We start from the raw sequence: 72,089 nt of genomic DNA, 5'->3' as shown, positions 1-72,089 counted from the left end.
TAAATGGAAAGACTATTGTCCGGTAGTGTTTAGGTGAGATTTTCAAGGATACCATAAATCTGTATTTGACTGTCCTTACGTTTTTCTTAAAAAAAAAATATTATGTTAGTTATGTGAACCATGATCACATCAGATTGTAACACCTTGTTAAGTGTGTTCTTGCAAATTATATCCTTCCAACAATTAATTATTATAACAATTAATTAATACTAAATAACGTAAGTTTTGACGATTTTTGGCTAATTTATTTTAATTATTAAACATTTTCGAAATTTTTTTCATTGTGTTAAATAAATATATTTGTTTGTTCAGATTTATCGATCATGATAACTCATAGTTTATTGAATATTTAAAATTTTCAGGGCTCTAAGAAAATTGTTCAAAGTTGATCCAGCTGATTATATGTTATCGTTATGTGGGAATGATGCCCTTCGGGAACTCTCATCGCCAGGAAAAAGTGGTAGCTTTTTTTATTTAACCCATGATGACCGATACATGATCAAGACCATGAAGAAAGCAGAATGTAAAGTGAGTTCCCTTTTAGTTAAGCTAGAATGAGCAAATTATCTTGGATTGACAATGAGTAATTAAATATCCACTAATTATCACTATCAAATAAATATACAAGTAATTACTATTTCTATAAGTATCAATTAAATGTCCAATTTTAAATTGGATTTGACTAACATGTATTTAAGAATACATTTAGAATAATAAATATATTAAAAATTTAAAATTTTATGTTTTATATAAAAAAAAATTAACTAATAACCTTAAAATCACATGTCTACTTAACCCCTTGTAAATATAAAAAAATATTTGAGAAACAATAAAAATCAATTTAAATCAGTCTAAAATTATTTTATTTTTTATTCATTAATTAACTCTAAAATAATAATATGTAATTTTAGATATTATTATATAGATAAAATTAAAAATATTAAATTAAATAAGATAATTTTAAATTATTATCTCTCTAACATTACTTTTAAATATTTACTTTTCCACTAATAATGGTCTATTTAGGAACTTTAGGTAACATTATTTGTCATTTTACCACTTATACTCTTATTCGATATAACTCATTTTGCAGTACATTTTCTCAATCCTATTAAATGATCTTCTAATGCTACTACTATTTATGCTAAGGACAACTTATTCAATTACATCATCGTTTTGTATAACTTTAATATTTTTTTTATTATTGTTTAAAATTAAACAACTAAAATGATACGGTAGAAAATAGACACTATGAATTAATTTGGATTGACTTTTGAGAAGAGTATTTATTTTTTTATTTTTTTAAAAAAAATTTCAACCGACAAAAATTATTTCACATTTGAATAGGCTTTTTAAAAAAAATTTTAAGTATTAAAAATATTTTTTTGTTTTTGCTTTTTTTAAATAAAAGTACTTTTTTTAAAAGACATATCCAAATAAGTTTTAAATTAAATAAAAGTATTTTATTTAAAAAAAACTTTTTTCATTAAAAAAGTCAATATAAACTAGACTTCAAATATTGCCTTTGATGCAATAGTCTTTTGCTTTGTTATTGATGTTATTTTTCTAGTGAATGATGAATTCATAACATGAATGTAGGTTTTTCTTAGAATGTTGCCTGGTTACTACAAACATGTTAGGGCTTTTGAGAACACTTTAGTCACCAAGTTTTTCGGCCTCCATTGTGTTAGATTAACGGGAACAGCTCAAAAAAAGGTAATGCCAAGGTGTGTAAAATCTTTTTACATTAGAATAAGAGTTTAATTTTACACAAATAATATAAAATATTTTACATGTATTTATCAAATTACATTATTTTTTAGATAATTATTCATACGATCAATATAAAAAATTATTATTTTATAAAACTGTTTTATACTAATAACACGTTAAATTAAATTCTTGGAATAATCACTAGAGAGAAAAGTATATTGATTATGTAGTATAAATTTCAGGTTCGATTTGTCATCATGGGAAATCTATTCTGTTCACAGTACCCCATCCATAGGCGCTTTGACTTAAAAGGTTCAACCTTTGGTCGAACAACTGATAAGCCTGAATCTGAAGTAGATCCTACCGTAACACTCAAGGACCTTGATCTAAATTATATATTTCGATTGCGGAAGGCTTGGTTTCAAGAATTTTGCAGGTATTTCTCACTCTGCGTTGCGTGGGCAACACGTATAATTATGTTATGTATATACTAAATAATAATTATAAAATTAATTATTCATATAAAATATATATTAAAATATAAAATATAGATGTATGACATATATGTATTTATATACATTATAACTTAGGATAGTGCATTTGTTTCTTATGATCAAACAATGATTTTACAATTTAATTTATTTGGATAATTAAAATTAATTATCTTAGGCATATATTAAAATAAGTCACTAATATAAAATATATATTAAAATATAAAATATATTAAAAATAAATTAAATTATATATTTATATACAAATATATAATAACTGATTTTGGAGTGCAAATAATATTTTTAAATTGAAATATTTATTTTAAATAGACGATACTCAATTATGTCTTAGAAAAAGGTGAAAATTATTTTATTTAATTTATATAAGTATGTCAAAACTGATTTTTATTTGAAAAAGCTAAAACAAACCCATCCTAATTTATGTGAAAAGTTTAAGAACCAACGATTTTAATTTATATTAGTCAACACTTTTATATATTTTTAATTAATACTTTTAAAAATATTCCTAGTCAAAAACAATAAATTGTATCGGTTTTGTAACATTATCAGTAATTTATATACACAGTCAATGTAAATAGATTTAATATAGATTTTCAATTGTGCATTTTTACGGCCCATAACTAGAATAGTTTGATGCTATGAGAGTAAAGTTATAGATTTAATAGAACCTTTTGAACGCAGGCAAGTGGATAGGGACTGTGACTTTCTTGAGCAGGAGAGGATTATGGATTATAGCTTGTTGGTTGGTCTTCACTTTCGGGGAATATCGTGTGGTGAAAATGTTACGCCTTCTTCTGGTCGCAGTTCAGGAACTCGAACCCCAACTGGTTATGCCTTGTCTTGCATGGATTTTCTTAAGTTATTTTGAACTTGAATGATTCCTAAATACATCAAGCTGTGTTGTAGGGAGTGGTAATAATTTCGATGATGGAGCCCTTCGCCTTTTTGGAGTCGACGTCGATCCCCTTGCAACAGATCCTAACCGGTAACTACAATATTGGTTTGCATTTACTGTTTTACTCATTCAATATAAATATTATAATTCAATCTAGAGAAAATGACAAATTAATCCCTGATGTTTTAAATTTTTGAGAATTTAAAAATATATTTAAATTTAAAATCTCTCCCATGTACGTATCTATATCGACCAGGTCAATACAATGGGAGTCACGTTTGATTTTTTTCATTGAACCTGATAGACCCAGGTGAACATGAAAGATCGATATGTCTATATTTTGAAAATGTCAGAATTTTAAATGTATTTTCAAATCTTGAAGGACTTAAATGTCCACGGATCAAAAAGTTAAGGATCTATTTAACTTTTTCTTAATTTTAACTTGAACAAGAGTTTAATTTCTGCATTTTTGCGCATTGAGTAAATGTCCTTTTCGATTCTTGATCATTTATTTAAAGGACAAATTGCTCTCTTACGATTCAAAAATTTTTAATTAGTCTTTAACAATTTAAGTAACTGGTGAACTGCAGATATATCAGAAACTGCTTAGTCTAATAATAAGAACTACTTAGACTAATTATTGGAATGGTTGAAGATTGGTTAGAAAATTTCAAATTGTGAAAATGCGAGTAAATAATCAGAGGCGGGAAAGGATATTTGCTCTTAATTTTTTATACTTAAAATTTTGTTCACCCTTGTTATTGATACTAAAGCCATAGGCAAGATTTTGCTATCAAAATTGTTACCTTGTCTGAAAATATTTGCATTACTTGTGTTGTATTAGGTGGATTCACTTAGGAATAAGCATGCCAGCACGAGCTGAATCTACAATGCGAAGAAGTAGCGTTAGTGAAACTCCTCAGCTGGTTGGAGAACCAACAGGGGAGTTATATGACATCATCATTTTCTTTGGTATTATAGACATATTACAAGACTATGACATAAGTAAAAAGATCGAGCACGCTTACAAATCCTTCCAGTACGATCCCACCTCCATCTCCGCCGTCGATCCAAGGCTATACTCTAGACGGTTTCGTGATTTCCTCTTCAGAGTTTTTGTAGAGGACAAGGTTTAGATTTCAAAATATGATCAGCACTAACCGGCAACACTGATTTCTACACACTAGTTGGAGGGTGTTTTGTTAAATACAGAATATAACACATTTCTCAACTTTAATTTCTTGATTTTTCCCTTTCCATCTTCAATACACCCCCCATTCCTCTTACACTTTGTGATTTCATTTTGATCATAGCATGTATGTTTTAGATTAGATCAATGTTGTTCAGAGTTAATTTTGCCTTATCTCCAATTGTAAATGAATCAACAAAAAGGGGGTCAGTAAACAACATTCGAAATTATTCTTTTTTGTTAACCTTTTTTCCCATCTTAACCTTATGTCTAAGGCTGAATAAAAATATAAAAAAGATGAGGTTGTGGTGGAATTATGTTTTTCTGTTACAGTCTCCGACGACCTCTTAGATGAGTATGAGAAGACTATGACATTTGAGCTATAACTCATTGACAATATTTACATGCATATGAAGTATATTCAAGAGAAGTGTTGTATGAGTTAGCCTTACTCATTTATTAATATTTACTATACTGCTGTTGAATTTGACCCACAAAAATTTTGTTAAAAGAAAATTATAACGTACTTTTAAAAAGAAATTATAAAATTTACAACAACTTTTTCCAAAAAAATTGTATCACATACCTATTTTCATATGGATCAAGTTATAGTACCCGTGTATCTATGCAACATAGATAAAATAAAAATACTGAATGTAAACTTAAGCAGCATCAATAATAATGTCTCTATTCTGATGCAATAGAATGGAACTAGCTAGGTCCATGTAACCAAAAACGATGAAACTAGGTCCCTGTGATTTTTATATGCAAAATATAAACATGCTACATATATAAGAGAAATTTTACAAAATAACAAAAGTAAAAGGCAACTTAGCAGTTAGCACATTTTTATGCCGTCCGTTTTCCCCTGCAAAACTGTAGAATGAACTGTCTTCAGAAGCTCATCATCGTCATCATGAGATTGATCCATCCCCTGTCATCCACAATTATTAGAATGTTTACCTGTTGCTGCTCCTCAACAAACAAAATCTTTTAAGTTTTACGTTTACTTTCAATTTTATTCTTAATTTCAAATATATTTCTATTATATTCTTGTAGTAACATTAATCAATGTCACTGATAATATAGGAAGTGATATTACTAAGTAGATAATAAGCACAACTTGAAATGAATGAGGTGAGCCTAATACACAACATCCCACCAAACCAACCATAGTATAAAAAGAGGAATGTTAGGGGTCCAGCAATTTTGGTGTTTTGTAACCATTAATTGGCCATCAATAGTGTTTTTAATGGTGTGAGATTACATCTAATGGTAGGAGATCACTCACTTTTGTTTTGATGGTTAAGTATTGGCAAAAAAACACAAAAATTGCTGGCCCCCTAAACTTTTCCGTATAAAAATTGTGTATAATGTTTTTTTTTATCACTGCTTATCAGAACAGGGTAAGATGTTTAAGAAAGAAAAGGAAAGAATTTCAGTAATTCACGTAATGGAAATAAAGTTGGAGGAAAAGAACCTTCCCAGTTCCCATGTCCTTAAGAAAAGCACTACTGTAATGAGTGAGGTGGATAGAAAAGAAGGTTTAGGTGATAAAGGAATGCCAAACAAAGTAGGAGGAAAATTGAATAAAAATAATAATAAGACAAATTCTTTGGTATATAGCTATAAGTTTGGTATCGAAATTGTCGAACTTGTCTTTTACAATAAATTTTAAATATTTAAAAATGATTTATTTTTTATATTTTTTAAATTAAATATTAACTTTTATTTTTTTTAATAAATTAAATAAATATATATAAACATCATAACATGTACATAATAATAATAATAATAGCAATGAAAATGGCAAAAGTGTAAAAAGGTAAAAGTATACTAAGATGGGGGGTGCTAGATCTGACATATGTAAACAAAGCTAGTTATGTCCCAAAATACTATATAAGTAAGGCACGGAATTTCCTCATCAATTGAATCATGAATCATGAATATAACTCAAACCTATAATAAATTAATAAAATGAATGTGGTAGTGGAAATGTAACAAACACTCTTGTTAATGGACAATCAAAGTGGGAGCAATCTTTCCTAGTTGTCCCTCCTCCTTTGATTGAAAATGACATTTCTTTTTATTATTATTATTATATATGAAGTGCCCATTATTTACTCGAGTCCCTCGCCCATGTTAAATCTTCAATATGAAATAAAGAAATGGCAAAAGAGAATGAAGGCTATGATGTTTTTATTTGGAAAGTGGACTACTACTCTTTTTGTTTTCCACCCTTAATTTATATATGCTATATCATTAGGGGTGACCACATAGATCCTTTTATTATGTTTCATTTTAAATTGATTTCCTAGCTAGTTCTTTTTCAATAGCTAAATTATAATTGGCGGAAATGCTACTACACATAGTGAAATGATCAAATGATGATGTACTAGAATTTTCTATGCTTTTGTAGTTTTGTTCATGAGTTTATGAAATCCCATGTGAATAGGTCATAGTTTTTTTTTTTTTTTTTGGTAATAGGTCTTAGTTATTAGCGTAGTTTATGTATAATATTTAATATTCTTGGTCCAATACCAAAAGAGTATTGTAGTATTTATCTAGCTAGGAAATTTTGTGTGTTTGTTTGTGGTGATGCTATGAACATTTTTTTTGTCTTCTTTCTTTAGATAGATTATCAATAAAATTACCAAAAACTAATAGTATAATAATATGTTAAAACAATTAATCAATGGAAAAGTTAAAAGCTAAAAGCAATTAAGAATTTTTATTTGCTTATTACTAGTAAAAAAAATTTGTGTATTATTAAATGCATTTAGCATGAACTTTATAAAAAATCAAAAGTTCAAAATTATTCAGTTTTAGTTTTCTTTTCTGATGAAAATTAATTTTAAAAATATTAATTTAATCTTCATATAAAATTAATAATTAAAAATTATTTGATAATAATCTAATCAACTTCTTATAAAGACTGAATAGGAATCTATACTTTTTTTTATGTATAATCTTTAATTATTACCATTATTATTGTTATATATAAAAAAAAGAATAATTATGATTACTTAGCAGTCTAGCACTCAATAAAAAATTTTCCACTATTAAATAATTTGGTGAATATAGAAATGACAAAATTTTTTGAAACGTGGAGATATTCGTGGGAACAGTCCCAAATAAGAACCTAAAGATGGAAATTTTTTTTTGCAAAAATAAAGATGGGTCAAAATTTTTTCGAGGCAAATATGAGAATCCAAGCAGAAATCTTTTTTCCGTCCTTACTAATTCCCTGAATTAATACATTTACTTAAATATTCTTAATAATTTATTTTTCATATTTATTTTTTAGTAATTTCACATACTATACATATATATTGAAAAATCTAACTCTAATTTTAAAAGTATCTTTCTTTTTCTCTATAACACTAACACTACGTTATTTCACTCTCCATTTATCCCAGAAGACCATAACTCACAAATCCCAATCTCCCATAGCGTCACAACCAAACCCCTAACCACTCCTACTCAATACTCATCGTGTCGTCACCTCTCGCCACTTTATTATCTCTGATCGCGGCATTCTTTCTCCTTTTTACTAATGCGCGACTGTGTCCTTGTATGTTGTTATAATGTTGTTTGATTTTATTTTTTAATTTTTCATTAAAACTTTCATATAAATAATCAATATAGAAAGATGGAAAATGGAGACCCACAAAAAATGGGAATCCACAAAGAATGAGGATTGGAGGTAATATTCTCCTATAGCGGAAATTGAGACGGAGATGGGGATCGAATCTGGGACAGAGACGAGGAGCGAGAAGGTATCCCGCCCCCGCCTTCCCGGTTGCCATCCCTAGGTGAATATCCAGATTCACTATTTCCAAGTGGCAACCTCCCCATAGTGAAAATATAAAAATCTTACTTAGCAACCAAGAACCAACAACATAACTACATAAGAATATGTAAAATCTTGGTGATGTTCATCAAATAATTGGCTATAATGTTTTTAGCAGTGTAGCAATAAATGGAGAATAATATATAAATCTTAATTTTGAGTAAACCTTGATGAATTCTGGTACCTTTTATTTGAAGAAGATTATATCAGCAAGCAGAAGCAGGGTAGGCACTGATTGGAACCCCAATTGGAGTTGGAGAGGAACATTCCCCATTGTTGTTGTTCTTCCCACTGTTTCCAAGTTGCAACACTGAAACACAAGGAACTTCATCATTCTTGCCATCAGCACCTTGATCATAAAGAAACCCTTTGAACACATGGCCACAAATGTGGACAGTGGCCAAGTATGTAATTTCATCTTCCCCATTGCCAATAGCAGACACTCTGTGGCACCTAAACGCCGCCGGGGCTCGAACGTGGCTCGGTAAAGATTGTTTGAATTCAGCATCTGCAATCCAAGAGAAATAACCATTTCTTAATTTGTGAGTTCAACCTCCAAATTTTGTGTAATGAAATTGTTATGGACTGTATTCTAGTATAGACAACTTGTAGAATAATTTACTAGTCACATTTTCATTCTTTTTTTCTTTCTCTTACAGAACCTAAATTCAATTTGTCAACACCAATTTTTTCTGTAAAGAAGAAAAAGTATATACTACTCAATTTCAAAATTGTTTCGGTTTGAAAGTTCTTAATCGATTTCCCATCGTCCAAATAATTGGTTTAAGCGGTTCTGCTAACAAAAGCCGTTTAGACTAATTACTTGAATGGAATCAGAAATCGAAAAAGAACATTGACTGAAATGAAAATCATGATCACCCTGGTGACAAGAGGTAGAATCCAAACTCTTAGTTGTGGTAGCATTAGAAGTTGAACTATGAGAGGTATTAGTAGTTGTAGTTGTTTGTGATGACCCAAAAGCTCTAAGCCTCTTATTAGCCCCAAGAGCAGCAGCAGCAACAACGGTGATATCACGTGCCCGGCGATGCGACACGGGGACCCACGTGCTCTTCACGTGAGTGCTGCAATCGTATCCACGCCCCTTGCAACAAGTCCTGCACCTCTTGTAACTGCAATCTTTCTTTGCCCTGTTGCCACAATCCTGGCACACCCTGAATTCAGGGCCGTAGATACTACTACCACCACCATCTCCGTTGTTGTTTCCCTCACCACCGCCGCCGTCGTGTTCTGAAACTTCAGGACACATCTTGAGGTTCCAGTAACTGTTATTGGTGGTGGTGGTGGCGGTGGTGGTGTTGGTCCCAACAAGAAGGTGTTGTTGGTCATGGTGAACGTTGTTATTGTTATCTTGTGGCATGCAGGGTGTGGCGGTTATGAGGGGGAAGATTCCAAGGCCAACGCTGAGTGATGATGGAGGAAAAGGAAGGTTATTGTTATTGTTATTGTTATTGTTATTGTCGTTGTTGTTGTTGGTATGGCCATGGCTATGGTGGTGGTCTTGTGAGATTATGGTTTGGCCTTGTTGGTGATGATGGTGAAGGGAATGGGTTGGTGCTATGAAAACTAGGTCTCTGAGGCCTAACATGTTCATTGAAAAAACAAAGAAAAAAGAAAGATCTTTTAGGCACTGATGAGTGGTGTTGTTTATAGAGAGAGAAAGAGATTGAGATTCTCTATATATGATTCTTCTTTTGCCTCTTTTTCTGTGATTTGAGTGGAAAAGATTTTGGATGATATGTTACTGCAGGTTTTCTTGTTTTCTGACACTGAAACTCTCACTTGTTTGGATGGGGAATTTAATGAGGGAAGAGTTCACTTTTGTTGCCTTGTTGGTGTTATTATTGTTATCATGTGTTGGCAACACTGCAAAGGAATTTGGGCCCTTTTGGATCTCTCACCAATCACTCACTACTGCAACTCACTGCAGTTTCAGATTCTTCGCTAGATAGCGCTTCTGCTTCCTTCCACCTTTTTTAAAGGAGTCATTATCATCCCCAAATTATTAGTTTTACCGGAAAGCTTGAGTTGCATACTCTCAATTTATTATTTTTCTTCTAAATATTTGAGATAAATATTAATATGTCAAAAGTAATTGGATAGGCTCATTAGTTAAAATATGGGAAATATTTTGGTGTATTGGGAGAAAATGGACTTATAGTGTGTATTACAAATAGATGGACGTGTCAGATGAAGGGGTAACACGCAGGGGGCGTGGTGCCTTCAACACGCAGGGGGCGTGGAGGCTACGTGGCACGCGCTGGTTGAGCCACTTAAGCAGCACGCAGGGGGCGTGCTGACGTGGCTGAATGTAGTTGCAGCACGTGGCAGCACGCAAGGGGCGTGGTGAATCAGCACGTGGGGGGCGTGATGACGTGTCAAAGCGTGATTGGCCAGGAAGTGCAGCATGTGGGGGGCGTGATGAGTCAGTACGCAGGGGCGTTCTGACACGTGTCAAAGCGTGATTGGTTGAGACAGGCAGCACTGCTCTATATAAAGAAGAGCTCGAGAGTGTTTTCCATAGTGAGTGAGATTTGAGTGTGTTGTGAGGATTCTTTGAGGTGGTGTAATGGAGGGAACTGCAAATTTGGTGGTGTATTGCAACGGGGAGATAATACGTAATACTCATGAGGGAGTGAGGTTTGTGTGCCAAAATCCGTTTTTGTTTGTGGTTCCCTGCACGATGACATTAATGGAGCTGCAGAACGGCCTCTGTCAAAGCATGGAGAATGGTACGTTAATGAGAGTGAGCAGAATTCTGTACCGAAATCCGGTTGTGGTTTTTGGTGGTCTAATACAGTTTGATGCCATGCCGATCACTGATGAAGCGAGTATGCAGAAGATGTTTCAAATTCACCAGCAGACTCAGATGCGACACCCACAGATTGAGGTGTACGTTGATTTTGAAACTGTAGAGGCAGTGGCGGTTTAGAATGATGTAGATATACATGATGATAGAGATGCAGTGTACCAAGGAATGAATAGGGACAGCGAAGATGATTTCGAAGCCACTTATGAGGCCGGCGACGAAGATGAGGATGGTAATGTGGGAGTTGAGGCAGCAGCAGAGAATGTAGTGGTGGGTCCGTCGAGCAGTCAACCGATGGACGTTCCACCTTTTATGCGTGAGTTGGATCTCGAGGCCATGCATGCACACGAGTTTCCAGAATATACAAACATAGGTACGTGGTCACTAAATAATAATTTTTTGTTAGTTTATACGTTCGAATGAGTAAAAAACAATGTTGTCTGAACCGGACCGGACTGAACCGGCCGGTTCGACCGGAAAATTGGTGAAGCAAATATTAAACCGGTCCGGTCCGTTAATTAAACCGAATAAGAAAACGAACCAGTAAAGATATGTAATTTATATTTTAACTTGAATATTCTTAAAATGTTAGTAAAGATATGTAATTTATAATTTAACTTGAATTTTTTTTACTATTTTTTAATTTTGTTGACATAGGCGTTGCCGATGGTAAGGACGGGGAGTTCCGGATTGGAATGGAATACAGTTCTAGAAAGTCGGTCGTCGCAGCAATTGGAAGTTTCACTATTGGTAAAGGAGTTGACTATGAGGTGTATGAGTCTGAGCCACAGACGTTCTATGCAAAATGCAAGATGTACGGGCGCAGATGTGACTGGCTTATCCGAGCTAGCTTGATACGGAAAAAAGGTTGTTGGGAGATACGAAGATACAACGGTAGCCACACGTGCATGATCGGAACAATTTCACAAGATCATTCGAAGTTGGACTCAGATACAGTTGCTGATGCTATAAGGCCATTGGTCGAGACGGACCCGTCCATCAAGGTGAAATCTATAATTGCGGAAGTCCAGTCAAGGTTCAACTATACCATTAGTTACCGAAAGGCTTGGTTGGCAAAGCAGAAGTCCATAGCCAACGTTTTCGGTAGTTGGGAGGATTCTTACCAAGCCTTGCCATGGTGGCTATCGGTCATGGTGCAGAAGATGCCTGGTTCAGTTGTCCAAATAGAAACACGACCACTATACAACGGGAATGAGGAGGCGCAAGGTGTAAAAATACTTCATCGTGTATTTTGGAGTTTCAATCCATGCATTAGGGCATTCAGACATTGCAAGCCGCTGGTTCAGGTTGACGGCACACACCTATACGGAAAATACAAAGGTACACTTCTAGTAGCTGTTGCACAAGATGGGAACCATAATATTGTGCCTATTGCCTTTGTCTTGGTGGAAGGGGAGACAGCTGATGCGTGGCACTTCTTTCTAAGGAATCTGCGAATGTATGTTGTTAGAAAAGATGGCGTGGGTATGATCTCAGACCGACATGAGTCAATACGGGCAGCAGTAAATCGTTCCGGTGGCGACTGGCAACCTCCAAGAGCATGGTGGATGTTTTGTATAAGACACATCGGCAGTAACTTCTTAAGGGCATTCAAAGTCCCTCACTTGCAAAAGCTTGTTGTCAACATAGGTTATTCAAGAACGGTGGAGGAGTACAATATCAACTATAAGAGGTTGGAAGAGCGAGGCGAGGCATATGCCAGGTGGTGCGATGCCATTGGACTCAGACATTGGGTATTGGCATTCGACGAAGGACATCGATGGGGCCATATGACAACGAACCTTGTCGAGTGCATTAACTCAGTCTTGAAGGGTGCATTAACTCTTGTCGCATGGGCATATGCAGTCGACTTGTCTGTGAATAAGGTCGACCCTAACAAACAGAAGATATGACATCTGACGTATCTCCTGATAGACTCGTCAGTGTCCAACTGCTCTGCGTCTCTAATACGTCGAACCCATCCAAGCTTTATATAAGACTTCGCATTACCACTGACTGATGGCTCACGACCGAATATCTCTATGCCCTGACTTTGAACGAACTCGCCACTACTATCTGTCCATCCACTGACAGCCGCTCCATCAATGGGTAGTCCGAATATATGAGCCACATCCTCTAATGTCACTGTAACCTCACCGATCGACAATACAAAGGTGTGAGTTTCAGGCCTCCACCTTTCAACCAGAGCCGCTAACATGGGGTGAAATCCTCTTATGACTCCAATTCTAGACACATGGTAGAATCCCGTGGCGCGTAAGTAGTTCTCCACTATCGGATTCCACGTCTGTGGCGGATCCAGTTTACGCACCAACAAATTCCGATTAGGCTGCATCAACAAAGATATCTGTTACATTATTTAAATAATAATCATTATAAATATATTAATAAACATTGACATATTTATTTTAATATCTTATTTATTAAAATATTTAACATAGCTTATCTATTTATTTATTTATTTTTTAAAAATTTTAATTCCTTATTTATTATAATATTTATGTTTTAATTTTTCATAATATTATTTATTAATTAACATACACATATTTATGTTAAAAAATTCAAATTTTTTACTACTTAAAAAATTTATACATACATTTATTAGTATGCAAACCGTAAATATATATATATATATTATATTATATTATATTATATTGTTACTATTTGTATATTATTATTATTATTATTATTATTATTATTATTATTATTATTATTATTATTATTATTATTATATTTTTAAATTGATATAAATGAGCGATTTTTTTTTTACTCATGCATGAAAATTTTTCTACTTTTTTTGCAACATAGATTTCTTTGTTTATTAACAGACCATGTACTTATTTTACTATAGCATTTTAATATTTTATTGTAAAAAATATATATTTTATTATAAAATTTTTATTACATTACATAATATACAGTTTATTATATTATAGTTTTTTTATATCATATAATTAATCTCAAAATAAAAAAAAATATATATATACGTTACTATATTAAATAAAAAAAATAGAAAATTAAAATACAATAAAGATATAATGTACCAACTTACATAAATTAGATGATCCAAATAATTTATAATATGTTCTTCCGGAGCACAGTAATTACGAACCATCTTTTAAAATAAAGACAAAAAAATTTTTCCTCCTATTTTCCAATGTTCCTATTTTTTCCGCTGCAACCTTCTTTGTCCTCTTTCTTGATCTCTAATCTCTCTTGTATTCTTCCACACACTCTCTCTTCAGCAACCTTCTCCTACTCTCAAGCAATATACAATGATCCCAACATGGAATATAGAGTGATCAAGAGTGATCAAGAGGCTCCTTATATATAGAGCCCCGTTTCTGCTTGTTGCTTCCCGAGTAGACATTGTCTCCTGCATGGAAGACCGCTTTGGAAATCTGCGCTGCCACCTCCACCACGTCCCCCCGTGGTGTCAGCCTTCTGCATGGCTGCCAAGTCACCACGCCCCCTGCGTGGTGCTTGGGCGATGACACGCGGCCTCACCACACCCCTTGCGTGGTGCTTGGGCGATGACACGCGGCCTCAGCACGCCCCCTGCGTGGTGCTCCGGTGATGACACGCGGCTTGGCTGCTTGGACAGCACGCCCCCTGCGTGGTGGCTGCTACCCCCACCCGACGGTAAATCACCCCACTTCCCAATAATCTCCCAAAACACCAACCACTTCTCCATATGAAAAATAATTTCCGTAATTGGATATTGTTTTTATTTTTAATTTCATAAAAAATACTATGAGATGACAGAAATTATTTTTAATATAAAAAGAGAATTGGTGTTTTGGTTGAATATTGACATTTGAAGTATATTACAGTATTGTGAAAATTATTCAACACATCCCCACGTGTTGGCCAACACGCTCCTATGTGTTGGCCAGAATGTTGCCATGTGTTGCACCACGCCCCCAGGTGTTGACTTCCCACAAAAAAAATCCACCCATTAGAAATTACACTAAATACTCTCATTTTCAACAAAAACACCAATATTTTTTTCATACAAAAAAAAATTAGCCATCAGATGATGATGTATATATTCTCATATTTTTTTTAAGGAGAATACTAAATAAACAATGACTATTTTGAACAATATGAACAACCACCAATCAAATAAAAATACATTACATTCTAATTTAATGCTACTAATTTAAATTTACTCTTTTAACCTTATTAATCCACATTATTCACACATTGTTCAATAATGTTATTGGTTACCTATACTTTTCCTTTTTTTAATTTAGTAACGAAGAACATAGTCTTCCATAGGTAAATGAATATAATAGCCATAAAAGTGTAAAAGAATATTATAATATTTTCAATCTTTTATATTTTAATTTCTAACTATACTACATATATATTAAAATCAATCACTAAAATTAACCATTATATAAAATATATATTAAAATACAAATAGATATTAAAAATAAATTAAATCATGCATGTATTTATACACAAATATATTAATAGTTTTTGTTTCATTTCTGTTATTTTTCTTGTTGTACAGTTTATGTAATCACCTTTGTTAATATTTTTTTAAGAGTTAATAATGATTGTGATAATACTGAATCAATTTTAAAATATTTTGACAAAAAAAAATAATAAAATGACATTTATTCTAGCTTGATTTTATGGGCATAAGAAAGTCATGGTTGCAATAGACTTGCTACTTACCCCAAAAGTATGTAGCTTGGAGTTTGAATCATGAACATTGACTCCAAAGTCTTAGCTCCACCGTAATTACCACTACGCATTTTTATGATTCTTACTCTATGCATTGCGAAAATTTTATATAGTGACAAATTTTGTGAATGAGTCTAATCCTTTCGGAACAGCATGCTCTAAGCATGTACTATTGTTTTTGGTACACTATGTGACAGAAACCGTTTTAAACATGTACTTGGACATAAAATGTGTCTAGATATTATTTTGATTTTCCAATGTACCAAAAGAAGAAAGAGTGATAATTTGTAGTTTATATATTATTTAATTAATTAGATTTGATGGTATGAAATACTTTTATTATTCCAAAATTTATCATTTCAAAAGTTTACACATGGGCCTTTTGTTAGTGATAGTTTTGGGCAACTGATCCAGAAGTTCTTTAAACTAAGGCCTCTGTTTTTATGAGAATCTTTTTGGCTCTACTAAAGAGGTTGTTGTCAATTGCTTGAGACTTTCTTGTTTTTCCTTTGAGCACTTTGGCTTGTACTAGGCTTACTACATTAGTTACCTTTGCAAAAGTGAAGTCAGTAATTTTTAGTATAAATTCTTTCAAGGCGTCAGGATCAGAAGATTTTCAAGATTTCTTTTTAAAATTGGGATATAGTAAGTGCTGAGATCTAGAGGATTATTATGACTTCTTTTTAAGGTGAATTGCTAAATTTTAAAATTATGAAAACTCTCATTATTCTTATTCATAAAGTGGATAATCTTATCATCACGAAAGATTTTAGACCTATCAGCTTGTGTAATGTGATTTACAAGATTATCATAGAGATTGTTAGTCCAATTTAGGGTAATTTTTTTCCGAATTAGGGCATTCCTAAAAATATTCTAGCTTCGTTCTGGGTCAGACGTTTTTGTCCACTTTATGAAGCATACTAAATCTACTAAAGCTAATTTTGCTTTTAAAATTGATCTTAAAAAAGTTTATAATAGAGTAGATTGGAAGTTTCTTAAATATACTCTCAATAATTTTTTGCTTTCCTAGTATAGTTACGAGGCTTATTATGTCTTGTGTTAGAGCATTTTTGCTTTCTATCCTTTGGAATGGCAATGACAGTTTTACTTCTAAAAAATGTTTGAGACAGGATGATCTAATATCGCGTTATTTGTTTGTCATTTGTATGGAGAGCCTTTCTTGTTATATATCTCAAAATGTGGATGAGGGTGTTTGGAAGCTGTTTTCTGTTTTTAGGAGTGGCCTAAAATTTTTTCGTTTGATGTATTTGCAGATGATTTACTGTTGTTCTATAAAGCTATTAAGTCTCAAGTTCAAACCATGATTCACTCTTTGAGTGTTTTTTGTGAGGCTTTAGGGATAAAATTTAATCTTGATAAGTCTAAAGTCCTTTGTTCTAAAAATATTTCAACTCACATGAGGAATGTTTTTAAAGTTGTTTCTTCTATTAGATTTGTTTTGAACTTAGAAAAATATCTTACTGTGACTCTTAATCATTCTCGGACTTCCAAGACATCCTTTTATAGGGTGATTGAGATGGTTAGAGAAAGACTAACAAGTTAGAAGGGCAAGCTTCTTAATAGAACAAGAAGATTGTGCTTAATTAACTCTGTAACTACTTCTCTTTCTATCTATCACATGCATGTTCTCTCCTTTTTAATCTTGGTTTGTGATAAATTATCTTCCATGATGTGTCAGTTTTTTTAGAAGGGACATTCTAATGGTAAGGGCCTCAGCTTGGTTAACTGACAAAAAGTGATTAGTCCTAAGAAGTTTAGCGGATTAGGTTTCGGAATCTATCTTGTGCTAACTTATTTTTACTTGAAAAACTTATATAGCCAGCTATTTCTTTATCTGAATAAGCCTTGGGTGGCTCTTATGAGGTCGAAGCATCTACAGAAGAAGGGTAATTTTGACAGTTCTCCTCCCAGAAATGCTTCTCGTATTTGAAAGAGCATATGTAAAGCTTTTGCAACTCTCAAAGAAGACTTTTTCTAGTGTAATAGTTCATCTAATCAATCTTTTGGTTTGATAAGTGAAGACTTGTGGATCCAATTGTAAAAGAACTCTCCTATGTTCACATTTCAAATTCTCTTTTAACTAGTTAGGATGTTTTGCATGATGGGAGGCGAGCCCTTAATAGGATTTATGCCCTTATTCCTGAGGAGGTTAAACAATGCTTGGAATATTACACTCTAGACCTACAAGTTGGGGAACATCGTGGTTGGATTTGGCGTGCCTCGGCCTTAAAATCTTATTCTGGAAATAGTGGGTACAGTTGATTGTTAAAAAGAAAGATCAGCCGGGTAGAAGGAGAGAATTGTCTGTGGATTTGGAAGCATCATATCCCGAAAAAATACAAACTCTTGATATGGCTCTATCTTCACAACGTTATTCCTATGGTGGATTTCAGTTATAAGTGTGGTTTAGCTACTTCTAATATACGTCACAGATGTAACATTGCTCCTGAAACTATTTTGCACTGTCTTAGAGATTATCCCAAGGCTAATATGATTTGGAATGGTCTAGGCCTCACTACAACAAAACTTAGACTATCTTTTTGGTTAAAAGATAGCCGCAAGGATGATAATTTCGCTCTTTTCTTCTCGGCTATTTTGGTGGATTTGGCATGATAGGAATAATGAGCATTTTAACTCTGATGAGCTTTGGAATATTGGTAGTGTGATTAGTTTGATTAGAGGGTCAGCTAGGGAGTTGCACACTATTTTTACCGTGCATCAATCCTTAAGTCATCCCCCTATTTGTCCTCCCTCTGTTGATGCTGTTAAAATTAATTGTGATGTTAGTCTTTGTAGTTGAAATGGTACTGTTGATTTTGGTTGTATTCTTCATAATTATGATAGGTGTTGGTTGAAGAATTATAGTGGTTTCATTGAAACTGGTAGTGTTCTTCGAATAGAACTTTATACTATTTGGAAGGATCTTTTCTTGCTTGAGATTGTGATTATCAGGAAGTGTTGTGTGCAATAGATTGCTTAGAAGCTTTCTCTTTGCTGTAAAAAAAGGAGGCTTCGTGATATTATGCAAGAGCATAATTTGGTGAGCAAAGTCCAAGATATCTTGACATAGGACTGAAGAGCTAGTATTTCTAATATTCTGAAAACTGGACCAGACTGGCCAGTTCAACCGGGTTAACCGAAAATCAGTCACCTAGTCGATCCGATACACCTGTAAAACCACCCTGCAAAAAATTAGCAAAAAAACCAGCCGAACCGGTGCTTAACCGGTGAACTGGACAAACCGGCCAGGTTTCAGTAGGCACCAGTTCTCCCCCTAGGTCACTAAACGACGTTGTTTGGCGCTGAAAAAAAGAAGGCTGAAATGAAGTCTGAATGCATTACAGCCACTTTCCAACCCGAATCTCTTCGAAAAAGACTCATGGTCACCTCCCACTCTCAACCCTAATCTCTTCGACCTTCTGCCTACGAAGGACAACCGCCACTGTCAAATGATACAGGCGCCGAAGCCAAAGCGCCACTGTCGCGGGTCGAAGCCTCACCGTCGCGGGTCGTCGCCTCACCGTCGCGGGTCGAAGCCTCACTATCGAGGGTCGTCGGCTCGTTGTCGTCACCGTCACTGAAGCGTCGTTGTCTGGCTTTGGCCTTCTGTGCTCTTCTGCTGTTAGTTCTGGCTCTTCTTATGTTCTTCTATTTTTCATTTTTTCAATCTTTTTGAATTTTTGTTTTGAGTACTGTGGTTTTTTCAATTAAATTTTTATGCAGAGAAGAATTTAGGGCAGATTTAAAGTAGGTTCATGTTCTTCATATGCAGAGTTCTTCTGCTCCCTTATTCTGTTTTTTATTTTTTTATTTTGTTTATTATATGATCAATCATTCTGTAATGTTAAATAAATTTGATGTATGTTCAATTTTAGAATTCTGCTCTGTTGATGTAGGTTCAATTTTTTCAATTCTACTCTGTTGAATTAACTAGATGAATTGCTGAATTTAATTATGTTGAATTCCATATGAAGTGTATGAATTATGAATTGATATATTGGTCTAGATTCTGGATTGCTGTCATTTTGAATTTAGATGGAACAGTCGCAAAATGATCAGCAACAACAACATAATGCTGTACAAGAATCTCAGACAGGTTCCTCTCGAGGAAAATCTGACCTGACTTGAAAATATTTCACTTTGAAGTATGATAAAAATCATAAGGCACAATGTACATGTATCTTTTATTTGAATACTTATAATGGAGGGGGAATATATAGGATGAAATATCATCTTGTGAAAATTTCTAGACAAATTAAAGTATGTAACAAAGTCACTGAAGAAGTTGAACTTCAATTCAAAAGGATTATGATGGAAAAAAAAGATGAAAAAAGGAAAATTTAAGGAGGAGTCTTATGGTGGGGAAACACATGCACTCAAAATGGTGAGTGACATAGCAAACTTTGTTTCTTTCCGTAAAAATACATGTCATTAATATTGATTTTTTACTGAGTTTTTTTTTCTATTTTATTAGATGGAGGAGACATAGAAGTTGAAGTGGAGATGCATGATGTTGTAATTGAATTCTCAAATACTTATTTTAGTGGTATTTCTGAAGATGCTGGCTTTGAATTACCTGTTTATGATGGAGACATCGGAACACTTAATGATGATTATGACTTCTGATGAGTAGTGTCTTTGTTTAGTTGAAGTATTGTTTGTTGAATATTGTTTCTTTTGCTTGCAAAAATTGCGTTTATTATTTATGTAAGTTTTTATTTCTTTAGTTATAAATTTTGATATTTGAAATTGTTTATGACCTTTTAATGATAAATTATATATTGTTCATTTTGTGAAATTGTTAATTTTTTAATTTTATTAGTTTAAAAATTATAGAATTTAACTTTTTAAAATTATGCATTAAATTTTTTATAATTTTATTCTATATTTAATTAAATTGATTCAATCACGATTCAATCCCAGTTGAATCATTGAACCATTAAACCAATTACTTGACCGATTCAATGACCAATCTGATTCTCGCAACATTGAGTATTTCTTTGATCCAGAAATTAGTCAATGGTGCGGCTGACTTCATTGCTAAGAAAGCTTTGTTGAATGCGGACCATCATGTGAAATACCTGCAACTTTGGGGTGAATTTTTTCATCTAATTTCTTTTGATTGAAACTTTGTCATGTGATTTGTTTTTTTTTTTAATCTTTGTTGTTAGTTTTCTTTTATCTTTAATCAACCAAAAGAAAAAAAACATAAACTGAAAAGAAAACAAAAAGAAGAAAAAAAAAAATCACTCCTTCTTTTTTTGTGGTGGATGAGGATAAAGACTAGCAACGAGCAATGTTGCTAAGTTGGGTGACATGTTAACTGTTAAGGTAAGCATCACTAAATCATTCAAATGCTATTGATGTATGGTTTGAGATCTTTAAAAAAGGGTTGGCAACAAGGTGGGGGACCAACCTATGAAGTTGAGTATGGAATCATATAAATGGTGGATCAGAAAATTTTACCACCTCAAATAAACAACACGGAACCACAAACTTTATATGAGTCTATATAGGTCATGATCACAGCCCTAACCCTAACTCTACCTCTAGCAAGTTGCCAATAAATAGATTTGCCTTATTGGAAACAATTAGCCCGGATCCCCTGTGGCTATGGCCTATACTCTAATATAGGCACCTAAGTCTCACTACATAAACAAAGTTGGCCCATTTCTTTAAATTTGGCCAACTGGATTGATAGTGACGTGGCATAATGACATACAATTGTTTCCAATATAATATACTCATACTAATTACTTTGGTTTTTAAATTTCAGTGAATTAATTAAATTTGTAAGTTGGTCTTTTAATGGCTCAAGTTAGTCTCTCATAAAATTTGCAAGTTAGTCTTTATAAAGTTTTAATAATTAAAACAAAATTGTTTCTCATAAAAAAAATATTTTTGGTTCAAAAAAAGAAAAAATATACAATTTATTTAGTGTTTTTATTCTCTGAATTTTGTTAGTGATTTTAAGAATAATAAATATAAAAAATATTTAAAATCTTTTCCTCATTCGTAACTGGAGACGTATTTCGAGTTTGTCATTGAATGTTGGTATATATGTTCTTTTGCAAAATTAATTTTTATTAAAATTTGATTGATATTAATATAATTTGTGGCTGGATATTTTTCTATAAACATATTATAGAATGAATGTTATTTGAATGACAATTATCAAAATTACTTTTGAGCATAAAATTACTATAAAGGACACGATTTTTTACATTTTTATTTGATTTATATATTTTAATTTAACTTTCAACATTTCAAGACATACGGTTAATTTATATGAATATTATAATTCACAAGTTTAAATTTTAAAATACTTGAATAATTTTATTTTTACTATTAAAATATAAATACTTCTAATATTTACAACAAAATTTGGATGTATGTACATCCTTATGCATATCTTCTTAGTTCTTACCTTTGTTTTTTTTTTATATAAAAAAAAATCGTTTTGAAATGGCTTTAATGCAAATATAATGATCAATATTTTTTTCCCCCCAAAAAAAGACAAGTTCTTCATGATTTCTATTTGTTGCAAGTTGAGTAATATAAGTTACAAATTTACAATAGGTGAAGGTCAGATTCGGAAAGTTAAAATCCACATCTTACTTTAGAGTATAGGCAACGGAAAAATTATAATGTCAAGGCAAGCTTTTTTTAGTTTTTTAAAGAAAAGGAATATTTAATTAAAATCTGAATTCACGTTGATGGATATTGATGAAAAATATCCAAACATAAAGAATTAAAGATACATCATTTCTAAAACTATAAAAATAGGTTTAGATGACTCGATCGAACATGACACATTATATAACTATTTATTAACATCACACTCAATATCTCCAGTTTTGTCTTTTCTGAGAATTCAGATCTTCAACATTTGAATTCAGAGTTTGAGAGTTTTAAGAGTAAGCAAGCTACGAGGCCATGCCTATTATAGTCACTTAGTCAATCCAAGCATGTTAATTTTATAGAATTCAATTGCGGGCTATATATCAAATCTTTTCTATACAATTGAATGACTTAGTTTTATTATTATTAGAGTTTAAACATTCTAGAAACTGTATTCTTAATCATTTCTAAAATGTACTCTCTAATATTATGTTACCATAAATTAATTTCATATTAAATTTTGTATTTTTAAGTTATTAAACAGTAAAATGAAAAATCTGCTACTAGTGTAATCCAAATTAGCTCATGATTATTAGAAGAATGCATGATATATTATTTTGACTAATTTTTATATACTGATAATGATATAAAATGATTTTACTCTCTATTAGTTGAAAAATTGAGGATAAAATCTATGCATATTGACAAGGTAAAAAGTGTCTTATTATCAACCAATAAAAATGTGAAAAACATGCTAGATAATTATGACAGTGGGTTATTATTTAGAATCATTTGGCACTTTCTTAAATCTCTATTGTTCATTAGCTAGCTTGACTCTGTAAAATTATCGAATAATATCATGCCTAAAAGTTAAATCATATTAAAATTATACGAATAGTATTTAAATGTAATAGGCAGTTCTTTTACAGTTTTATTAATTATCAAACAAAACATTGTTATAATAAAATGCTTATAAAATATTAAATTTACTATAATATTTTTTTGTTTTTGTTAGAAACAAGAGACTAAACTGGAGAAAGGATGGTATATTATTGAGTGTGTTCAAGTTGTCTACTCAAGTTGTCTAGAATGATACAATATGAAAGGATATTTATAAGTACTGAGAGAATGGTAATAACGTAATCTCCTATAATAAATATTTAGATGTACTAAATAATACTAATCGATCCTAATTGATCATAATAATATTCTAACAGTTTTAAACCATGATTTTTCATGTCACATTTAAAAACTATGACTACATATAGATAATGATATTTTTTCTATAATCACGATTTTCAACCTTTGTTTTAGAAAATAATTTGTCACAGAACTTTAAATAAACCTAACAATGGATATTAATTAAAAGTCAAGATTTTGAATAATAATTTTTTTTAATAGAATTATTTTTAGTTTTAGATTGTTTTTATGTCGCATTTAAAAACTGACTTAAAATTATCTATATTCATAATTTTTTAAAAATTGTAACCAAAAAAATTTATAATCATAATTTTAAATTGCAACTTAAAAAAATCTATAGCCACCTCTTAAATCGAACCTGAAATGATTTTTAAACTATGTTTGGATGAGTGGAATTTAGAAGAAAAAAAAATGTAAAAGATGAAATGGGATGAAAATTCAATTTTCTTTTATTTAGATCACAAAAGAAATTGAATGAAAAACAAAAAAGATATGTGGGGCTATATAAAAATTTTCTCCTCAACCTTGCCAAAAAAATTGGTGGAAAAGGAGAAACATAATTAAATTTCCATATTTACCCTTTTGGTTTTAATAATTTTAATATATTATTATAATAAAAATTTATATTTAAATATTATATATATTAGATAAATAATTTAGATTAAATATATAAAAATATTTATATTTTATTTTGTTATAAGAGTATTAATGTAATTTTATACTATTATAATTTTCTTTTTTTTATTTTTTTTCATTCAAATAATATAAAATTTTCTCTCTATTTTCTTTCTATCCATTTTCTCTCAATCCAAACAATACACAAATAATTCTACTTTTCTATTTATTTTTTTCTTCTCATTTTCTTTCCTCTTATTTTTTTTTCTATTTTTTTCTTTATATCCAAACAAAACCTTAGTGCATCGATACAATTTTTGTATATAAAGTGTAGAAAATACATGCAAATAGTAATGTTTAGCTTTCCTTTCATAAATCAAATTGTGTTGGTCTAATAGTTAGTACACTAGTTCGCTTATATAAATATTAAGAGTTTAAATTCCGTCTTATATATACAGCAATTCATTGGCCAACGACAAATCCTTAATTATTAATTTACGTCAGATTTTCTCAACTTTAAGTAACAATTAATTTTGAAAAAAGAAAGTACGCCTAATTTTTTGCTATCAACTATACTGCGGGAACAATTGAAAGAGTGAATATCCAATTTCACTGTTGATGTTATTGCACCTTTGCTCCTTTATGCTATCTTGCTATCTTGCTATCTTGCATGAATGCATGATGCAACTTCATCCGTGTCACCTTCCTCAAATTACGATTCCCTCTAATAAAATAATTAAATAAAACGCAACCTTTATTATATTAAAACATTAAAAATTAATATAATTCGATCATTTTAATCAAAGGATCAATAATTGCGAGGCGTAGTAGATCTTTATCCCTATCCTATTGCTTTCAGCAGTCTCATATTTAGGGGTTAGGCGGTGAATCTTATAGCCACATAGGTGCAGCGTTTAGGTGAGTCCTACACGTACGTTTAACCTATAAATATGACCAATTATGCAATTTTAAATTTTTAAAGGTCCTTTTAGGCTAATTTTTTTATATTAAAAAATATTAATATTTTTATTGAAAATAAAATTATTCCATGTAATTATAAATAGATAAGTTTTGTAGGTAGAGACACTACAAAAAAATCAGCTTTTTACCACGTTTTTAAAGCGTACCGGAAAATATAAAAAAAGTAGTGATAATTTTTTGTCATATTTTTTGAACTATCGACACGCTTTTAAAAGAGTGTGATAATTTTTTGTCATATTTTTTGAACTATCGACACGCTTTTAAAAGAGTCACATCTGCAAACGTAGCGGTTGTTTTATTGCCATGCTTTTGGCAATTTATTGACACGTTTTAATTTTTGCCACGCTTTTATCTATTACCACGTTTAAAGCGTAGCCGTATGTATAACCTTATAAGTATATTTTTAAAACATACCAAAAAAGGAAACATATAACCACATTTTTAAAGCGTGTCAATAATTAAAGATATGGTTATGCTTTTTTATTTGTGTGGTTAGATGTAAATCTATTGCGACGCTTTAAAAGCGTGGCTTTATTCTTATCAAATAGAAAAAATCCTCATACATGATTATGATTGAAAAAGATGGGCAATAATCATCAACAGTTTCACACAGTGACTGTTTCTGACCAACCCTTTTATGGCTTTCTCATCATCTCTAACCATCTCCATTCCATAGCATTCCAAACAAGCTACTGTTTCTTAAACATTTTGGACTTTAATGGGTGGAAACTCATAATTACAGGGCTATCGGTTACCATCCATCTAGCACAACACTAACACAGATATCAAAAACAAAATGACAGAGACTTATATACATATGCATGTAAATACATGTGAACTTTAAACACACACAAACATATGTGGACTTCAAATATAAAGAAAATGATTCATTATTCTCAAAAAGCTTAAATATAACTATAGTCCTTGCAATCATAAGCCATGTGTTTTAAAGAATTTCTATAATTAATTCATAAAGAAAATTTGATTACATCATTGTCATACAGCAGAGACTGACTTCAAAACATTCACAATCTCAATAACAACTCAACGGGAAAAACCTCATATTTGTTGCAGCAGCTTCAATTTTTTCCATTGTTTCATTGGGTGTAGCCAAATTTCATCACTGTCACTTTATTATACATCGTCATTGAATCAATGTATGCTATTGGAACTTTGATATAGCAATTAAATTTGAAACAAAAGTTGTGCGCCTCATTATCAAATTCTCGAGTGCCTTCACAGCCACAACATGACCAATTTCTAGGGTGTCATGGTAGACAGAACCAAAGCCTCCTTCACCTATCAAAATTTTATACTTTTCGGTGGCTACCTCTATATATTCCAAAGTGAATGCTTGAATTGAAGTAGATTTTATCGAGAAATCGTCTATGCTATTCAATGAGAATATCACATCTGCATTTTGTTTGTGGAAATACATGTCAAAATAAATCCTAAAGTTTTGATTGGAATCTTGGACCAAAATATTATAGTGAGCTACACATAATAAATCATATGATGAATTGATGATAGCAATGTTCTTTGATATAATGATCACTCTTAAGTAACATAATGAGATAGTTTAAAAATAATGAGATGAATTATAATCTTTGATTTGAATAAACAACCATTTGTACCCATGAACTTTGCGAACTTTGACAAAAGTACTTATCAAAAAAGGAAATTAAACTAACCTTGTATCCATGAAAGATGGGTCCGTGTGACAAAAATAAATAAATTCTAATTTTTTTGTTGACTTTTTAATAAAATTTTTAAATTATTTTCTTTTTATTTTTCCCCAAATTTTCACAATCCTCACCACCACTAACATCTTTCCTGATTACTGCTGCCTCCTCTCTCCCTCTCCACTGCCACCACTCACCGTCATTTATGAATCTCATTGCCATACAGATCGTGCTACTCTTGAATGTTGGGAATTAATGTTCAAAAACCTTAGTCACCTTCTCTATCACGAAACCTTATCCCTCGTTTTCCGAAATTTCCTCTCCCTAACCAACCACCTCTGCACTTCGCTCACTGTCACCATCACCGACCCCTTCCTCCCTCTCCTCCCGCCCTCCTCGGCCGCTTCCCTAGGTTCACATCCATTAATCTTGTAACAGTCTAGACCACCCGCTAGCACGATATTGTCCGCTTTGGCACACAAAGCCTCACGGTTTTACCTTTGACGATAGGGATGATAGCCGAAACCCCCACACTCACTCGTCAAAACGCGTCATGCTAGGGAGAGGTATTCACACCCTTATAAGGCATGCTTCGTTCCCCTTCTCAACTGATGTGGGATCTTACAATCCACCCCCCTAAGGGAGCCCAGTGTCCTCGCTGGCACATCGATCCAGGTTCCGGCTCCCCTCCCCAACCGATGTGGGATCTTACAATCCACCCCCCCTAAGAGATCCCAGCGCCCTCGTTGGCACATCGATCTGGGCTCCAACTCTAATACCATCTGTAACAGCCTAGACCACCTGCTAGCACGATATTGTCCGCTTTGGCACACAAGGCCTCACAGTTTTGCCTTTGACGATAGGGATGATAGCCGAAGCCCCCCACACTCACTTGTCAAAACGCGTCATGCCAGAGAGAGGTATTCACACTCTTATAAGGCATGCTTCGTTCCCCTCCCCAACCGATGTGGGATCTTACAAACCTCACAACCATCTACCTCTCTCGGAGCTTTTTCATCGACGGCCTCAATGCTTTTATCACCTAAATTGGTTCCTCCGACTTGCCATCCCTCTACTTCCTGAGCCTTTCTTACATAGTCGCTTTTTCCTCTATTGGGTTGCCCAATTTTTTCCTAAAGTTTTCAAATATGAAATTGTTGATGTGTTACTGAATCCTTGAAGTTGCACCCACGGACTTGGAACTCATCGCGAGCTGCTTTCCTAACCTTGAAGAACCCAACCCTAAGTTGTCGAAAGCAAGAGCCCAGTGATGCATGAGCATCTTCAATTATTTTCTTTATTTATTTCTTTGAATAAAGTTGGTGATTTCCTTATTTGAATTAAGATTTGTGTGTTTTAATCAATATTTCTTGAAATTGCTTTGAGCTTTAGTATGTGTAGGAAAGTGTTAAAAATAAGAAAAAATAAGGATGAAAAGAGACAATTAAAGAAGTCCCTGGAAGAACCAAGGAAGATGGCATGCAAAAGAAACAACTTTCCAGAGAACCAAGAATTGAAGACAAGTACAAAGAGAATTTAATGAGCTGCCAATCCTGACCACTTTATACTCCAACAAGTATAACTTGATATAAAGAGGTCCAAATGAAGTGGTTCCAGTAGAATTAGAAAGCTAACATCCATAATTTTTCAACGATATACAAATGTTTATAGTGGATATTAAGTCTGAGGGGTGAAATTCACCATTCTTTTCCGCGGAACAAAGCTGATCGCAGAACTGCAAGTTACATACCCAAACTACACTAAACTGGCATGTAACACACCTTCGACCACAAATTGCACCTCCCAGGCACACCAATGGCGTGCACACGCCCAGCATGGCGTGCCACACACCATTCCCTCTCCTTGCCACCTCCATGCACCCCAAAGACCAATTCCAAGCATGGCATGCCACACGCCTTTGATGGACACTTCCAAGAGCACAAAAAACAAGCATTTGGACATGCCACACGCCCTCAAAGGCCTCTAAGTCTCTAGCCAAACTTTCTTGGTGTGCCACACGCCAATCTTGGGCATAGCATGCTAGGCCATTTTTCAGGAAGGCCTCCAAGACATGAATGAAGGGCGTGTAACACAACAATGCTTGGTGTGCCACACGCTCAAGGAAGACACTCCCAGGGCTAAAATTTTGTGGCGTGCCACATGCCAATCATAAGGGGTGTGCCATTTCTACGTGCCTTCAAAGGTTCTTCCAAGCTAGAAGTTGGTGTGCAACACACCAAACGTGGGCGTGCCACACACCAAGGTTGCATGCTCCCAGGGCTGAAATTTTGATGACGTGCAACATGCCAAAGGTGGGCATGCCACACGCCCAAGTTGACAAGCCCATGATGCTGAAGAATTGAATCACCAAGCTTTGAACCTCAATTACAAAGAAGATCACTAACTAATTAAGAGTCATTAAAAAAGATTTGATTTGAATTAGATTTGATTCTGTTTGGATTTAATTTGAATTTGAATTCTAGGTTATTGTTTAGGTTTTAAATAAATCCAAGGACTTAGTCCAGGGACATCACGGAACACAATACATCACACTTTAGGATTCTATTTTCATTCTACCATGAGCAACTAATCTCTTCTGTTAAGGTTAGGATTTTTATTCATCTTTTTATGGATTATTAATTTAAGTGTTTTACTTCATTTTGAGATTTATACTTTAATTTATTTCATGATTGAGTTCTCGTTCTTCATCCCTAAAGATTTATAATTGTTGGAAAATATTCTAACTCCGTTTGGAATTCTAAAGTTATTTTGGAAGAAGTAATATTGGAAATAGTTTGAAAACTCTTTGTCATGACTTTTTTATTTAGAAGGAATAGTGTTTCAAAAAGTGTGCGATACTGTATGATTTTCAATTGCTCTAGTTTGAATAAGTGACATAAAATTTGAATTAAAAAACTTTTGAAAATTATTCTTTCGTATAAGTTTCAATTATTTAGGACTAGCTTGGATAAGTGACATATAATTCAACCTAAAAACTACAAGCTAAGTGACATATAATTCAACCTAAAAACTATTCTTGAATCTTATTTGAAACTAAATCAGATTTGTGCTTAACCTCTTTTCTTGAACAATTAACTAAGAAATTGGCGATTAAGAAAATTATTCCAACAGCCATAGCAATTAAGAGAGGGCCATATGAAACGGCTGAAATAATTGCTACTTGTTGTGGAAAATCATTCCCTTTCTGACAACTTCCATTACTGGAACATCAATGCAGCACACTCAGAATTTTATTTCCTTTGTCTCAAAACTATTCTTTTTTTCCCTTTTTAGGAAGATATTTCTTACTCTGTATTGATTGAAATGTTCATGTTTTCTGAAAGCTTATGGTTCATGCGATCATTACAGCCATAATATCTAAAAAGTAATAATAGAATACAAGATAATGGAGTATGCCCAAATATACTTACAGTGATTGGAAATTTTGAAGCAACATCTTAATATATGTAAGAGGAAATACAATGCAAAATCTAAAACTTACATCGACTTTAAATGTGGCAGTGAGTTATATGAAGGTGGAAGTGACCCTATAAGATCATTGTATCTCATATCTCTATTCCAAAAAAATGTCTAACTAATCAATATTTAGAAAATTTTCAAATAGCACATTACTCTATGATGAGGAAGTAAGTACTATTTTCTTAGCCAAAATAGTGTATTGAACAATACTCTCCTACTATCTTTTTGAAAATGGCATAGTAATTAATGACTGCAAACTTTAAAGGAGCAAAACAATTTTCTTCTGCCTTGCTTTAACATAAGATATAGGAAAACAAACAATGAGAAAATAAGCATGTAAGAATATACCAAACATCTTCTCTAGTTCAATCGAGGTAAAAGAATGCAGTTTGCAAATTTTTTATTTTGTTAAACTTAAGAATAGGAGAACAGTAGAAAACGGAAGATGTAACTAAGTAAGCAATTTTATATCACTATCATGTAATTCTGCGTAAGAATTTTATTGAAGAATTACCATGAGAGGAAGAAGTAATCTATAATCTTTGATCAGTTCAAACAACAGTAGAACAGAAGTTAAAGGGACAGAACAAATATATGTTAATGTAGCAGCCATTCCAACCTGTTGATAGAAATTAAAAATAACTTGTAATTATTTGAGCTTACATCAACAAAGCTTGATGCAAGCAGTGACATTCATACAATATTCCAGGATATTTAAGAGCAATGATCCCAGCTCCTAAACCACCTAAAGCAGTGACTTGGTGAAACTCATCTAAAATTCTGGGGTTGGCAATCCGATTTCTCGCTCCTCTACTTAGGAATGTTCATGGATCGGATCAGATCCACATATCCGCGGGATTTATCCGTATCCGATTCGAAAATTGCGTATATGGATTCGATCCGCAAGACTATCGGATCTAATTCGCATATTACGGATTTTATGTTGGTATCCGCATATCCAATCCACATATCCGCAAAAATAAATACATAAGTAAATATTCTTTTTATGTTTTATTTCAACTAATAATTATCATATATGTTATAATTTTTATTTTTATTATTTAAGAAAAGTATGTTTAATATTATTTTAAAAGTAAACATGTTAAAAATAATAAAAAAAATTTATTGATATTTTTTAATAAAAACAAGCTTTTAAAAATATTTTTATGTTTTGCAAATATATCCGTCTATCCGATATCCGATCCACAGATGTGCGGATCGGATCAAAGCTTAAAAATTACAGATATTGGATCGAGATTTTGGTCATATCTGATCCGATCCAATCCGCGTTCACCCCTACCTCCACCAATAGTTAAACCCAAAAAATCCTCTGTAACTGCAATAGAGAAAGGGGAATATCAGGAGGTGACGGTGTTATGGCCACAACAAACAAATTACATACATTGAAATAGAGAAACAGCGAGGGAATAAATTCATACCTTCTTATGTTATGGTGAGGGTTAAGCATCGATTAAGGAAGGAGCGATGATTGAGGGAGAGGCAACGACAACTGAGGGAGGAGCAAGAGAGAATCAGCGTTGACAAAGGTAGGGTTCATGTGAGAGATAGTGAGCACCGACGGAAGGCGCACCGATGGAGGGTGCGCTGACAGAGGCAACACCGATTGAAGTTAACGAGGGTTGCAAGAGAGGGATAAATGGTTACGAGCTGAGAGATGAAGATGGGTTCTCAATGATGAGGAGGTCTATGAGCTGAAAGAGGGTTGCAAGCTGAGAGAGGGCTACGAGATAGGGTTCTTAGGGTTTAGGGTTCTTAAAGAGTGATGAAGAGGGTTCGAGAGTTTAGTGTTCTCACTTCTCAGTGAGGGCTATTTTGAGTGATGTGTTTTGTAAAAAACTTTAAGTGTTGGAGGAAAAAAATGGTGGAAAATTATATTTCAAGTGGAAAGCTTATTGTCACACTTTTTTTTGGGTGTCAAATAATTAGAGGATATGGGCACGCTTTAAAAATGTGAACGTACGAAAAGAAATTAGTCACGCTTTAAAAGTGTGCCTGTTTTCTTCTATTACCTTGCTTTTGAAGCCAAATCACTAATCTAATGGGAATATTATTATGTTTTATTTCAACTAATAATTATCATATAAGTTGTATTATTTTATTTTTATTATTTAAAAAAATATGTTTAATATTATTTTAAAAGTAAACATGTTAAAAATAATAGAAAAGGAGAATTTTATTGATATTTTTTAATAAAAATAAGCTTTTAAGAATATACTTTTACATTTTGCGGATATATCCGATATCCGATCCAATTCGATCCACAAATGTGCGGATCAGATCAGATCGGATCCAAGCTTAAAAATTGCAGATATTGGATATGATCCGATATTTTAGTACGGATCGGATCGAGATTTTAGCTCTATCTGATCTGATCCGCGTTCACCCCTACCTACACTAATAGTTAAACCGAAAAAATTCTCTGTAACTGAAATAGAGAAAGGGGAGTCTTAGAAGGTGACGAAATTATGGCCACAACAAACAAATTTACATACATTGAAATAGAGAAATAGCGAGGGAATAAATTCGTACCTTCTTGTGTTATGGTGATGGTTGAGCACTAATTGAGGGAGAGGCAACGACGACTGAAGGAGGAGCGAGAGAGAGTTCGCGTTGACAGAGGTAGGGTTCGCGTGAGAGAGAGTGAGCGCTGAGGGAGTCCTTACAAGCGAGAATGAGCACCGACGGAGGGCGCGCCGATGGAGGGTGCGCCGACAGAGGCAACACTAATTGAAGTTAACAAGGGTTGCGAGAGAGGGATAGATGGTTGCGAGTTGAGAGATGAAGATGAGTTCTCAATGATGAAGAGGTCTACGAGCTGATAGAGGGTTGCGAGCTGAGAGAGGGCTACGAGATAAGGTTCTTAGGGTTTGGGGTTCTTAAAGAGTAATAAAAAGGGTTTGAGTAGGGTTTAGGGTTGTCACTTCTCTTGAGTGATGTGTTTTGAAAAAAACTTAAGTGTTGGAGAAAAACATTGGTAGAAAATTAAATTTCATGTGGGAAGCTTATTGCTATGCTTTTTTAGGGTGTTAAATAATTAGAGGATATGGACATGCTTTAAAAATGTGAACATAGGAAAAGAAACTAGTCACGCATCAAAAGCGTGCATATTTCCCTCTATTGCAACACTTTTAAAGCCAAATCACTAATCTATCGTCACTCACATAAAAGAGTGGCGATTGATCCCTTTTGGCCACACTTTTGAAATGTGACATGGAAAAGCGTAGCTAAATCTCTAGTCAATCGCTACCATTATAAAAGCGTAGTCGCTGACCCTTTTGACCATGCTTTTAAAGCGTAGCAAGAAAAAAGTGTGACGACAGGCCTTTTTTTCTTGTAGTGAGAGTCAACACGCAGGGTGTGTGTTGGGCACATGATAATATTCTGCCAACACACAAAGAGTGCATGTTGGACACGTGTCAACATTCTGACCAACACGCAGAATACGTGTTGAACACGTGTCAAACTGCAGCACACGTTCCCTGCGTGTTGTATCGGTATTTTTTGCACATTTACAATATCTTTATAGTAATACAAATGGGGAGCTCATTTGCTGACGTGGCGCTCATACGTTGAGTCTGGGAGTTTATTTGCTTACGTATCGTCATTAGAAATTTTTAGATTTATATTTATAAATTATAAATTATTATTTGCTTAGGTTGTTATTTTCAAATTTTAAGTTTGGGTTGTTTTACTTAGGTGGTTATTTTTTAAATTTTAAATTGTTTTATTTGTTTGGGTTGTTTTACTTAGGTTGTTGTTTTTTAAATTTTAAATTAAAGTCAACCAAATTTAAAAAAATTTAGTTATGATGCAACTATAAAAGGATAAATTATGAGAGATGTAAAGCACCACAATTTAAAGTACATCAATCCTACAATCGACAATTTGTGTGTACGTATACGAGTGATACAGTTATAGACACTATCAAATTACGGAAATTCTCCATTGCCATACTCAATTGAGATGGTTTGGCTCGATGAAGACACGAGTTTTCTACTAATATCCTTTTATCCATGACTCCAAGGTTATTTATTTATTTTTTTAAATTAAAGTCTATGTACATTTGATTAGATATTGAATAAGTCTATATTTAACTTTTTCTTATGTTATTTTCTTTTTTAAGCAGGTATCGAATAAAGCTTGGTGTCATTGATGGTTCTAACGTGCATGTTATGTAGTCTTTGACAAAGAGGTAAAACAAGTTTTGGGAAAGAGCTGTGTAGAGATACTTGATCCACTCCTATTGGTAAGATCTAACCAATATTTATTTCTAAAAGCATTAGTGAAGATATTTTTATTGGTACTTTTTATATTATTTATTATTAATATATTATGTAATACCCTGCAGAAAGGAGATCTATCGGATACACCTACACTTTTACTCAACCTAATTGATAAGATCTTTCTCTTCATCGTTGAAGTTCAAATATCTGATAATCCACATTTTTCCCCTTCTTATAAAGTTAAGAAGATAACTGATAATGTGGATCTCATAAATAAATTCAAAGAGGCTCACCGTATTCAAATTGTGAGTATATATAAGTGTACTTTCTATTAAAAATTAATTTATTTTTTGCTTTCTTGGTCATTAGTAGTATCTAATTTATAAATAATAATTAATTATAATTTTAGGAAGTTGACTACACCGGTGTTTTGCTTCCAATTTCAAAGACATCCTCAATCATTGAAGGGGAGAAAGTAAAAGGTGCTAAGGTATTTGTTCAAAAAATATATATTTTTTTTTGTTCTCTCAAAATTAGATCTTAATTTTATTCAAAATATATTAGTGAGATAAAATCAAAGGTTAGAAAGAAGTCTTTAATTTAACGTAGTTTTTTGTACAGAATTTGTTGATTGAATTCTCCAATGAAGTTACGGCCAATGATGAATCCGAATTATTGGAAAATGCTATTACACCAACTAAGCGACTATCCTCGGAGTCAGAAGATTCGAAGGTGGAAGGAGATACCTCAACTTGCAAGAAGATCAATATTGAGAAAGAAACTTGAGAATTTTGATGCACATGTTTTGAGAATCCCATTTAGAGTCTATCTAATAGAATAATGCCAAGTATATGTTTGTTTTGGTGGAAACATTGTATTTTCTTGAGTTGTTATTTTTTTTTGGTTCTTTTCGATTTTTATGTTTGAAATTTCGAATTTTTTTAAATATAAATTGAAGTTATTTGGTTATTACTTGTGGTTTTATTTTTAATTTGATTCTCACCGTTGATATTCTGATAATTTTTAATTTAATATTTAATGTCATAAAGTTATAAATTTCTTCTTTGAATTATTGTTGATACAATTAAGTTAATTATTAATTTTTAATGTGTACTTATTTAAAAAATCTAATTATAATTTTTAATTAAAGTATTATGTTTAGAATTTTAAATTTAAATTCAAATATACTTTTTTTTTTAATTTTTACGTAAGCAATTGAGTTTGAGAATATTTTTTAAAAATTTATATAATTTATAAGCTACTATGCTAATTACAAAGGATTATAATAAAGTAAATAGAATTATCTTATTAAGATGTGAAGTTATTTATACTATTTAAAAAAAAATATAATACTGTTTAAATTTTAGAAAAAGTATAATAAAGTTAATACTATTTATGATGAAACTAAAAAAAATAATTTTTAAATTAACAAATTTTTATATTCCTAATGGACAATGGATGTTTGATTAAAAATTTTATTTAAAAATTTAAAATTTATACTAGCTAATTAAGAAATTCTATTTAAAAATTTTAAATTTGAATTTCTAATACTAATTTCTAATTAAGTAAGTTTTTAACTATTTCGATTTTTAAATTTAAACTTTTTTCCTTGCCACACTTATAAATTTTTATTATTATCTTTTAGATTGTCTCTCCACAGTAGAAGTACTTTCATCTTTTTCTCTCTTTTTAAGTATTTTTTTCTAAATTTACGTAATTTATAAGGTTATTAATTTTTAGATTGTATTTAATTTTATTTATTTTTATCGATAAATAATATGATTGATACTATTTATGACGAAACTAATAAAAATTATTTTTAAATTAACAAATTCCTATATTCTTAATGAATAACAAATGTTTAATTAAAAAAGTTTATTTAAAAATTTTAAATTTGCACTAGCTAATTAGAAAACTCTATTTAAAAATTTGAAATTTAAAATTCTAATACTAATTCCTAATTAAGTGGCTTCTTAACCATTTTGATTTTTAAATTAAAATTTTTTTATTTGTCACATTTATAATTTTTTTTCTATTTAATTCGTTTATATGGTTATTTTTTAGATTATCTCAGCACAACAATAGAGGTACTTTCATCTTTTTCTCTTTTTTACTCATAAGTTATTCATTTTCAATCTCTTTATTTAAGGAAATGGAAAAAAAGATTTTAACTATAAGTTGAATTTATTGATCGTGAGATTAAACTTATATTTATTTGAAAAAAGACACTTTTATAAAAAAATATATTATTTTCTGTAAAATATGTTTACGTAACTAAATAAATGAGAATAAAAAAGAAATTAAAGCAGCCATTGAAAATAAAACTTGTGCAATTTTACATAGACATAAGCAGACACTAATTTCATATTCTATTTGGTAAGTTAGACATGAGAAAAAATTGTAAAAAATTAGTGTCTCAAGTAAAAATTTAGTGTTTTAGCATTCTAAAGAGACACAAAATACATGTTTTTAATGAGTATTTGTGTATGACTATGTCTTTCATTATTTTTGTCTCAGTAAACAAACACCATATATGTACTCCTGGGTAATCCTGTATCTATGTTTTGATGGACATATATACCAAAATCAAACGCTGTCATATGTGTACTATTTTATTTTTTTTAATAATATAAAAAATTTGATAATAAAAATGTATTATGTATAATGTATATATATTTTTAATTAGTCAAAAATTTATTTATTTGATATTTTTAGGTATATATTGAAAGATGCAAGAAGTCCAAAGAGAAGCAAGATTATATTGAAGAGAAAATTGATATTAAAAGACAAAGAAAATACAAAGTGAAGCACATTTCAAGGTAGATTTCATATAAAAAAATAATTAATTATTTTATCATTTTTTTTAGGTTAGAATAATATATTTTTTTATTTGGTATTTTTAAGTATGTCAGTTCTATATATTTAGTTTTTATTGGGTATACAAAGTAACTAACATGTCATGAGTAGTTTGGCCGAATGAAAGCCCATAAAATACAATATTTTCTATATATTATTTAGCTATTGACAAGTAATAAATTATTAATTTACATTGTCTTCGTAATATGTTACTAAATTTGTTTACGAAAAAATTACAGGAAATTCGAGTGATAGTTTCAATGGTGTGCATTTTGAGTCGGTGTTGTCGAACATTACAAATAGTATTAATACAGATTTATTTTTAGATTTTTTTTTTGGAACTTGCTTATGTGACATGCACTTTATGTATTTTGATTTTTCTACTATTTATTCAATTATAAACTTTAACAGAAAATATGTTCAAAAATAATATCTCGAGTTATCTTATTAGGTAATAATCCAACACCATATCGATCAAGGTCTCCAACTACTAATCTACACTCTGTAGATGAAAAAGAACGATGTTCCAATATTAGTGATATTAGTAATTTGGGTATCACACGTGAAGCATATGATAGCCCATGTCATCAGACAAGTCAACAATATCTTCAACAAACATCAAACCATATCGACCAATTACAAAGCCAGCGTATGTTAATATGCTTTTATTACTTAAAGACCAAACATTTAACTTTTCAATTGGTCTATTAAAAATAATCTTTGGTATATGCTACATAATTATTATAGATTCATTAGAGTACACAAATCGAATTAGATTGCAAAGGGATGCAAGACTGAATAGGAAGACTATGCTACTTCAAAAGAGACATGGTAAGATAAGCATGATAGATTGTAATTATCACAAAGCTAAAATTTTACTTCTTTTATCTTTAATATTACCTTCATAATATATATTCATAATTCAGCTGATTCAAATATTTAACATATATTCATTTTTTTTATAATATAAATTACTTGATGTATTATCTCTAATGATTACAGGAGCAAGTACATCTAATTCAAATTTAGATACTAAAAAATTAGAAGAAGCGTGCATAGCAAAAAATATTACAATTAGTTATTATCAGTGTTAAAAATAATTATTAACAATAATTTTTAACACTGATAAGTATAAAAATAATATTTATAAAAGATTACCGAAAAATACAATTTATGGATTAAAAAGATGAGATCATATAATACAATTTTATTGTGCCAACCTCAAGATTTAAGTTTTACATGCACGTTAATCAAACAATAAGAATTACAATAAATCAATGTTCAAATACAAAAATTATAATATATAACCATATCTTAGTTTGAATTTTAAAACTTGAACACTAAATAATAATTGTTTGTTTATAAAAAGCATAACAATAGTAAATAATAAAGTGCTGATATTGCTACTTCTTAAATTACCTATATTCTCAGCAACATCGAATATGGCTGGGTCAGGGGCGGAGCTAGACTAACTATTTAGGGGGCGATGTTTAATAATTTACTAAAATTATTACCTACTGCAAAGTAAAAGTGAGAAATTTGAGTGAATGAAGATATCAGAGAAGTCCAAAACAGGATCCAATTTTGAGTTCTCAATATGTTGTATGCGAGGAAAGGTACAACTGCCATTTTGAAGCACTTGATCGGACGCTCAGGGATCTTATGTCAGTTATCGATCAACATAAGACACATCAACCATTTGGTGGTAAGGTTGTTGTTCTAGGAGGTGATTTCAGACAGATACTTCCGGTGATTTCGAAAGAAAGTAGACACGATATATTGGCATCCGCTATTAACTCATCTCATCTGTGGTCATTTTGTAAGGTTCTGAAACTGCATACGAATATGAGGCTTCTAATGTCTTCTTCGGATCAAGATGAAGGTGAAATGAAGAGATTTGCTAATTGGATACTTGATGTTGGAAATGGAAATATTGGCTCTGTTGTTGGTGATGAATCAGAAGTTGAAATTTCAGATGATCTATTGATTACAACTACTGATGACCCTCTCTCTCATTTGGTAGACTTTGCATATCCAAATTTGTTGCAAAACATGTCAGATTACAGGTATTTTCAGAGTAGGGCAATTCTTGCACCCACGCTTGAGAGTATCGAGAAGGTAAACGATTTTGTCTTGACAATCTTTCCGGGGATGGAAAAGGAGTATTTGAGCTCTGACACAACATGCCAAGCTGATGAGAATGAAGATGTACAACAAGAGTGGTTCACACCAGAGTTCCTAAATGACATCAAATGTTCGGGACTACCCAATCACAAGTTGACTTTGAAGTCAGGAGTCGCTGTAATGCTATTGCGAAACATAGACCGAACTTCAGGTTTATGCAACGGGACAAGATTAATAGTTAACGAACTTGGCAGCAACGTAATTGGAGTGACGGTAGTGACCGGTAGAAATATTGAAAATAAAGTGTACATTCCAAGAATGAACTTGATCCCTTCAGATTCAGGATTGCCATTTAAGTTCCAACGGAGACAATTTTCATTAACAGTATGCTTTGCAATGACCATTAACATGAGTCGGGGTCAATCATTATCACATGTACGGCTTTATTTGTCAAAATCAGTGTTCACCCATGGACAACTTTATGTTGCTTTGTCAAGAGTTAAGAGTCACAGTGGCCTCAGGATTTTAATTATAGACGAAGACGGCAATCCAAAGTCATCAACAACAAATGTCGTGTTCAAAGAGGTTTTCAATAATATTTAGGTAAGAATAATATTATTTTTATTTTAATAGCATGTTATGATTTACACTTTTGTACAAATATTTACTATAGATATAACTAATTTATCTATAACTCTTTTTTCAAATTTGAAATGAAATGTGTAACAAGGAACACAACATCCTATACCAAATGCTTTTCTAATGAAATTAGTAAGATACTAGGTTGTCGATAAATTTTTATTAGCTTTTTGATATAAAATTTAGGGTAAAATTAACATGCTATTATTACAGTTATATATGTTCTTATTTTTTTATGGCTCCCTCCTTATGGTTCAAGAATATTATAAACTTCAAACTCTTCTATTTATATTTTACTTTGAATAAAGATAAAATAACATATTTAACACGTTTATTATATAACGACGATGATAGTGTTATACTAAATTTAAATATAAGCCCGTGCATCGCACGGGTTTAACACTAGTTATAATACATTTCAAATATCAATATTTAATCAAAATCTCCATTTTTATATTCGTATTAAAAATAATGTATGATCTTTTTATGTAGTATTAGAAATTGATTTAACAATCAAAAGAATATAAATTCTCTTTAATTATAAATACTTACAACTCCTGTAAACTTTTTCTTTAAGAAAAAAAAATCAAATGTAGTAAGGAAGCAAAAAAGTTGAATACGTGATTTCGAACTTAAACAAAATACTAGAAATTTAATCAGTAAATTGTGTGCTCAATTGCTTTATAGATTATTTTTTATCAATAATATTTAAAAAATAATAAAAAAATTTAAAATCATTTAAATTTATCTTATTTATTATTAATTAATTATTAAAAATAATAAATATTAAATTAAATAAATTTAAACTGTTTGAATTATTTTTTTATTATTTCCTTAATATTACCGATTTAAGAGTTGGTTGGCTTGCAAGTGTAGGTAGTCGTTAGCTAGTTACTTACACACTATATAAGCTTCAGATGAATCAAAATTAGGTTCATATTTTGGTGTAGGAAGTAGGAAATTATCTTCCACATGTAGAAATCACCAAAAAAAAAAAAATCTGGCACATGTAGTCAATGCTAGATCGTGACAAGTATGTGAGAGTAAGGGACAAAACCGGCACATTTATCAATGACATATTATTACGTTTTGCATTGTTTTCACCCCACGGACGTAGCTTTATTTAATGCAGCCTTTGCACACAGTTATCGGCGAGGAATTAAGTTTGCCAACCATCAAGTTTTCTATAACCAGAATTAGTTAAGATCATAGTAATTTTTGGGCTTTTGTTTCTTTTGCCCCAAAATCTTTCGTTATATGTTGAAAGTTAGTTTGTCTTGGCCCATGTCTTACAAACAATGGTTTTTTCCATTAATGAAGATTTGACAGAATTGTTGTCGTCATAGTACTTAAAATTTCAATTTAATTCTTAAAATTTTTATTAAATAAAATAATTTTAAAATTTAAATTTTATTATGATTGCACATTTTATGTCATTAGTTTACTTTTTTTGATTGCACATAAAATATCAGTTTTCTTTATATGTCACATCACCTATGAAATGAATTATTTTATTGTTTGAGTGAATATTTTCATTACTTTTACCTTCTAGCCCTTTTTTCCTTCAAATGCAGCTGGAGGCCAAATGGGACCTAAAATGTGAGTTCACGAGCCGAATTAATGTGGCACGTAAAACTTTGTCTGCGTAAGTGAATTTAGGTTTCGTACGTAGAGCTTCACGTATACGGGTAATCCTCACTGTTTTGTTAGACATAGACATATGATTTTGAAGATTTGTGTTTTAGCCTTTCAATGACACATTGGCACCAGAATTCCTAATTTAAACTTTTATAGTACAAGTTATGATTCGATTATTGTGAAGAGGTCAAAATTTGACAACAGAAAAAAATATTCTTGGCATTAATTTTTTACAACAAATTTTACCTAGAATCATTGTGAACGGAAAAATACGATCAACATAAAAGTTATAGAACTTGAATTGTCATTTTCATCGGTTCTAAAATTTGCTTCAATCCAATCATTATAACACTTTGTAATGCATCTAATCTTAACTAATGCCTTATATTTAAGTATAAAAACTCAAACAAAACTTATCACGTTCACTAGTTGGATATCAAGCCACACTACAAGAAATTTGTTGATTACCGTTAGATTTTGGGTGAAATGTTTCTGTCGAATTTATCGTTGAATTTTTTGAGGGATTGCTATAATTTTTTGGCTAGGCAAAAAATCACTGTCGGATTTGATTATCCATCACAAGATCTGACGGTAACTTTAGCGCGAATGAGCTTTTTAATGGCAGTAAAATTACCGTTAGAATTTTCGATAGAATTATCTAACAGTAATTAAAATGCCAAAAAATTAAAATGGTGCCAATGTTATTGCCGAATTTTTTTTCCAACGGTGAACAAAAATGAAAATAGTCATTTCGGAAGTAACACTGTCAAAAATTTATCGTCGAATTTCTAAAATCCTTCGGTAAAACATTACTGATGATGTTTATACTACCGTCAAATTTTTTTAAGAATTTTGCCGGTAAATTCGATGATTTTAAACATTTTTTTGTAGTGCCAATTATACTCAAATATTAGAAGAAAAATCTATAAATTTGATCAATTATTGCAATAGAAGAGAAACAAATACAAAATTAATTGAAATTTTATGAAAAGTTGGATAAATTAATTCGAAATCTAGGAAATATATGTAATTTACTACTTAAAAAATTGAGTTTTATTGAATATAAAGTTTCAAACTACTAATTTGGCTATATTGAATATAAAGGTTTGGAAAGTGGCTCGAAATTAGGATAATACTTATGAGTTGACATAGATATAACCTGCAAATAAGTAGGGTGCAATATTTTTTCTTTTCTTTGGATTATATTAAGTGTTTGGTGTATTATTATTATTATTATTATTATTATTATTATTATTATTATTATTATTATTATTATTATTATTATTTATTTCGGTGCCTGACTTATGTGGTTAAAAAATCATATAAAATAGTTATATTGTCTGAGAGAAAATGATAATAAAGCTAAATTTGAAAATTTTGTTATATGAGATACTTATATTATACCATAGTTAAAAAAAGCGAAAAAAGAAAAAAGGAAGCTCAATTCAAGTTAGAACGAATTAAGTCGTAACACTTAAATAGGGTTAAAAATTTTTTTCTCATCTTGAAGAGATATCCCCTTTTAAGTTACTACAGTCTACAATGTCGGATTAAATTAGTTGAATCATCATTAAAATAGTGGTTGTAGTATACATCAATGAAAAAATGTGACATAGGTATTTTACATATAATAGTTGTTTGAAAATTATATGTTGGAAGAATAAGATTTTAAAGTTGTTCAATGCCTTTCGAAATATTTCTTATATAGTTGATAGTTAATCTAAGCATTAATGTATCTTCTTCTATTTATTTATTTGGATTGTAATGATGTACCCTCTATTTTTTTTAGCATGATTATTTTGCTTCCGATTTACAGACACAGACTTGACGTCATTGGTGTTGTATTGTTAACAACGATGGTTATGTTTGTTATGGATGTTTGATAGATGTTAGACTGATGTGGTTGTTGTTAGGAGGGATTTTTTTTTTTATCGAAATGATATTATCTCTTTACCTGGTATAATCTATTTGAGACTGAGATTGAGATTATTTTAATATTAATTCTTTTTTATTTGAATGGAATGAAATTTTTTTATTGTGCGATGTTCTCTATAATAAAATTAAATAAAGAATAAGAGATAATAAAATATAAAAGAACAGCAAATTACGGAGACTGAATTAGTCTTAAAAAAATTGGTTATGTAAGGAGTAAATGGTCAAATTAGTTTCTGAAAGATCAATCATATTTTAAACTGGTTATCGATTTTTTTTATTAAATTCGTCTTTTAAATATTTTAACTTAGTCATGTTAGTTCTTCCATCACTTTATTTGTAGATGGTGCCAAAAGTGCCAAAATTTACTAACGTGACATGTTAATCTACACTCAAACACCAAAAACAAACAAAAACCCCAAAAAAGAAAAACGAAATTCTCTAATGAACTATAATCAAACACAAGACCTAAATCAAACTTGAAATTGAGTATTTGGGAGAAAAGTAGTGAAGATCAATCAGAAAGAAGGATATGCAAGAGAAGAAGCTCACCAAAATGCATAAGCAGGGAAGACGAAGAAGTTTTGTTTGATTATAGTTCAGCGGTGAAGATGAAGCGCAAAGACAAAGATGGTAGCAGGTGTGACGAGAGAATTGCGACTAAGAGTGGAGGAGATGGTTTGGCGCGTGTGACTCAGGAGTATGGGAAGGGATGCGAATGAGTGAGACTGAGATTGTTTTTCCAGTTTTTAAATTTTTGTATTTGTATACGTATAAAAATACAATGGCTGATTTTTATAGTTGATTTTGGTGTACACCTAGTGTAGTTGTATAAAAGAAATATAGAAAAACTCACGTGACAAGAACAAATATGAAATAATCAATACACCAATATGGAATTAAAATAATGTTTTCTCACATTCTCATGCGTATGTGAAATTAAAACCTGAGAGGACTGGCGCTACACCCTTCTTTCCTTCTGCACATCTGATGCAAATTTGATTGTAAAACTTGAAATAGATTATGGAATACCTTCAAGGATATGCTCTCACACCGGAAATATATGTCGCGGCAATAGATGCAGATGCACTTTCAGCAAACTCTTCCCAGGAATGAGTGGTTAGTATGACAAAATCTGCAAGTTTCCCTGGAGATAAGGATCCCAGATCATTGTCAAGGAAGCTTGCCCGAGCAGCGGAAATGGTGTACCTGTAAGGCTGACAGAGATTTAGAATCATGCATGACTAGGAAGAAGCAAATAGAAATGCCGAGGAAGTATAAAAAGAAGAATCAATAAGAAACTGGTATGAAAATATTTGTCATCGTTATCTGTTGTAGATTTTTAACCTCCTCACGAATCATGATTTCAGCCAGCTCTTTAGTAATATATTTGTTCATCTCAGACCACTAATGTTCAACACTTTTCATAAGACATTCACATCATATAGCACCACTCAAAAGAAAATCATGTACACGAGGTTGAAAATGCATTATGAGCATAGGATAAAAACACCTTTGAAAAGTAAGTTAAAAGATTACAATTAGCATTACAATCATCAAAAGTATCATATGAAGAAGGAGCAAGAATGTAACATGCAATCATCATCTAGAAATCAGAAATCATGGCTTCATGCATCAATGTGCCAGATTGAAGTACGAATATGATTAGTACTAACGAACTGAATACGCAGTGGTTTTATTCAAATTTCAAACAAAAGATCTTTATCCTGCTTACGCCTTTATCGCATCATCTAATGAAATGCACTCTGATGGAATCCATGCATTTTCCCATGTATGAGGCTGTCTTCTCATTGCTGTCTTTATACCACTTAAGGGATTTATGTCTGCCACCTGTAAAACAGACACAATGTGAAAACATAACTTTTAACTAATTCTGTTGGGAAGCATGAAAATTTGCATAGTGACAAGTACTAATATATGTCACAAACTTACAGGCCAGTCAGAACCAAATGCCACTAATGCATTGTTTTCTAAGAGTGACCGAAATAAATAAGATCCATTGTCAGCCCTATCTTTGCCAAGCTTTTTCCTGGCAGTGTCCGCATCATTCAGCAAGTGATCTGGCTGTTGATGATTGGTAATGAGAAAGCGGTCACAAATCTTTTGAAGGATGATGTTTATACTTTCAAAGCATAAAACAAATGAACAGGGAATCATATATATCAAAAGGGTGCATATTAGGTTACTTTTCATGCCAGTCAAGAATCAGCCAAATAGAAAGTAAAAACCCAAAGGCAGTTTTTGGGAACATGGTAGTGGAGAGAAAGGTCTCATCCCAGTACTGATTTCTAGGATTTTCAAACAAGTTATTAATGTAAAATTTGGAAAAGCTACTTTATCGATGCAATAGAATAAGATTAGTCCCCGCTAGAATCCAATCCCTGTAAAGCTGTAGCAAATGCATCTTTGAGTACCAAAATGCACTCGTAGTGGTAGGTTTGGAAAACACATCTCAAGATTCAAAAGGTACTCTGATATGGTATTATATAATATAAACAATATCTAGTTTCAGCATAGTAAGATGGAACTGTATTTGCAATAAAAAGAACAAGATTAAATGATATATGAAATGATACATCATCATAAAAGACAAAAAGATGAGAGGTGACAGATTTAGAACATATTTAGCAAACGCTGATTTAAATTGCACACTTCAGCTACTCAAGTGACGGTTATATCATCATATTAAGAGGGCAAAGACAAAACGGATAGTGAAAACATAACAATCATAGAAAACCTGCATAGAAGCAATAACCCATTGTTTGCCAAATCGGTGTGGAGCTCCCATAGCCAGATGCTGAGCATGCTCAATCTGCAACCAGAGTTTCAGTAACTTGATTTAATTCACAAAGATTATATTAGAACTCTATCCCTATAGCAGAAGTAATAGGGTAAGCTAAGAAGTCTCAGATTGGCTTAGAACATTAGGAACAGCAGTAACTAGCTTCTGCCAGCTAGGATGAAAGCTGTACTAGCTGTCATTAACTTAACAGTGCAAAGTCTAAATTACCCTTTGAGTAGCTTCCCCCACAAACTACCTATCTCTTGTATATAAACTGAACTCACTCAATTGAGATTTGAGAAGTCATAATACACATTTCAGAAAACTTCTCTTCTCTCTCTTTACTCTATTTTCAGTTTCCTATTAAGAAGCTTCCCTAGATTTAACTTGCAGTAACCATATTACCCTAAATCTTCGATCTCTCGGTCCATTTGTAGAGGCAACTGAGCCATATGTGTCCAAGATCAGGTCATTTGCTTTGTCCCCTATAGCATGGATTGCAATCTGACAGATACAAACAGCGAGGCAACTAGCTGGTTACTAAAATTTGATTTGATATCAGTGTTAATACTAAAAGAAGAACAAATCACCTGCAGACCAGATAAATCTGACTCCAAAGCCATGTTGAAAAGAGCTTCAGACTCTATAAGTTGTTGGCCATAATTGTTTGGATCGTCAACATACGGCTACGAAATAAAATACCAGAGTAAATCCCATCAAGACTACATGATTACATGACCATGGTTAAACATGGGGATAAAATTATGTCTACCAAAAGATACGTGTCCCCTTGTCAACACTCTTCCACCAAGATCAAGTGAAAATAGAATACAGAATATTAACAATGTAGGATTTTAAACTAATAACAGGAAGTTTGAATGCTTGGTCTTGCCTCATAAAACAATGCACTATTGGAACCCAATGAGCCATCAGCAAAAGCTTTGACACCACCAATGTACACCCATTCGCTCAAGGCATAACCCATCTTGTTGATCACATGCTGAGCAGGAAAGTGTTAGAACTATAATTCCAAAATAGAATGTGGAGAAAGATTAGTGCACTATCCCTTATGCAATGGCAAATCACTAAGAACCCTAGAAATCAATACAAATCTGTGCATAGGCTTTGCATCTACAGCCAGAGGAAATTCTATTCCGCAAACCATATAATCCTTTTCTTAAAGAATTTCATTAAGATGAGAAGACTAATACAAGATAGAGGATAGAGTTCCTCTACATAAAAGCAAAACAAACAAAACATTTATCTATAAAGCATCGGTTTACAATTTCACAATATGTCTAAGAGGGAAAGTCCTTCATAGCTCATGAGCTTTACACAAATAGATGCCAGGTGTCATCATATCCCACAAAACCTGCTTGTCTATCACTATAGAATGTTCTAGACCCCTTCCCTTTCTAGAGTCCGCCCTAATATAACCCTTAGCTGTGACATCAAAGCCAAACAACCTTTCAACTAACTTTTCCTTGATACCACATATAGTTAAGTCCTGTTGTAGGCTCTGTAAATCCACACCCCTTTAAGACCTTCTATTAAGTACCTAAGGAAAGTGAGAAACCACACCTTAAAAGCTACTCTCCTTAAATACAACAAACACCATACTACTCAATGTGGGACTTTAGACAACCCATAATACCAAGTCCCTAACAATACACCATCCATAGAGAGCCAACGTTCATGATGGCTTCCCTCTATCGACATAGACCCAACCATCAGTACTCAGTATTCACCTTAATCCAGCCTATAGGTAGCCTTTCCTGCCACCAACAACCTGCCTCTGATATCATTGTTAAGTACCCATGGAAATTGTAAAACTACACCTTAAAAGCTGCTATTAAGGGAGAAAAACCACTTTCTTTAAATACAACATCAAACATCCCAGATTACTCGATGAAGGACATTGGACACCCCATAATACCCAAGTCCCTCAGACCTTTCCACATATACTTGTCTCAGTAGGACATTGGACACCCCATAATACCCAAGTCCCTCAGACCTTTCCACAAATACTTGTCTCAGTTAAAGGGTCCTAACACTCGACCAAAAGAAACAGGTCCTAACATTAACTTAAAAGTCACATCGTGTCCTCAAGATGACCAACATAAACAGCTTGAACAGCATGGTTAAAGGCCCAAGAACCATCGTAGGGAGGAAGATGAAGCCCCAAATACACTAACAATTCTGCTCCCCAAAGACTCATCCATCACAGCAGTCTTTTAGAGTCTCATCAGTTAAAGGCCTGGACAGCTTGATGTATTTTAGGTCTATTCCATAAGCTCCAAGACATGAGATGGGATGTTTGTTTTAGTGCCTTAACTATCTATTGTACCTCTGTGGGGATAACTTATCCTCTTCTGTATATTCTCTTCTTTTCTAATAAAATTTCTTTTTCTATCAAATAAATTGACACACCAACACACATTGTAATTAGAATAACTGAAAATGGCTCCCAAAATTAAGGGATTTGATGGGATTATCTTGTACTGTAAAATCTTATATATATATATGATGAGGGACAAATTTGTTAATCTAAAATCTTGGTATGACTACTTTGTCGCTTGTGTGTTTTTGTCAAGAACGAGATCGGAGGTTTATTATGTACACAAAACCACCGAGAAATCAAAGCATATAAACACAAAAAAGAATCATCACTAAGAATTTAGGCAGAGCAGGACAATACTAAACCTTTTATTAAAATAACCATAAGTGAAGAAGAGCTCATACCACTAAACGTGACCATGTCTCCATTGGAAAAAATAAACACACTCTAACTTTCATTTTTGACATAGAATCAGCCCATTGATAAACATCTGTAAAGATTGAAAAAATAAAACTAAGAAACAACAAACAGCAAAACATCATAGCAAAAGAATAAGACTTTGATCATAATTAGATATATATGAACATCAGGAGAAAACATCGACAATTCAACAGGCATTGTTATTGGCTTTAGGATTGTACCACACAACAAAATATTCCCATCTACTTTTTTATACAACGGAAAGTATAATTTAGATTAACTTAAGGTATTACAAAAATGAAATCATCAGTGGAGAATAATGTAATTCCTCAACATTCGTGGTTGTTAATTCATTGATTAATATTGTATTCAATTTCAATGCATTGATTGTGATTCTACAACTATATCTTGGAATTCAGTACAAAAGGCACTGTTTGCCTAATCAGTTCTTTGAAAACTTAGGCAGTGGTCCAATTAAGAAATCTTAGAAGACTTGTGAATTGCTCAAGTGGGCAACAGTTAGCACTATGATGTTTATATATAGAAAGGAAAAGAAAAGAATATGTATAGCAAGGAAACAGTAAATATCACAATTCCCAACAGGCACAAGAGTTTCCATTATGGTTATGTTGTCATTCAGATGACACAAATAAATAAAAACAAAATAACATTATAAAATAACACTAAGAAATATGATAAGTAATTTCATCTTATTAGCTGTAAATGAATGTCAAAGACTCAAACCATCCAAGTTAACCTGTAAAATCCTCCCAAGAAAGATTTGCTGAAGTCCCTGAATAATATCTTCCCATATCAACAACTGTTGTCACACCCCTTTCCAGAGCAAGATTGCTTGCTCTAAGCAGTGCCTCCCTCCTATTATCTACTAAATCCTCTGGAATCTGCGACATGACAAGTGACATTGCAGATTCGATCAGCAATCCAGTAGGTTCTGCATGACAAGTTGTCAACAGGCCAATGCAATAATTAGCAACACTGCACAAAGTTAGCCAATACAGAAGAATAATGAATCTTGAAATGAAATCGGCATTTGGCATTTTGCATTGGTGGAATAAATTCATAAACTGGTAGATTACAATAACCAAAACATATAGGCTACGTTTGGAAGGGAGACTGAGACTGAGAGACTAAAACTGGAAGACAGAGACCGAGAGACAGAGACTGAAAAGCCAAATTCGGAAGAATGAAAAAGAAGCAACAGAATAGGCAAATATGGTGTGGTAGAATGAGAAATTGCATGATAGTTTTTTATTCTGAACAACGGCTCGTGACAGAGCCCAAAATCCGCCATAGGTATTGGTAGCAAGGTCTCGCATGTAAAGAAAGGGTGAACAAGAGGAACAGAAACAGAAATGGAGTCTCAAAAAAGGGGAGGGAAGAATTCGAAAAGGAAAACCAACCAAAAATAGCGGAGGAGGAGGAGGGCCAACTGGCGACAGCGTGCAACGGTGATGCTGTCGGTCGTTCTTCGAGCAGCAAAGAGGGGCGAAGAACAACAAAGAAGGAAGAGATTTTCTGGGTTACTAAAAGTTGTGTGAGGCTAAAATCGGGGATTTGAAAAGTTGAATGAGGATATTTTCGAAAAGAAATATTATTAAAGTTTCAATCTACGTTCCCAGAAATTTCAGTCCTCTGTGTCCCCACTTTCGGAGGTAATGAAGAGACTGAAATTTTGTGTCCCAAAACTGAAATTTTAGTTCCCGTGTCTGCTTACCAAACACTACTCAATCCCAGTCCCCTAGTCTCAGTCCCAGGAAACAAACGCAACCATAGTCTGCGGAAGAAACAAAAAGGAGAGTGAGAACCAGGTAAGGGAGCTTCTGCTCAAAATGAGTTGCCTAGGTACAGGTACAATATCTATTTGAGATACAAATACAGATACCGGGGTATGAAAATTTTTCAAATAGCAGCATATAGGTATGGGAGGAAATATTTTATAAAATTGTAAAATAAGAAAAAGCGTAAAGTATATTTTTTGTCTCTAACGTTTGTAATTTTCTTCAAAAATACTTCTAACGTTTAGTTACATTCAATTTTGTCCCTAACATTTTTTATTTATGTCAAAATTATCCTGGACGTTAATTTCATGTAGAACTTCAGGGACAAAATTGAAAACTTCTAAGGATAGTTTTGACATAAATAAAAAACGTTAAGCACAAAATTGAATTAATCGAAAATGTTAGGAACAAAATTGAATGAAATTAAATGTTTAAAAAAAATTGCAAACGTTGGGGACACAAAGTATAATTTATCCTAATAAATAAAAGAGTAATTAAATTAGAAAAAAAATATTTCTATAAATATAACATTCGGAAGAATATCATACTAATTTGTTCTATAACTTAAATAGAATAGTTCAACTATAAGATTTGATGTTTTACGAAGGAGAATAAATTCTATATTGATTAAGAAGTATTCACAACTATCCCACAAGTGGAGTGGCAACCATTTAGAAGTACCCATGCAACATAATAGACAGCAAAGGTTGACCAGAAACAGTAACAGGGCGCGTTTCAAAAGCCAACTCTCCCAAGATTAAGGTGTTAGGTGAACTTTCATGTATGATTTTATATTTAACATGCATTTTGACCCAAGTCCTTTGGGTTTCAAATGCGAATAATAATAATGCCAGGTCAAACCTACATATTGCTAAATTTCAATTTTAAATCAGTTAGCAAGGATCAAACTATTAACCACTTGAATATAAGCCTCCAATATCATGTCAAATAGAAAAACTGCCATATATTAAGCTATTTAGTGGAGGCTTTCAAATGATTTTACCAAACAATGCTCAGTTAACCTAAAAAAATAGTAATAAGACTCTCAATATTACATACAAAAATCATCTTAAAAATGCATAATATATAACTTTCTAAGTTATTTCCTTTTGTGATTGACAGTGCAGCAACGAAACTTGGTTAATTAAAGAGTAGGACATGCAAACAGGGGTAATCCCCTATTACTTGTAGAAAGACCAATTTGTAATCATATAATCTTTAGATAATCACTACAGAAGGTTAAAAACATTGAATCTAAAAGAATGATCAGAATTCCAAATCTGTCTAATACAAAGATAACAAACCATTACCTCCATCTGGAGTCCTCTTTATAGTCCCTTCACTCGGATCAGCTGTTAAGTTTGTCACGCCACACAACATTAGTGCCACTGAGTTAGCCAAGCCCATGTGACCATCTGTTCTTGATAGCCATACCTGATTGTATAATTCAAATAACATACATCATTATGAAAGAAGATATCCAAATACTAAGGAACATCGGAAACATTAAGGCTCACGGGATTGTAAGGAGTGAAATCGTCAATCCAAGATGCAGTTGGCAGATCTCCTCCCCATAAATCATTGTTCCATCCTCCACCCAAAATCCAAGAACCTCGTTTTGTACCTAAAGTTAAAAGTGAACAAAATGAGTACATATCATACCCGATTATTCAGAATGCTTGATAATTTCCCACTTTGTGAACATAATTTTTTGACAGATTCAACAAGATATTCCATTGTTGTTAGCAACGTGAAAGAAAAATTAAAACCTTTTTCTGAAAGGCAACTAGTAATGTTTATGCTAAGAAAAGTAACCCACCAGTTGGAGAGACAGAAAGTGAGAATCAGATCTCTAACATAGTTAGGGGTTAATAAAATGGATGAGACAATTGATGAAAACATAGGTATCATTCATTTTTTATTGCATCAACATCATATTTAAATGATATATTTAGCTTCAGAATCACAACCAAATTTGATAAATGCAAAAGAAGTTTAAAATTAAGAACACATTTAAAACGAGAATTGAGTATGATCATCTTCAAGAAAACCATAAGTTTTGCATAAATTTTCTATCCATCAAAACTACGAAATTAGCATAAGCACAAGGCCTACTTTGTGCTGCATCTTTGATCCTTCTGATAAACTCATCCTTTTTATTCACACCTGTCAGATCCACCTGCATCATCTGCTCTAATAGGACTTTAAAAGGGGGGAACACAACAAAGCATCGTAAAGATATGGGATTTCTAAACATAATTAGTTCCTTACACACAAATGAATTGAGTATCCTAGTCTATGACAAGACAACAAAATCAATGATATAATATTGATATTCTCACTTCAAAACACCACCTGATACATAAGGTAGCAGTACATACAATTTCTTCAAGAGTCACGCTAGAGGTTGAGAGTATTTCCAGGACTACTAAATGTTTTGAACATATATACCATATCATTATTGCCAAAAATAAATAAACAATAAGCAAAGTGAAACACATGAGCACCAGAGAAAAGAGTAAAACTTTAATATAGGCGTAAACCATGAACTGAACCTGCAATCCACCAGGTATGAAATGCACATGGGAATCAATAAACCCCGGAACCACAACTTTCCCACCAAGATCCAACACTTCAGTTCCATAGCTGGCCAACTCCTGCATATGTGTGGTGCGATCAGACTCGGTTTGGACTCCAAAACCCACATAGATGAATAACCAAGTCACATTTGTTTGCGTAACTAATGACTAATGGAATGTGGTTGGATTGGTGGTTTGAGTTTCAATGGAATGAAACGGAAAGGAGCTCAAAGAATGTAATCAGTTTTCATTCATTGCTTGAATTTTATAACGGATATGAAGCGGAGTGGTTAGAAATGGAACAAATGTCATTCCGTTTTACCAAAACCCCATATTTTGCTGCTACCAATATAATGCATTCTTGTTTATCCAAACATTATAACTCCTTTGAACCACATTCCTCCAATCCCTTACTTAATAGAATGAAGTGGATGGTGGAGTAGAGTTAAACAAAACAGAATATCAATTCCATTCCATGGTTTGGATATTCAAGGATAGAGTGAACGTAAGGTATGAAGAGGATTATAACTACAATGTTTGGATTCAACCCAGGGAGTGTGGTAAGTAATGCAAAACAGAGGCTCATTCTCCCTTAAACAAATGTCAAGGTATCGATCCATGACAGCGAGCTATCCCACCATCGAGTTGCTTACAAAACAGCAAGGATTAGTTCCATGCTCATATGCTGGTCATGAAGGAGGGGGTGAAATGTTTGTATTCAACCTCATTCCTCCCAAATTTACCAAAAACCATGTAATGTAATAGGATGGAACTGATGAATTCTATATATTCCATTCATGGCCTTGCATGCATCCGAATAAAATAAGTTAATTCAAAATTGAAATAAATGGGTAAGTGAAAGAAAAACCTGCACATAGGAGTTGTTTCCAACACGGAAAACCCTCCCGTTGGCCACTGCCATGGATTCTGCAAATGGGAGAGAATCATCACCTGTATATATCACCCCATTCCTCACAACCAAATCTGCCACTTGCTGAGACGACATTAGTGCCTTCCAACCCAAGAAATCTGGAAGTTTTTCAAAACCTTATTGAATTGCAATGCAAATGGGAACAAAAAGTGTCAAAAGCAGAGAGAGGTTAGTTATAACTTACGAGTTGGGTGAAGAAAGGAGAAAGAAAGAATGGAGAGGAGAGCTATGGCAGTGGAGAGCAGCTTGAGAAGAGAGTTCATTGGGCACTCTTCTGTCCCCATGTAATATCCAGGAGTACTGTAGCAATTTCCTAAAATAGCCCTAAAAAGTTTAACTCAAAAATTACATCTCTTGTACTGAAAAATAAACAATTTCTACTCAAGAATATTATATTACAAACCATCTAACACAAAAGGAAAAAGGAAGGATGTCATTCAATGATGGCTTACTCAGAAAATCATGAAATTCACGTCTTGATGTGCTAATGTTATTCAGAACAGCAGCATCAACCACGTAACTGCAGGAAAAATCAGATTACTCGAGCTAAGTTTCACAAAGTCAACTAACAATTGCATCACTAGCTCAACATGTAATTCAAAACGGAGCAAAACCCTTAAATTTCAGAGAAATTTGAATAACAAGATCCAATTACAAGTGGACTAAGAGGTCTCAGCCGCATCACAATTTTAAATACACACTGCGAAAATTATATCGAACTATAACCAAGTTTTAACAATTCTAGCTTGCAGAACCGCATAACTAATATTTTGAAGGCTAATCAAATAACACACAATACATATCACTCCTAAAAGACATATGTCATCACAAAACCAATTAACTCCATGAATAAGGATAAAATGAAGTAAAAATCCATAGATAACAAACAACATTGGCGGAACTCACAAAATTTCAAATAACAAGACACAGTGAATGAAACGGAAGCACGAAGCTCAACCAGAGGAACGACGTCGAAGAGGGCTAAAGAGTCGTTTCTGGCGCCGGTGACAAACCACAGCGGGAGAGGAAGAGGAAGAGAAATGGGGAACTGTGTTGAGAAGAGGTGAGTTAAAGCATCTCCAATGATCGGAAACTAAATGTCTGAGTTATAAGTTATAACTAAGTGGTTTGAATATTATCCAGGTGGACTTTATGGTCCTTATAATTTGATCTCTAATTTTTATTTAATTTATTTTTATGATAAATTTTGAATATTTAAAAATTATTTATTTTTAAAATTAAATATTAATTTTTAACTCTTTTTATAAATGAGACAAATATTTTTAGACACCATAATAATTACCTATTATTTATTGAAAATTTAAAATATAGTGAAATTAATGTGTCACCTATTTATAGCTTAAATGACATAATTTTTTCAATTTCATTTTAAAATCTTAGATTTGAGTCTCATTTTTAATTAAAAAAAGAGTAAAATTAATATCATTTTATCACTACAAAACTTTCTCTTTTTTTTACTTTTTTTTCACATTCTAATCTGGTAAGTCAATGACTAATTCGTAGTAGATCAGAATTTAAGGATTTATCACTGCCAATGAATTACTGTATACAAGACAGTGATAAAAAAATTCATCCATTTTAAATTTTTGGTTAACTACTAATTTGGTTTTGTGGGAATATTTGACATAAGATTGAGTATCGGTACTTGTATATCGTGCTTGAGGTCGCTGTTTGTTGTCTTTTTAAAACTTTCGAGGCTTCATTTATCATTAGCAGGATTCATTTTGTTAGGGATGCTAACTTTTGAGTACCATTTTAGTCGTTTGCTCTTAAATTTTAATTCTCAATTTTTCACAAGGAGTAAATATCTTCTTTGGCCGTTTTTCGATACAAAAATAGACAAGTTGCTTCCCAACAATTAAAAAATGGCAATGTGACTCCCCTCCTTCCTTTTTAGGGTCATGCTACCGTGCTAACTTTAATTTTTGTCAGCGATTGCTAAAATGAGCTGGATAGACCATGTAGGAGACACATGTTGTTGTTCTTGTGACAGGAGGAGACAGGAAGTAAGTGGAAGGAGCATAGCGTAGAAGATTGTGCTACCCAATCACCGTAGTCCAAACCGCAAACATAAACGCGGGGGTGTGACTAAAGTAAACGAAGCTTGTCGTTCATGAGTGCACTTCAATGAATCTAGGTAAAACAATTTCTGTTCCCACATGTCTACAAACATCAAATACCAGTGGCTCCCAGTGTAAAGGAGAACATAAATCTTTATACACAAATGGAACCAGGAGTTACTTAAATTTTTATCAGGACATAACTTATTACATGGAAAGCATCTAAGCTGATTTTGCACACCTTTAGCAGCTTGTTGGCCAAACCCATATACTTAGCCGCGATGGTAGTCCAAAGTTGACTTGCGGTTCATAGTTTGGCACAATGCAATTTGCTACACAGGTGCAGTGTCAAGGAATTTAGATGGTAGACCAACCAGTATTCTAACGAAGCGAAAGAGAAATATAAAACACCATAAAGGACTACACTAATTGCAAAGGTCGTAGGCAGCCACCACCTTTGTTTGTCACCTTTCTTTTGCAGACAGTATTGCCACCACCAAGTTGATTACCTTGTTTGGACAAGCAATTCGCATGTCATTACGCTTGAAACAAATTTAATCCTTGGACATTGAAAAATATGACAAATTATTATGGAAACTTAAGTTGTCAATGACCTCTTAGTCCCAGGTGCAATGTCACAAGGCCTGTTGTTCCCTAGTGTAATGGTCGTTCTCCACCCACATCTTACTGCCAACAAATATTAGATAACAATTCATGCTACTTTGACTCTACGAATGACAGAGACAATGGTACATCAGAAGAAATTTAGTTGCAGACTGTTAGTGTTGCAAGTGTGAGGAGTGTTGGAGTTAGTCCCACATCCAAGAAAGCAGTGAGGAGTTTATAAGATGAGAGACCCATTAACTTGACACCTTAAGGTTTTGAGTTAGATGTGGTGTCTTCTCATCTTATGTTCTCTCGTTTGATTTCTTCCCGAAGTTGAGAGCTCTCCACGGTTGGCCCAACAAAGTGGTATCAGAGCCGATGGTTAATCGGTCTGGTGGTTTTAAGGGGTATTCAAGGTGAAGTATCGAAAGTCTTTCCGGCAAAGGTGGTCCGGGCGGCGTGTCCCGCGGTGTTTTGCGGCGGTGTGATGGACGAATACTCGTGGTGGTGGAAGAGCTAGAGGAGAGTTGGAAGAGTGAGGAGTTTATAAGATGAGAGACCCGTTAACTTGACACCTTAAGGTTTTGAGTTGAATGCGGTGTCTTCTCATCTTTCTCTCGCTTGATTCCTCCTCGAAGTCTCCCCGATTGTCGAGAGCTCCCCACGGTTGGCCCAACACAGACCTGGGATCAAGGTCGTTCCCAAAGATATATGCTGCAACAACTAGTTCATGACCAACAGACTCATCCTCGGTGAGTGCCAAAATGACATGTCCAAACATTGCAAACAAAATTAACAAAAAGAAAACCAGAAAGTCAAAACTTCTCAGGTTTTTGAAGAATGAATCGTCAAAAAATTTTAAATGGCCAAGTATTTTTTGTAGCCCATTTCTGTAGGGGAAAGTACATAGAAGTGGTTTCATATCGATTTGAAGTGAGATTTTAAAGGAGATATTTGTTGTATAGCTAGACCCTAGTCAAAAGTTAGATATTATTCAGTAAGTTATATACTTGATCCACATAGGTTACATATTCTACGGCAATTTTATTATCAGCTGATACATCTTTGGCCAGAAACAAGCATTGATAGATTATCAGCTGAGTATACATTATGTTAAACATGTAATCAAGCATTCTACTAATAACTAGAAGACATAATTTGCCTAAAGATAAGAAATAAACCAAACATAATAAAAGCAATATAATGAGTTGCTAAAAGGTACATGCAATATATTTAGGAAAGATTTGCATGATAGAAAACTTCTCTTTTAAACCGTAAAATAACGATCCCAAAAACTCAATATAGAATTAATATTCAACAAAAAAATTTTCTTGTGACTTATTTTCTGATGTTTTACAGAGTAAATTTTCAATTGATAAAAGAGTACTTCATGAGGTCATGGGTCTGAAACATAAAGAGATATAAGAACATGAAGAATGAAGATGCAAGCATGCTTGACCTATCACAACACTTCACATTATATAACATATCATTAGGTTTGACAAAGACACGAAATGCATCAACTAGTGGTCGGTAGCCAGTGCATCGGCATAAATTTTCAGCAAGACCAGGTGTACAAAATCCACATTGTGAACCATGAGCTTGTGCCATTGATTTCCAGAACAACATTTTCAAACTAAAATGGTAAGTTTGTTGTTAGGATGCACGAAAAAAGCCAGAAGCCATGTCTGAGACATGTCTACGATTCATGAAAGTTGTAACCAATGGCTTGGTTGAAAATTATTTTCAGCCACCAATGCTATGCTTTGTGGGTCCGAGGCAACTTTACCATTGTTTTCTTTTTTTGGTCCCCAATCATAGGTATCTCAAATGGATTGGACAACCCCCAATCTTGGTAAGAGTTGAGCCCGAGACCTTCGAGATAGGGAGGGGGCGGAATGCCGTGTGAGCTAAGGCTCATTGGCACCATTGTTTTCAACTAGTCCCTAGATTTTGTTTTTTGGGTTTCTAGCTTGAAATTTTTGGTAGAAAAATTGTGTTGTTGTCTCCCTCTTTTAACCACTTACATCTAGATTTTTTCTTCCAAAAACTCTCTTCTTTTAGCAATTCATCTTCTAACCTTTTCTCCGATTCCCCTATCTCCTCATCTCCAAACACTCTTGTTGTTCGCATCTGATCTAACTGCAAGCTTAGCTCATCAATTGCTTTTTTCGAGTTAGGTTTGATATTCTGTTGCCATTGCACTATTCGATGCCTACACGCCTTCAGTTTTTGGGCTAGAGAAAACATAAGAGAGCCTTGCACTTCCATGCTCTACACCTCCATGATCAACCCCCTTATGTCTTCTACCACACACCACTTCTCCTGGAATTTAAACCTTTTTTTAGTAGTCCATCTAAGAGGATCTGAATCAAGCAAAAGCAGAGCATGATCCAAACCATTCTCAGACAATCTTCTAACCACGACAGCTTCAAACTGCTCCCTCCACTCCATTCCACCCATAAAACAATCTAGCCTTTCCTTAATAAAATCATCCTTCATCCTCCTATCAGACCATGTGTAACGTTGTTCTATCATGCCCAAATCAACTAGCTTATTTCCATCAATAAATTCATTAAATTTTTTCTTGAAAGCTACAGACCTCAAAAGTTTCCCCTCCTTTTCCTCATTACACTTAATAGCATTGAAATCCCCCAAGATGATTACCTTTCCTTTGAACTACTGAAGTCGGACAGAGAGTTCATCATATTGGAGGACTCGATTTTGCTCATTTGTACTCAAGTAAACACCCACCAGCTCCCATATCACATTCTTAATCTCATCTTTTATTGTAACAATTATGGAAAAGAAATTTTGAAACAGAATTTGTACCTCTACAAAGTCTTTCCAAGCTAGAGACATTTCTCTTGAGCTTTCATTCGGGTCTACCATAGTAAAACTTTGATATCCACATGTTTTGAGTTTATGTTTCACAATTCGAGACCGATTTTTGTTTCACAGAGAAAAATCATCTTGGAGGAGTGGGATTGACACATTTCTTTTAGGTTGTGGACTGTCACTGGTCTCCTCAAACCCTGACAGTTCCACATCAGGACTCTTATGGTGCAGTGGGTGCCATTGAATGGCTAGCACCCTCCACCATCTCTTGATCCTTGTTACTTTTAGTAGCAACATTCTTTAGATCTAACTCTATCTCCATATCCTCTTCAGCCCTTCTTTTTACACCACACACCACCTCCGTTTCTACCTGACTTTCTCTTGCCCTCTATTTCGACCTCTTGAATTTTCCTTTGCAAACAGAAGTAACATTGCTGTCATTTTGGTTCTCTACAAAATACTTTCGCTATTAGTAGCAAGTTGGTAGAAACTTTGTGGCCCCTACTGTATATGATCTGCACATGTAACTATGCTGGTCTCTATGTCACCTTCATTTTCTTTCCCATCATGCTGCCTTTCTCTTCTCCATATTCCCCTTTCTTCCTTATTCCTTCGGAGCTTGTTGTTAACATTCAAATTCGAAAAACGCTCTATTAGACAATTTGACAGTGGCTTTTTCTTACGAAGAGGCTGGCTGAATTTAAATGCTTTCTCTTTTTGATGTACATTGTTCTCCTTAGTCTTCACCCGCATCCCAATTCGGTTTGCTCGAATCCACTCTCCTATTTTGTCCTCCTCTATTAAGTACGGCACTTCGCTGAGTTACCGTGTCTGCTTATCGAACACATTTTGGACACGACACTAACATCCGTCCGACACGAGTGTCTGCTGCATCCAACCGTGTCTTAATAAAAAATAAAAAAAAAAAATTTATACACATTTAGACACACTTAAATATCCTCACGTGTCAGTAATTTATATTTTAATATCAATAAAATATCAAAATATAATTACGATTTATCTAAAATATACTTCATATTTTATATGTATGCGTGTCTCATATCTTATGAGATTTTAAAATTTGTGTGCTCCAAGTGGTGTGTGTTAGTATCCGTACATGATAGGTCCTCCTCCATTTTGTTCTCCTTTGAGTCTTCCATGAAGGCAATACATGATTTATAATCATGTCCTATTTTTGCACAAATGTGCACACCGTCCCTAGCCTTTCATACATCAATTTTGAATTTGTCCAGCCCTGTAACCCTTAGTGAGTCTTTAACTTCTCGGCTTCCCTCCGTATCTATTCTTGCTTTAATAATCCGAGTTTCTATCCCTTTAACGTCAGACAATCCTACCTCCATTACCTTACCGATCCTTCCCCCAATCTTCCTAGCCACCTCCAAAGTTTTAAACGAGTCTAATTGGGATATTAGAGATCAGCTACTCCTCCATACACACCTCCGTCCTCCAACGGCGAACATGCAACGCATAGTCCATGAAGAGCAAAGGAGAACCCTTCTCAATTTTCATAATATCCCATTCCCTGTCAAAGAAAAATTGGAATTGATTGTGGCCAACCTCCATGATTCGAAAACCTTCCGGCCTCCCTCAAATAGCTCAAAGTACACGCTGCATAGTTCATGTCGAAAAAGATTTGTTCGCAAACAGCTTTTCAACAAGACTATTGATGCAGTTGTCAATCCCATTCCTTATGTCCTCCTCCTCCAATTGTATAAGATCATCCCTCTCCTCATCACTTTCATGCCTCCCACCATGTGAGATCCCGCTGTGACCCTCCATATCCTAAAAAAACAGTGAGCGTAACAATGTATCTTGACAATGGCATAACATTAGGTGAAAACTTAGAATAAACGTTGATCTATATAATATAAATACTTTATTATGCCAAAAATTCTAGCAGAATAAGTTAATCCAGACGATACACTGAAAAAAAATATTTTTATTGAACATTAACTATTATTCATTCATTTCATAATTTTAAGGTTGGTTATTACTATCATTTATTTGTTATCTTTTCTCTTTCAATTTTAATTGATTTATCCAAATAAAAATATCATTGTATATAAATATCAACGTTTATCCAATAGCAATTTTTTTTAAGTAAAACGATATTTCTTTGTTTAATTGATATTCTTGCAATCTAATCCATTCACAATATTATTTTTAGTCGATGAAATAACTTATGAATTAAATATATATTTATAATAGCAATGCTATATAATCAATAAATAATATTTAGGTTAGTATTTAGTCAGTAATAATTTATACTCATATTTATAAGTATTTATACACAAAAAATATATAATTTATACCTATATTTATCAAAAATTTATACACATAAATCAATACAATTTGCATTTATATTTTTTAAAATTTACATTCATAAATTAATAAAATTTATTTATTAAAAATAATTTAAGATTTATACTGGTCAAATAATGACTAAAATTACTAAAAATTACTAGCTTCCTAGAGTTTCTATCTATAACAATATATAATGAAAAAATTCATTTTGGTGTCCAATTTTTTTTTCATTTTTATCCTTCTTAATAACTTACTTTTCGTTACAAAATTCCCACTACTTCATTTCCATTCATTTTTATGTTAATATAACTTCTCCCATTAATTTCTCTCAGATCCTGTTACTACATTCAGTTATAAAATTCCCACTATTTAATTTTCATCTTTATCTATAATAACTAATAGGATACTAATTTCTCCTCTTAATCTCTCTCACTTTACTTGTTACTCGATAATAGAAAAAAATTTCTTCATTTCTCCTCCATCTTCTCCAGCATTCTTCTCACTTCGCTTAAATATAATGTAAAATCTACTGTAATTTACTTTTTCTCATTAAATAAAAGTGTAAAACTATTTTTATATGTTTCTTGGATTAATTACAGTTGATAACATACCAATGTAATGTGGAAGTGGTCGACGAACTTAGCAAGACTATGCCAGGCAACGAAAACAAATTATGAGTGAAGAACAGAGGCAGCAACACCTTGTCAAAAGATGTGCCAGTTATCGAGAGAGTATTAGCCGAGGAAAACAAATCCATACATCAAGTAATAAATAATTTTTGGTAAATTTTATTATATTTGTAATATTCATTTAAATTATATTTTATTTAGTTTTATCTTAGTTTTAGTTTGTACCATTTTGTTCTGAGTACAATGTACTCTGTAGCTTCACTCTAATTATTTTATTAGAGTTTTTGTTGTAATTTCTTAAAAGAAATTATCATTTTTGTATTTCTTTTTATGCTTTTTCTTCACCTTTCTTTAACATTCTCAATTGAATTGTCTCCATCCTTTTCCTTTGGCTTCCTCCACTGCCGTTACAATTTTGTTTTTCAATTTACTTACTCAATTTATTTTTTTAATCCATTTTTTGTTTTTTTTAATTTGTTACCAATTTTTCACGTAGACAAATAGTGTTATGTCTTTTTCTCTCTCATTAATTTGATTTGACAAAAAAACCAATTTTTTTATATTTTATATGTACATTTTATTTATTTTTTGACATGTCTGTATTTAACTATCCATTAATGATGGGATGAAAAAATTTTATAAATATTTTTTTAACAATTTTCTTTTTAAATTGCTTTTAATGGGATAATTTTTTTATTTTCTAAAATACTTGATTACTTAGAATATTGTATTTAAAATTTGAGTATATAAATATTTTTTAAATTAAACTAAAATAAATAAATTATATTACAAAAAAGTTTATTAATTTTATCTTTTACACTATTATTTGTTTGACATATCGGCTTAATTATTTAATTGGTATATAATGCAGGCAAGAAAATCACACCTATAAAGTGTTTTTTAAAATATTAGTATACTAATTTTTTAAATAATTAATTATTTAGAGTACTGAATTTGATATTTAATTATGTAAAGTATTATCTTTGTCATACAGAGGACACAAAAAATATACACATATTAATGATAAAGTGAACAAACTCCATGTAACATTAAAATGGGATAAGATACAAATTTTGTTAATTAATTTTGATTTTTTAAATAATTTGACAATTCAATAAATATTTGAATATATATTTTTTTATTAGTTTAATCTTCATTATTGTTTTCTTTTTTTTATCTCATGGGACATGTAAGTTTTAATTTATTAGTTTTTATATATCTTTTATTTTTTGGATTAATTTATTTTATTGTATTTTTTTTACTTTAAAAATTTTAGAGTCTAAAGAACTCCTGTTCAAATGATTCAAACCATATGATTAAAAAGTGGTTTAAGATAATAGATTTGAATTTGGATAATTTAACATTTATTAATGAATAACTATGAGAAGAAAAAAATTATTGCATAAATAATAGAAATAAGTTGATAATATATAGGCTAATTTAGAAAACCAAAAAAAAGTAAAAAAGTAACAAAAATTAACTTTAATTTTGAAGATAAATAAAAAGATGTGACATCTTATATATTAAATAATTTAAAATGATACTTATTATATAGAAAGTTAAAAATATTTTTACCTAAAAAAAAAAATTAATAACAAAATTGAGTTTGGAGAGAGATATGAAATTTTCTAACTAATTACAAAATTTTTCTATTTCTCTTTATATATCATTTCACTTTAAGTAACTATTTTTTAGCGATAATATTCAAATGATAAATTAATTCCACCTTTATAATACGATGATATTATTTGAAAACATGCAAAATAAAATAATAAATTACATTTTAATTAATGTGCATAATAAAATAAACACAAAACTTATATAGTAGTAGTCAAATACGATAACAATGATTACTTTTTGTCCAAGGTACTATATTAAACCGCGACTTCAATTTATAATTATTAATTAAAAAACTTACAATGATGTATTTTTATTTTTTTATTATTTAGTTAAAAATAATATATTTTTATATTGTTTTTTAGAATTATCGACATCAGATTTTGCTAATATAGCAAAAATTTTGAATATTTTTTATCTTAAATTTTTTCTTAATCGAACAAAATAAGACAATTAACACGCACATAAAGAAAAAAATTATAATTTTTATATATTTAGATATTCAAAAGACAAAAAAATTCTTTTAACAAAACTTTAACAATTCAAAAAAGTTAACAGAATAGTTTGTTATAAAGCAAAGTGATAGATAAAATAAAAAATCGTGATAATGATACTTGGTGATAATTAACAACCATAGAGCGAAGAGAAAATAGAAGAAAAAAAAAGACAAAAAAGGAGAATCATATAATGTACGTGGTGTTGAGACAATCATAAAAATATAAATTAACAATTTTAAAAAATAATAAAATTAAAGATAATTTCAAAAATTGAATAATAAATTAAAAAAATATTTTTTATTAATTAGAATTATACATAAAAATAAAAAATACTTTAAATATAATTTTTTATCTCTAATTCAAATTAAATACTATTAAAAATAAATAAATAAACCTAATAACATTTATAAATAATCCATTTATAAATAATATTTTTTAATCTTTATTTTGATTTTTCTATACATAGTAATAATATAATAAAATCTTTTAATTTTTTATTTAATTTAAATTTATAAATTTTATATATTCTAACATAGTTAAATAATTTTAAAAAATATTTTTGTTTTTAAATTTTTTATTTTTAATATTTAAATAATTTTATTAGATTTAAAATTTTAAAAATAAAAAAATAAAATTAATTTCTTAACAATAATAGAAAAGCGACTGAACAGTCATAATAATGCCTGTTGAGCCGCTAGTATTTATAATTTTATTGTTTTGTAAGAATATAACTTTTAATTTTGATAATGAAAATACAATTTAAAAATAGATCAACTAAATATATTTTGAATTATTTTATCTATTTAAAAATAAAATTCATTTTAACAAATCAATCACTCTTTTTAAAATATGATAATCTAAAAATAAAGAATTTAGACATCTAAAATAAAAAAATAGGTAAAGTAATAAAGTGAGAAATTAATTATTATTAAATTTTGTAATTTCCATCATATATGAATTCAGTACTTTAATTTAAAAGTTATTAACTTCTTATTTTATTATTTTAGGATAAAATATATTTTTTGTCCTTAAACTTTGTTTAAAATTTTAAAAATATTCTTAAATTTAAGTTTGTCCCAGAAATATTCAATTTGCATCAAATATATTACTGACGGTTAATTTTTTTAAAAAAATTAAGACTGATTTAATAACAATTTTATAAAAATAACCTTTAACGCAAATAAGCCAAATATAATTCTCATGCATTATTATTAAATTGATTCATAAATTTAAAAAAAATTAATTATCATAAATATACTTTATTTATTATTTTATTAATTCTCGGAGGATCTTAATCCAAAAATTAAAATGATTTTCAAAAAATATAAAATAAAAATAAAAGTTTTAAACCCATCTCAATCTCTCTTTCTCCATCGCTTTTCTCTCCCTCTCAAACTTTTACATTACTGCAGCTGACCATCAGAAGGAATCGCCGCGGTGAGCGTCAACGACACTCCCTCTTCTTCCTCCATCCTCCCTACTCTCTCTCTCTCTCTCTCTCTCTCTCTCTCTGCGTACGTGCACCCCTCGTCATTTCAGGTATTCCTTTCTTCATTTCTGTTTTCCCGTTTCTAGGTTTTATTGTTTCCTCTTTATATTCTCTATTATTTTCTGTTGTTAGGGTGTTCCTGTTGACACGATTCTAATTAATGGGTTGGTTAAGGTTAGGGATCTTTGAACTTGGTTTTCGCTTGATTCCTGTTGTTCTTGTCGGGGTTCTTTATAAGTGTTTGTTGCAGATTGTGGAAGATTTTGCCTTGAATCGATTATGCTTTTATTTATTGTTTCAAGGTTTAGGGTTTTAGTTCTGTGGCATGTGAGAATGTATGGAACAGTTTTTTTCTGTTGGAGGTTCTCTGTTTTTTTAACAACAAAGCCTCCTTCTTCTAACTAGGTGTGATTGGTTAAATGGATTAAACTATGTGATAATGCCTCATAATAAATCAATTTTTTTTTAATTAAGAACACTGGTAGTGTTTGATCCATGCATCTGTCCCTAATATCTCTCTGAGGAATCCCTTTTGGCCAGAGCCGAGATTAAGGCCTTAACTTTTTAGTTTTTGAAATGTCGAATGAATACTAATCTACGTGGCCTTTTTATGGTCAAAAGTGTCCTTATCTCTCATTATATGTTGATTAGCTTTTGTTGGATAAGAGCTAAGCAGTCCCAATAGGTCCATATAAAATTGGATTTGAGAATGAAACTGTTGAAATTTATAGTGAATGACAAATGCTCATGCTTTTGGATGTTTGTTGCAATTTGTTTTCTTTCATAAACTCAGCTAACAAACATTTATGATTTGTTACGTGTACCAAGAATTTGTACTTTGTGCTGTGTAAGTTTGTTTTAAAATCAAATCAGATGAACACCGTGCTCTTTGATACTATCGATGTAGGAACACCATGAGAATGTGATATATTTGCCATATAAAAGAAGAATTCATGCTTTGACTAGGGTTTAAATAAGTGGTTATAATTGAAGAAATGTGCATAGGGTATGGATCTAATATGTAATTATGTTTCGCTATGCTGAAAAAGGGAGAATACAGGATTATCTTTTCTCACTGATAGAGATGGCAGATGAAGCCAACAGAACTGTGAGTATAATTAAATAATCTTGAAATTTCATATATGACACTTTTTTTATTTGATGTAACATTTTTCCAATTTTAACATTTTTTTAATCCATAAATGCAGGCATTCCTTGAAATTCAAGGTCGCATGATTGAGAGTACTGGAAAAATGAAACAGGTTTGTTGAAATCTGCATTCTTTTTTTCAAATTATTATCATCATTGGTTATTATTATTTTGAATTGGAGTTCTATTATTATGATGATGAATAATTTGAATTTAATTGAGCCTATCAAGATCTGCATAACTGAATTTTGTATCCCGTTTTCTTGAAATATAAATTGCGGCACGTGATTGAAACCTAATCACTAGTTAGGATAACATTAAGGAATTTCCTTTTAGTAAGACCATGGATAAAGGCAATGTGTTCATGATACTAATGGAATCAGATCCTAGTAGTTTTGAAAAATAATTGTTGGGCTTTTCTTTTTAAAGTAGGGATGGCAATGCGTATCTATGAGGGCAGGTACCCCTCCCCCACCCTTCGTCCCCGTTTAGGAAAATGGCCCCATGCCGTCGCATCCCCGTCACGGGTCCCAATTTAATTCTCCCGGGAGGGGAGTCTATGGAGATTAGTCTTTGAAAAATTAAAAAGAATTAACACAGCCATAATATGATGCAATACAATTCAACCAAAGTTATCATATTAAAACATAATCTAAACCCAAATTTAACATATCCATACACACATACACATAAAATCTCCAATATACACACTAAAAGAAAATGAAATAGAAATAGTTTCCAAAAAAATAATATAACATAACTTTTATATATAAGTGAGGGTGTTCTAGTAATTTCACCCTTTGCGGGGATTTGGCAGGTCCCCATGGGGGTCTCCGTTTATTCGCTGCGGCGGATCTTTGTTTCCATGGGGATTTTGTGGGTCCCCATTAAACTCCCGTCGTGGTTTTTTTTGCCATCAATTTTTGGCATGTCTTTTGATTTATTCTTGGTGTTCGGAGGGTTTAGTTTATTTGGAATAGAGTGGGATGGCAAAATTATTAGACCCATGGAAGCGGGTACCCGTTGAGATTACCCGCGACGGTGGGTTAAATGGGAATCTGCGAAATCCCCACGGGGATAGGACCCGGCCCCGCGAATAAATGGAAACGGGGACCTGCGAAATCCCTGCAAAGGGGAAATTTACTAAAATATCTTCACTTATATATAAAAGTTATTAGTTGCATGTTGGATATTTAATGTTTATATTGGATTATGTTAAAATGTGTTACAAACTTTGGATTGTGTTACCTTATGTTAAACTATTGAATTTTTGAAGGATTGTGTTTTGTTAATTTTTTTTTAAAAAAAAATTTAAAGGCAATACCTATGGATATCCGCGGGTATCCACCATTGTGGGGACAATTAAATGGGACCCGTGACAAGGGTGGGGTCTGGACGGGGCATTTTTGTAAACGGGGATGGGGAACAGGGGAGGGGTACCCACCCCCACGGATGCCCGTTGCCATCTTGTGAAGAAGCTTTTGTATTGAGAAGGGTGATTCTCGTCCGAACGATTTCCATGTCCCACATATAACCAACCCTAGGTACTCCATGCAATTGAGTTGAAAGCTAAACTATAGTTTAATTTTAATAGGATGTGAATGCTTATGCATTGCTAACAAATCTGATATAAAGAATAAAGAATATTTGTATGACTCATTTCTGAAAAGAATGCGAAGCTTATTTTTATTTATTTTTTATTTAGAGGTGCTATTGAGTTGAAAGCAGAACTATTGGTAGGATGTGAATGCTTTTGCATAATGTCAAATCTTATATAAAGAACATTTATATCAACTCTTAGTTTTGAAAGAGAATGCAGTTTTGTTTTTGTTGAGAAGGCCATAAAAGGAAAAGGAAATGAAAACCTTGATTATTTAATTTTGCATCTGTGAGTTGTACGTATATTAGGGGGCTTTTTGAGAACTTGAAGTTTATGTTAGTTTCTGGGCTGCAGGTGCAAAACCAGATGCGTTCCAAAGAAGCAGAAAAGAAACGGGCTTATTTGACCTTGGAGGAGCTGAAGCAGTTACCTGATGATACTAATGTTTACAAATCCATTGGTGTGTGATAAAACTTAGTTGAAACGTGTTACTATCATTAAATAAAGCAGTGTTTATCACTGTCTTGGATACAACCATACTAATTTGAAATACTGTGTTGCAGTTTGCGATTATTAGATGCCCCAGTTTTCAACAGACATTTGATGAATCTTTAATTTTCCTTTTTTTTTCGCAGGGAGAACGTGAGTTGTTGATACCTGTTTGAGCTTGCGTCTAAAGAGTACATATAAGTTTGTTTCATGGGGTGTTATAATATGCACGACATACTATAATACTGTCATATTGTTACAGGTTTGTGCTAGAGTCGAAGGCAGCGTTAATGAATGAACAGGAGAACAAGTTCAAGGACAGTGAAGCTTCAATTATCTCATTACAGGTACATGTCCTTCCTTTGTTTGCACGAAATTCATGCACTGGTTTCCTATTTGAAAGGCAGAAAATTAAATCTCACATTTGCAGCAATATAACTGGTCTATTGCTTTGTCAGAGCTCGAAAGAATATTTGGAGAAGCAGATAGCAGAGATTGAAAACAATTTGAGAGAGCTGCTACAACAAGATCCTGGTCTTGCACGTCAAATTATGTCGATGAATGTATGATGTAAACTTCCTATGATTGAGATTAACAACCATTGTCCCGTAAGTCCTTATTTAGGGCATTCAAGCAAATAGAAAATTCACGACATGAGAATGCAAAGGAATGAGTTGCCTACTTTAGTGAATGATTTGCTATCCTCTTTGAAATGTTGAGTTTGACTTTGTAGGATTGTTGTATGTTATCTTAATTTGTAGATTAGTTTGCAATTTCATATAAAATTGTGAGACTAAGGTGTGCTTATCCAAGCCGAAACGTTTCGAATTTTGTCTCTGCTCTCTCCTTCCTAGTGTGAGAAATGAGAAAGCCTTGCTTAACTCTGATAAGGAGTTTGGTGATTATCACTTACCGGGGGTTGCAACGGAGCCGGAGGAGACGCCCCGAGAAGCGGGGGACCGGAAATTGGCGGGATAGGGAGGATCAAGGGGGACAATTTGAGGTGGCGGAGATGTGTGCGGTGGACTGCAGCATCGGCCAGAGAAAATGATGGTGTCGGAACTTTGGAATGGGGGCAGTCATCTAAACGGCTCAAGTGAGAGGAGATGGAACTTTGGAATGAGGGCAGTCATCTAAACGGCTCAAGTGAGAGGAGATGATGATATTAGGAATACCGAATAACCGTCTGAAGTGGGAATGGATTTAATTGCAAATTTTAATTTTTTAAGTTTCAAAATTTGAAAATTAAATAATTAATTAAAAAAATCTGAATTTTAATTATAATTCATCTTCTAATTTTAAGCTATTATTCACATTGTTCTTGATTTTCCATGCTTTCTCTTTTTCCATGCTTTCTCTTTGACTAAATAAATCTTATGCAAATATAAAGAGGGTTACAACCATTTTAATTTTCTGCCATTTTCATCGGTACTCTTCCTCTCATTCTTTTATTCTCCTTCTTTTAACTTTACATTTCATGCAATCCAATTTCTCATAACTTATTTGCACCTTCAAAGTCAACACCTTTAAATATGCAAATGTTGAGTTTATTGAAAGGGGTTAGAGTTTGAAACATGCGGCACTCTAAATCAAGATCAAGAAGTCCAGTGGCTTGTGTGGGCTTGACTCAGACTTTGCATTGGCGTGGACATATCATTCAAATGAAAAGTAATGAAGTATATCTGTCAAGACTCAAGAACTGAGCTTCTAGTGTGATTTTTGAGGTGATGTGACATGTGTTCTTTGTGAAAGAGGTGATAAAACTATAAACTATTTATTTTTACAATGTCCATTTTCTATTAAATTTTGGTAGGTGTCCTTAAATTGGAAAGATGTACAATGGGTGAGGGTGTGGATGCTAGGACTTAGTTTGAGTGTTGCATGCAATAAAAAAAAATAAATAAATGGTGTATGTGTAATTAATGTTTTTTAAAAAAATTAAGATTCTTAGGTTGTGTTTAGTTTTCAAAACATAACAAAAATAAGATATTAAGAATAAGCACAAAAAAAATGACACAAAAATTAGTATTTATGTATTTTGTTTGATGATAAACTATACAAATTTAATTTTTTTATTAAAAAATATTTAAAAAAATATCATTATAAAAAATTAACAAGAATAATAAAATAAAAAATAAATTGTGTTTCGTCTATGTCCTGTGGA

General features: G+C 32.3%; 4 protein-coding genes and 2 long non-coding RNA genes across 13 annotated transcripts in view; 2 read left to right on the top strand and 4 right to left on the bottom strand.

Moving 5' to 3' along the window:
• Positions 1-3,093, top strand: part of LOC112705395 (phosphatidylinositol 4-phosphate 5-kinase 6-like) — a 4,299-nt gene extending 1,206 nt beyond the window's left edge. The window contains exons 2-6 of the mRNA XM_072201355.1: positions 1-33; positions 363-528; positions 1,600-1,716; positions 1,956-2,149; positions 2,907-3,093. The exon at positions 1-33 is cut by the window's left edge and continues 135 nt beyond it. Of these exons, the coding sequence (XP_072057456.1) occupies positions 1-33; positions 363-528; positions 1,600-1,716; positions 1,956-2,149; positions 2,907-3,093 (697 nt within the window). The remainder of the gene's footprint in view (positions 34-362; positions 529-1,599; positions 1,717-1,955; positions 2,150-2,906) is intronic.
• Positions 2,802-4,285, bottom strand: LOC140174862 (uncharacterized). Its single transcript, XR_011864875.1, has 3 exons — positions 4,149-4,285; positions 3,927-4,005; positions 2,802-3,214 (listed from the first exon to the last, which is right to left on the bottom strand). It is a non-coding gene; the product is annotated as an uncharacterized lncRNA (long non-coding RNA).
• Positions 4,286-4,868: 583 nt separating this feature from the next.
• LOC112707610 (protein LATERAL ROOT PRIMORDIUM 1) lies at positions 4,869-10,196 on the bottom strand. 2 transcript variants are annotated; one of them, XM_025759418.3, is made up of 3 exons: positions 9,069-10,196; positions 8,347-8,670; positions 4,869-5,243 (listed from the first exon to the last, which is right to left on the bottom strand). In XM_025759418.3, the coding sequence occupies exons 1-2, from the start codon at positions 9,772-9,774 to the stop codon at positions 8,369-8,371; spliced, it is 1,008 nt and encodes a 335-aa protein (XP_025615203.1). In that variant the 5' UTR covers positions 9,775-10,196; the 3' UTR covers positions 4,869-5,243; positions 8,347-8,368. The 2 variants fall into 2 exon arrangements, with proteins under 2 accessions (XP_025615203.1, XP_025615202.1); XM_025759417.3 differs by having other exon boundaries at positions 9,042-10,163.
• A 20,552-nt stretch (positions 10,197-30,748) lies between these two features.
• LOC140174619 (uncharacterized) lies at positions 30,749-32,172 on the bottom strand. The gene is made up of 2 exons (XR_011864356.1): positions 31,742-32,172; positions 30,749-31,638 (listed from the first exon to the last, which is right to left on the bottom strand). It is a non-coding gene; the product is annotated as an uncharacterized lncRNA (long non-coding RNA).
• Positions 32,173-44,472: 12,300 nt separating this feature from the next.
• LOC112707607 (protein LONG AFTER FAR-RED 3) lies at positions 44,473-55,735 on the bottom strand. 6 transcript variants are annotated; one of them, XM_025759416.3, is made up of 17 exons: positions 55,512-55,735; positions 55,058-55,125; positions 54,790-54,929; positions 54,543-54,703; positions 53,651-53,752; positions 53,211-53,283; positions 52,613-52,719; positions 52,406-52,529; positions 50,054-50,248; positions 49,281-49,366; positions 47,431-47,538; positions 47,129-47,224; positions 46,944-47,042; positions 46,494-46,568; positions 45,689-45,820; positions 45,471-45,586; positions 44,473-44,952 (listed from the first exon to the last, which is right to left on the bottom strand). In XM_025759416.3, the coding sequence occupies exons 3-17, from the start codon at positions 54,887-54,889 to the stop codon at positions 44,856-44,858; spliced, it is 1,671 nt and encodes a 556-aa protein (XP_025615201.1). In that variant the 5' UTR covers positions 54,890-54,929; positions 55,058-55,125; positions 55,512-55,735; the 3' UTR covers positions 44,473-44,855. The 6 variants fall into 6 exon arrangements, with proteins under 6 accessions (XP_025615201.1, XP_025615199.1, XP_072057453.1 ...); XM_025759414.3 differs by having other exon boundaries at positions 44,473-44,944; XM_072201352.1 differs by having other exon boundaries at positions 44,473-44,944; positions 54,790-54,918.
• A 10,819-nt stretch (positions 55,736-66,554) lies between these two features.
• On the top strand, positions 66,555-70,737 carry LOC112707606 (prefoldin subunit 1). 2 transcript variants are annotated; one of them, XM_025759413.3, is made up of 7 exons: positions 66,555-66,737; positions 67,737-67,795; positions 67,896-67,949; positions 69,791-69,896; positions 70,072-70,078; positions 70,188-70,272; positions 70,384-70,737. In XM_025759413.3, the coding sequence occupies exons 2-7, from the start codon at positions 67,772-67,774 to the stop codon at positions 70,492-70,494; spliced, it is 387 nt and encodes a 128-aa protein (XP_025615198.1). In that variant the 5' UTR covers positions 66,555-66,737; positions 67,737-67,771; the 3' UTR covers positions 70,495-70,737. The 2 variants fall into 2 exon arrangements, with proteins under 2 accessions (XP_025615198.1, XP_072057450.1); XM_072201349.1 differs by lacking the exon at positions 70,072-70,078 and having other exon boundaries at positions 66,557-66,737; positions 69,791-69,900.
• The last annotated feature ends 1,352 nt before the right edge of the window (positions 70,738-72,089 follow it).

The sequence above is a fragment of the Arachis hypogaea genome, chromosome 8 (genome assembly GCF_003086295.3).
Source record: "Arachis hypogaea cultivar Tifrunner chromosome 8, arahy.Tifrunner.gnm2.J5K5, whole genome shotgun sequence".
Taxonomy (NCBI): Eukaryota; Viridiplantae; Streptophyta; class Magnoliopsida; order Fabales; family Fabaceae; genus Arachis; species Arachis hypogaea.
Note: the sequence above shows the minus strand (reverse complement) of the source record. Positions and strands in the feature narration are given on the sequence as shown.

Coding starts and splice junctions, on each gene's coding strand:
- LOC112707610 (XM_025759417.3), bottom strand. CDS start 9,774: ATGAACATGTTAGGCCTCAGAGACCTAGTTTTCATAGCACCAACCCAT. Junction 8,671..9,041: donor TTCTACCTCTTGTCACCAGG/GTGATCATGATT, acceptor CTTGGATTGCAG/ATGCTGAATTCAAACAATCT.
- LOC112707607 (XM_025759414.3), bottom strand. CDS start 54,889: ATGGGGACAGAAGAGTGCCCAATGAACTCTCTTCTCAAGCTGCTCTCC. Junction 52,530..52,612: donor ATTTCACTCCTTACAATCCC/GTGAGCCTTAAT, acceptor TTATACAATCAG/GTATGGCTATCAAGAACAGA. Junction 44,945..45,470: donor TTAGATGATGCGATAAAGGC/GTAAGCAGGATA, acceptor TCAGCCTTACAG/GTACACCATTTCCGCTGCTC.
- LOC112707606 (XM_025759413.3), top strand. CDS start 67,772: ATGGCAGATGAAGCCAACAGAACT. Junction 67,796..67,895: donor CAGATGAAGCCAACAGAACT/GTGAGTATAATT, acceptor CCATAAATGCAG/GCATTCCTTGAAATTCAAGG. Junction 70,273..70,383: donor CTTCAATTATCTCATTACAG/GTACATGTCCTT, acceptor TTGCTTTGTCAG/AGCTCGAAAGAATATTTGGA.